This window comes from Anolis sagrei, chromosome 3 (assembly GCF_037176765.1).
Source record: "Anolis sagrei isolate rAnoSag1 chromosome 3, rAnoSag1.mat, whole genome shotgun sequence".
Classification (NCBI taxonomy): domain Eukaryota; kingdom Metazoa; phylum Chordata; class Lepidosauria; order Squamata; family Dactyloidae; genus Anolis; species Anolis sagrei.
In genome coordinates this window covers 215,147,515-215,208,462 of record NC_090023.1, presented here as the reverse complement: position 1 = coordinate 215,208,462, position 60,948 = coordinate 215,147,515, and the positions used below count along the sequence as shown (strand labels likewise).

The 60,948-nt window shown below is 39.4% G+C and overlaps 1 protein-coding gene across 2 annotated transcripts; it reads right to left on the bottom strand.

Annotated features, from left to right (window-relative positions):
- Positions 1-2,582: 2,582 nt before the first annotated feature.
- SLF2 (SMC5-SMC6 complex localization factor 2) lies at positions 2,583-42,783 on the bottom strand. Of its 2 annotated transcripts, XM_060768285.2 has the most exons (20): positions 42,531-42,783; positions 33,482-33,525; positions 31,024-31,589; positions 30,049-30,106; positions 27,203-27,987; positions 24,989-25,062; positions 22,344-22,448; positions 20,816-20,980; positions 18,964-19,066; positions 17,840-17,915; positions 15,456-15,597; positions 12,876-12,981; positions 8,540-8,716; positions 7,238-7,335; positions 7,053-7,137; positions 6,337-6,465; positions 5,753-5,830; positions 5,004-5,090; positions 4,052-4,120; positions 2,583-2,686 (listed from the first exon to the last, which is right to left on the bottom strand). In XM_060768285.2, the coding sequence occupies exons 1-20, from the start codon at positions 42,650-42,652 to the stop codon at positions 2,621-2,623; spliced, it is 3,135 nt and encodes a 1,044-aa protein (XP_060624268.2). In that variant the 5' UTR covers positions 42,653-42,783; the 3' UTR covers positions 2,583-2,620. The 2 variants fall into 2 exon arrangements, with proteins under 2 accessions (XP_060624268.2, XP_067321958.1); XM_067465857.1 differs by lacking the exon at positions 8,540-8,716.
- Between the last annotated feature and the right edge of the window lie 18,165 nt (positions 42,784-60,948).

Sequence of the window (60,948 nt, the reverse complement as noted above, 5' to 3'; positions counted from 1 at the left end):
ATTATGTGCAGGCAGGCGTAACAGTGCTTTTAGGATGCTTTGATATGCAGCTCATTACTAGAAAAGCTTCTCCTTCAATATAGAGGACCTTCTAGAGAAACTTTCTCTGTTGTGCAAACGTACTTCAGCTAGAAGAGGGGAAATTAATAACCCCTACAGAGGAAAAGTGCTTTTACATCATTGTTCTCTGGATACCAAGGAATGTCTCACAAGTAAAATCTACCCAAGTCTTTAAAAAAAAAGAAAGAAACTCATCCCCTTTGAGGTAGTATTTCCCACTAAATTTGTGGTATACATTGGGATTGGGGGGGGGGGGGAATGTTAACATTACTGAAAAAATGAAATGTTTTTAACACACTACACACTAGGGAGAAGAACCATCTCCAGCAGAAATAATGGAAACACTTCCAATTGATTTAACAGAGTATTATTGAATAATAGCAAATTATTTTATTCCTCTTGATTGATCTATTTCTCTTTGAAATTGATAATTTGGTTTAAATTCAGTGCCAAAAGTATTTGAGTAAAAATCAAATATTTTAGACTTATATTACATCTACATCATTATACCTAATTTCTGTTATGGCTTCCATATTTTTATGTTTATTCACAGGTATGGCAGTGCAAGTCGTTAAATATAAAAATAAACAAAAAAGTAACACTTCGAAAGTAAATTAGGAAACATAAATCTTTACTATTTGTACATTATATTAACTAGAACAAGGCTGGGAATTGACTATGAAATATTCACATAAATTTATAATAGGTTTAGGCCATAATGAGATGACCAAACACTGGAGAATAAACTTCGCTGAAATTAGATTTATATACATTTCCATATAAACAACCCTTTAGACTACAACCATTTGTGGTACTTCAACTTAGCATGTTATGCTTAGTTGAGCACAAAAGTATGAACTATTATGAATCTGGGTTGTTGTAGGTTTTTGCGGGCTATATGGCCATGTTCTAGAGGCATTCTCTCCTGACGTTTCCCCTGCATCCATGGCAAGTATCCTCAGAGGTAGTGAGGTCTGTTGGAACTAGGAAAATTGGGTTTATATATCTGTGGAATGACCAGAGTGGGACAAAGAACTCTTGTCTGTTGGAGCTAGGTGTGAATGTTTCAACTGACCACCTTGATTAGCATTTGATGGCCTGGCAGTTGTTTGGTGTGGCTTTTTAGTGCCTGGGGCAATCTTTTGTTGAGAGATGATTAGATGTCCCTGATTGTTTCCTCTCTGTTGTTTTGCTGTTGTAATTTTAGAGTTTTTAAATACTGGTAGCCAGATTTTGTTCATTTTAATGGTTTCCTCCTTTATGTTGAAATTGTCCACATGCTTGTGGATTTCAATGGCATCTCTGTGTAGTCTGACATAGTTGTTGTTAGAGTGGTCCAGAATTTCTGTGTTCTCAAATAATATTCTGTGTCCAGGTTAGTTCATCAGATGCTCTGCTATGGCTGAAGTAGTCTGCAGTGCCTTTCATGTTCCTTGATTCATGTTTGGGACACAGAGAAGCCATTGAAATGCATAAGCATGTGGACAATTTCAACAGAAAGGAGGAAACCATGAAAATGAACAAAATCTGGCTACCAGTAGTTAAACACTCTAAAATTACAACAGTAAAACAACAGGGACGAAACAATCAGGAACAGCTAATCACCTCTCAACAAAAGATTCCTCCAGGCACTAACAAGCCACACCAAAAAACTGCCAGGCCACCAAATGCTAATCAAGGTGGTCAGTTGAAACATTCACACCTAGCTCCAACAGACAAGAGTTTTTTGTCCCACTCTGGTCATTCCACAGATATATAAACCCAATTTTCCTAGTTCCAACAGACCTCACTACCTCTGAGGATGCTTGCCATAGATGCAGGCGAAACGTCAGGAGAGAATGCCTCTAGAACATGGCCATATAGCCCGCAAAAACCTACAACAACCCAGTGATTCTGGCCATGAAAGCCTTGGACAATACATATTACGAATCTTATTAAATTTCCTCGAATGTTTAAACTGGGCTCACAAAATTGTGTTTACAGCCCTTTTTATTTAAAATATTAAATATATTTATGGAGGGGAGTTTTTCAGCCTCACCTATCATGAAATTTAAGCCCACATGGAATCAAAAAACCTCCTCCTAAATGTGCGTGGGTATGTAGCTCAATTGTACAATCAACCATTTGAACACAACTCAGTTTCAGTTTCCTTTTAGAATTATCAGTAGTTATGCTAGACGGGAGTAATTTGAGAGCTTACATCCCCACAAAACTTTGTAGAAAATCCTATCTTTTATCAAAGTACAATAGAGATAGAAGAGTTATAAGAGATAGAAGAGTTATAAGAATGTTAAGACAACTGTGATCTTTTACATTTTCATTCTCCCAATTCAGATTAACTTGAAGGAAACAAGATATTCTTATAAAGTTAAATGAAGTTGTTTTCCTTGCATCCAAAACTATTTTAAAACACAAGACCTCATGGTCACAGTTAGTCAATTAAGGTACTGGAGAAAGAGGAAAGTGTGATGGTCACACTGATCTATATGAAAGTGAGGTCTGGTTAAAAGGTTTCTTCTTGGTTGATTGCAGTTTTCAACCTCATATTTCTGTGGCCATTTCATTCACTTTGACGTTTTGATGTATTTTGTTCAGCATTTGGGACCACTAAATCATGGATCATGCCCTAAAATTGGAGTAGGAAGAGGAAAACAAGTATCAGGAAATGCAACTGCTTTAAATGAAATTGGTAGGCAAGGGCCAGTTTGCTAAACCTTTGAGTATAAACTCTTAAACTAATAATAATAATAAAACTTTATTTGTACCCCGCTACCATCTCCCCAAGGGACTTGGTCCGGCTTACATGAGGCCAAGCCCACAATACATCAATAAACAAAACAACAATAAAACAATCAATACAATACAATCCATATAAATCACATAAACTAAAAACAGGCAATAAACAATCAACAGTGACATACAAGAATTTAAAACCAATGGCCGGGCCAAATGTAATAGATTAAAATTAAAAAATAATGCTGACATGAACAAGATAGGATATAACTGGGATAGGATTTTCAGAGAAAAATGAAAATGTCATTTATTTTCTTGAGATACAATTATTTTTGAGAAACCCAGTTTCCATTCTGCACTACTCTTGTCCCAGGAAATGTATATTGCCAGCCCACAAAGTGTTTTTTATTCTTGAACTGGTCGGGTGTTTTAGGTTGCGCATGAACCATTCCCTTTTCAGTTCCTTGTGTACTGGTGTACACACATATGCCACATCTACACAACATTCTTCTCAAAGCAAAAGTGCATTCTATCCATTGTTCCCCTTCACTCTGATAGTTTAACTTTATTTTATGACTGGTGTAAGACCCATCAAGTGAATGGTATATCAAATGAGCTACAGAGACTCCAATTGTTAATAATAATAACAACAACAAGACTTTATTTATATTTCGCCTTATTTCCCAGAGCGGATTACAGTATATATATATGAACACAAACAATCTATGCCTTGATACAATGGCTTCCCCTTTCATCCCCAGTTTCTGGAGATGATGCTCAACTCTGGCTCTAGCGGAAGCATTCATCTCCATTTTCAAGCCAAGGAGCCTGCTTTGTCTGTAGACACCTCCTGGTCGTGTGGCCGGCATGATTCCTTGGAGTGCCTGTTTACCGCTGAGGCAGTACCTATTGATCTACTCACTTTGCATGTTTTCAAACTGCTAGGTTGGCAGAAGCTGGGGCTAACAGCAGGAGCTCACCCCATCCCACAGATTCGAACTGCCAAACTTCAGGTCAACAAGTTCAGCGGCTCAATGGTTTAATCCGGTTGTGCCACTGTGGTCCACATTCTTTCTTTATTTCTATCTATCCCCAACTGGGTGATTTTTATTGCCTGATCCATAGAAACAACTTGAGTATTTATAACATGAATAAAGACAACCTTCAAAAAATGTGTGGCTTTGCCATTCATTGAAGAGCTGCAACATTATTACAAGTGCATACTGCAATATGAAAAGTGACTTGAGCTGCACAGTACCTGAATAAGCTGACAACTGTTTATCATTTGCTGCCATTTGCTGTATGTTCTTGCAACCAAATCTTTAACCTATAAAGAAAATATCACAAACTGACTACCGACCTACTGTTCCCGTCCCCTTGGTTCAATGTTGGGATCACAATTTTTTTGGCAACAGTAAAAGGTTTCTGACCATCATTATTTACACTAATCTGTTAGCAACAATGTGCAGTGTTTTCAGTGCACATTTCAGAAAATGCTTCAGCTGTACTCCAAGGAAAGGAAAATCAACCTGTTGGCAAGTCTTGCTGATACAAATTATCAATAAATGTTTAATCTTTATACCTATTTGAAATACCTATAAAAATTCTTGACCGGAAAAGGGTTGCATTTAGAACAAGTGTAAGAAGTCCTGTACTATAAGTATTAATGTATTTAATTAAGTATTGAATATATTTAATCCAAGTAAGGTAAAACGTTAATGGAGAAGCTGGCCAAAAAGTAACAACAAGCAGGACAACATATGTACAAATAAAGGAATGTGCAGCTAAGGATGTTGCAAGTCTTTGTAGACTTGGATTTAACCATCTTTCTGGCTTCATTAGTGTAAATACATTTCAGTGAAAGCACATCAGTATTGTCTGTGCCCCTATTTGGAAGATTTCACCTCATTTTCCACCCCTGTGAAAACTGGATTTTGAAAATTTTGGGTTGTAATGGAAATAAAGCTGGTGATAAAGCTTCGGTGAAGCCACCATTTCCCTATGGTAACTCTTCAGGAGTGAATTTCCTTTCCTAGGGGTAATTTTCTCTCCATTCCTGTTGCCTCACCCGTTAGTAACTAGGAGTCGGACGTAAATTGGATGTTTGTAACATTGGGACTGCCTGTATATGCACATTTTTAAAACACAAAGGAAGTCTTGGGGTAATGCGGATAGTTTAGGAATGGGGAGGGGGGTACAAGATAACTCACCTTAGTTTTATAAAATAGCCTGGCATTTTCCCTAATATCACATTTTATGTTTTTTTCCAAGATACTACTGAGTTTCAACAGCCATTTCTAAAGGGAAGCAAAACAAATAAACATACATTTATTTATTTATTTATTTGCTGTATTTATATACCGCCTTTCTCACCCCTGGGGAGGGGTGATTCAAAATAATTTCCAACATAAGCATGGCAAAATTCAATGCTGAACATACATGTGAAAAACCAGAAGAAAAAAAAATCAAACAAAAACTTGTAACTATAAATTTAAACTATTAAAACCATATACATTTACAACCATAAAACATAGGCAACATTTAGACATTAAAACAGAATTAAAACATATTAATATAGAATTAAAATCACATAATCTAGTATCATTATCCAATGCCATTCCAACTGTTAATTGCACATATTCTCTATTCATTTAACTCCTGTTTCTAGGTTATTTCCACCAAGACCAAAATTATAAATACTAAGCACGTTTTGATGAAAAATTCCACTGAAGAATGCTCTCTGGAATCACATTTTGATTCTATATAATTACCTGATAAATTCCTAAACTCAAAACCCATAACAACATTTCTGGTCACTTCTAGGGGTAATTTAAAAATCTGCTACCCTGTTCTTTAAATGAGATCTATATATACATCCAAAACTGAATGACCACCTCCATGTCACATTTCACAGTACAGATATATTAATGCTGTCAAGTAATTTGAGACGGTTACGTACTTTCTGGCTGAGATTTGTGCTCTCAAAATTGCTAGCTTCTCTGACTAAGTGAAGAAGAACATAAAGCAGATAATATGCCTAGAAAAGAAACATAAATTTTATTTATTTATTATTTAAATAAACACGCACAAGAAAGAACAAGGACTGAAAACAATTATAAGTATTTATTTATTTATAGTATTTATATCCCACATTTTTTTCTTTCTCAAGGAGACTCATAGCAGCTAAAAAAAATTAAAACTGCACAATGTATAAATTAAAACCTAAAGTATAGAAATATTAAAATGGAATTAAATATAGGACATATTAAAAATACATAGTTAAAACCAACAAAACATTTTAACTGCTCAACTAAATAAAACACACTATCCTCTGCTTTGATCTTTAAAACTTTCCTCTCCAAAAGTAACTCAATTCCTTCATCTTACCTTGCCCTTGCTGCCTTCCCTTATCTAATTCATAATTACATTGCCTCAGAATATCTGATATAAAATAATGTCTTGTGCAAGGAAAAAACTAAGAAGCCCCTCATCCCCACACAAGCCCTAGGACCTTGCTTTTTCAAATATAGCATGTGACATTACCTTGGATTCAAATTTAGAAATAAAAGATGCATTACTAAGTTCAGCATTATCATCAGTCGATGTTTCCAAGAGCTTCTTTACCAAAGTTGAAGGTTTCATCATGACCAGCTCCTTGCATAGAAGTGACATCTATTTAAATTCCAAAAAGGAAAAAATAGATTAGGGAGGACTTACTGATTTCTGGCAAAATTAAAAATTATTTTAACTGTTTTCAGAGATAAACACCCATCATAAATCATGCAGCATGTGAAACATCAGTCTGGCAATCATCAGGATCCTGAGAAGTTTCAGGTCCTAAATTAATTGAATTTTAAATTGCATGTTACACATGCATCTTCTACACATGGTTTTGTCAGGTCATTTATTGCAGGTATAATGGAATAAAACAGTTGTCAAAATCAACTGTAATAACATGCAGATTCAAATTATTTTGATTAATGAAACTCCAAAGAGGATGGGTGAATACTGTTCAGAGATTATTTTATAACTTAACGCCAGACAACCTTACAGTACTTCATGCATTTACTTGTTGCAGAGACAAAAAACAGGAGGAGCAAAATTGCCAAGCAAGGGTCATCCTTAGAACTGGTTAATTTCTGGTATTTTTTGCCAACTCTCTCTTTTGCATCAAACTTCCAAAATGGTGAAAAGGTAAATGAGTAAATCAGTGAAGAGAAACAAGTGCTATGTTTTAATAAAGGAGTTTCATACTGTACCTGCTGGTCATGACTACTGGGTATGTTCACATGGTTTTCAAGAAGCTTTGAGAGCACCACCAAGCTAAGACGTCTTCTTACTTCTCTGGAAAAATGAAGTTTAAAGTCAGGATGATATATATTCCCCCTTCTGCATTTCGTCTGAAGTAATTTGCATAATTATTTGCATCACAGTAATAGTTTACCTTCCTCGTTCCGTCCAGTTGGGGACAAACCAGATTAAATGCAAAAGATTGTGATGGTGGCTGGAGAGGCAACTTATTGCCAAGCATAACTCAGGCATCTTTACAGAAAGGAGACAATAGTTAGTGCAATTAGAGGCAGTTATTTAAACCAGTTTCAATATGTTTGCACATATTAAAAATAAGGCATCGCAGAGTCTTCCTTTGTGCTAAATGATATTCAAATTTATGGAAATTTCAAAGGAAAAGAACAACATTTTTATCACATACATGATTAATATTGAGACAAAAATTTAGTAATCATTTATCACAGGCTGGATCTACACTTTCATATAATGCAGTTTCAGAATGCAGATTAAGGAAAACAATACAACTTTGTTGGGTCAGGAATTTTGGATGTGACATTTGTTTACTGGTTGGTTGACTCATAAATTTATGGCAAAGGAAATTATACTTGTTCAGGCCTTGGTGGTGGGGTTATGTGTCTGTAAAATGTTCATTGTTTTGTGTGCTGTTTACACTGTAAGTGGTTAATATATATAAATAAATATTATTTTTTTAAAACAGAATGCAGATTAACTGCATTGAAAGGGATTATGAGTCTACAGGCCCTTCCACACAACCATATAACCTAGAATATCAAAGCAGATAATCCACAATACCTGCTTTGAACTGAGGCCCTTCCACACAGCCATTTATCCCAGGATATCAAGGCAGAAAATCCTACAATATCTGGTTTGAATTGGGTTATCGGAGTCTACACTCAGATGTGGGATTTTCTGCCTTGATATCCTGGGATAAAGGGCTGTGTTGAAGGGCCCTGGGTTATCTGAGTCCATACTGTCATATAATTCAGTTCAATGTGGATTTTATACAGCTGTATGGAAAGGGCCTACACAGCCATTATACAGTTCAACGTAGTTAATCTGCACCCTGAAATTGTATTATATGACAGTGTAGATCCAACCACAGTTGCCACTGAAGTTTAATGTAACTAATTCATCAGATTAAAATAACAACAGATTTTTAGTCAGAACATCTGATGTGTGCATGTATGCGCTTTCAAATTGTCTGTCCATTTACAATGACCCAATTACTTTCATAGGACTTTCTTTGGCAACTAATACAGATAAGTAACTATTGTCAAATTGTTTAAAGGTGCTTATTTTTAGGTAATTTGCTAAAACTTCAGTTTTATAAAATACAACTACCAGGAGCACTGCTGGAGAAAAGGTAACATTTTAACAGTTAATAATGCAAGTCCAATCGGCATATATTATTCTAAACAATTGCAAATGAAACTACCTTTGTATTCCACTTGTCTATGTTTTCCAGTAGTTTTATAATAAGGCACTGCAAATCTACTAGGGAAAATTGCTTCATCTCTTTTTCTAAACTCAGTTTAAACAGCAACAGTAGCAAGATAAATATTTCTTTCTGCGTGTAACCATCTCTGCATATGCTTATGCATAATCGTAGAAACTAGAAAGGAAAAGAAATAAAATAAGAACATCACAACACTTTAATTCTAGCATCAGGTATATTGTATTTTGCAATTGCAGACAGTAATCATGCCCTCAAATTTAAAGTAACACTGTTCATTTCTTCCATTCAAGAATGGGAATTTATTTATTTATTTATTTATTTATTATTTGCATTTATTGACCGCCCCTCTCAGCCCGAGGGCGACTCGGGGCGGTGAACAGCAACAAAAGAAACAGTGTACAATAAGTCCAGACAACACACACCAGACAATACAAATATAACATATACTTACACTAAAAATCCGCTTCGTCAAGTCCTGGGGTCATGGCCAAAAATTCATAGTCCTAGTCCATTCCAGAGTCGTTCAAGATACACTCAGTTGAAGGCCTGCTCGAAGAGCCATGTTTTCAGGCCCCTACGAAAGGCCATCAAAGAGGGCGCCTGTCTAACTTCAGCAGGGAGGGTGTTCCACAGCCGGGGGGCCACCACCGAGAAGGCCCGCTCTCTCGTCCCCGCCAGACGTGCCTGTGAGGCAGGCGGGACCGAGAGAAGGGCCTCCCCGGATGATCTCAAGGCCCTCGTGGGCTCATAGGCCGAGATGCGGTCTGCAAGGTATTTTGGGCCGGAACCGTTTAGGGCTTTGTAGGATAACACCAACACCTTAAATTGGGCCCGGTAGCGAATCGGCAGCCAGTGGAGCTGGGACAGCAGGGGCGTTGTATGCTCTCTGCGTCCTGCTCCCGTTAACAACATGGCTGCCGCGCGCTGGACTAGCTGAAGCTTCCGGGCCGTCTTCAAGGGTAGCCCCACGTAGAGAGCGTTGCAGTAGTCGAGGCGAGATGTGACCAAAGCGTGTACCACCGTGGCCAAGTCAGACTTCCCAAGATACGGGCGCAGCTGGCGCACGAGCCTAAGCTGTGCAAATGCTCCCCTGGCCACCGCTGAAACCTGAGGCTCCAGGCTCAGCGATGAGTCCAGGGTCACACCCAAGCTGCGAACCTGCGCCTTCAAGGGGAGTGCGACCCCGTCCAGCGCAGGCTGTAACCCTATACCCTGTTCGGCCTTGCGACTGACCAGGAGTACCTCTGTCTTGTCTGGATTTAATTTCAGTTTGTTCGCCCTCATCCAGACCGTTACAGCGGCCAGGCACCGGTTCAGGACTTCGACGGCCTCCTTAGTAGCAGGTGGGAAGGAGTGACAGAGTTGGACATCATCTGCGTACAGGTGACACCGCACCCCGAAACTCCGGATGATCTCACCCAGCGGCTTCATGTAGATGTTAAATAGCAAGGGGGACAAGATGGAACCCTGAGGAACGCCACAGATCAACGGCTGTGGCGCTGAACAGGAGTCCCCCAGCAACACCTTCTGAGTACGACCCTCCAGAAATGACCGGAGCCACTGCAAAGCAGTGCCCCCAAGACCCATTTCTGCAAGGCGCCCCAGAAGGATACCGTGGTCGACGGTATCGAAGGCCGCTGAGAGGTCCAGGAGCACCAACAGGGACACACTCCCCCTGTCTAGCTCCCGGCGCAGATCATCCACTAAGGCGACCAAGACCGTCTCGGTACCATGTCCCGGTCTGAAACCAGACTGTGCCGGATCCAGAATATCCGTGTCTCTCAAGAATACCTGGAGTTGTGAGGCCACCACGCTTTCCATGACTTTGCCCAAGAAGGGAAGATTGGAAACAGGCCGAAAGTTGTCCAATTTAGTGGGGTCGAGTGATGGTTTTTTCAACAGCGGCTTTACAACAGCCTGTTTTAGGCTCGCTGGAATCTTGCCTTCCCGAAGGGAGGCATTAACCACCACTGTTACCCACTCGGCCAATCCCCCTCTGGCCTCCTTCAGAAGCCAGGATGGGCAGGGGTCTAGGATGGACGTGGTGGGTCTCATTCCTCCAAGTATCTTGTCCACATCCTCGGGTTTCACAAACTGAAAAGAATCCAACAAAATCGGACAAGCAGGTGCTTGTGTCACATCCACAGAGACTGCATCTAATGTGGCGTCTAGCTCAGAGCGGATCAAAGCGACTTTGTCTGCAAAGAACCGAGCAAATGCTTCACAGCGCGCTGCCGAGTTGTCAGGGCTCCCACCTGAAGTAGGGGGAGTTAAAAGACCTCTGACAACCCGAAACAACTCCGCCGGACGGTTTTTTGCAGACGCAATAGTGGCCGCAAAGAAGGTTTTCTTTGCGGCTTTTATTGCCGCGGCATATGCCCTTAAAAAGGACACAAACCGTGTTCGGTTTGACTCGCTTGGGTCTGAGCGCCACACGCTCTCTAGAACCCTCTTCTTTCGCTTCATCGCTGCCAGCTCCTCAGTAAACCAAGGGGCTGGTTTAGCTCGGTTACTCGAGAGGGGACGTTCCGGAGCGATCTTGTCAATAGCCCTGGTCATCTCCCCATTCCAGAGAGCGACCAAGGCCTCGACATGATCACCTACCACGGCGGCGGGAAACTCCCCAAGAGCCGTCAGGAATCCACTCGGATCCATTAGCCTCCTGGGGCGGACCATCCTAATGGGTCCTCCATCCTTGCAGAGGTTAGGGGGCGCAGTGAGCCTAAATCTAATCAGGAAGTGGTCGGTCCATGGCAACGGAGAGGTAGACAACTCCTCCACACCGCCACCTTGCTCCCATCCCTGACAGAAAACCAAGTCCAATGTGTGTCCAGCACAGTGGGTGGGGCCAGTTATTCGTTGGGACAGCCCCATGGTTGCCATGGCGGACATGAAGTCCTGAGCCGCACCTGTGAGGGTTGCCTCGGCGTGGATGTTGAAGTCCCCCAGCACAAGAAGCCGTTGGGACTCCACCGCCAGGCTCGAGACCACCCCCGCTAGCTCAGGTAGGGAGACTGTAGTGCAGCGAGGTGGACGGTACACTAGCAGAATCCCTATTCTGTCCCGGTCTCCCACCCTCAGGTGGACGCATTCAAAATTTGTGGTCTGCGGGATGGGGCTCCTGGTTAGATGGATGGAATCTCTATAGACCACTGCGACACCGCCTCCCCGTCCTCCGGCTCTTGGTTGGTGTTGCACGGAGAAACCTGGAGGACAGAGCTGGGAGAGGTTTACGCCCCCCGCTTCGTCCAACCAGGTCTCCGTGATGCACGCCAGATCTGCCCGCTCCTCCAGGATTAAGTCCTGGATCCAAGATGTCTTTCCGTTGACAGACCTGGCGTTCAACAACACCACCTTCAAGCCAGAGGGCCCGCTCACCTGGTTACACCAATTTACCTTCGGAGACCGATTGGGAATAGTTAATTTAGATAAGCGGTCCGAATTAAGCCGAATTCGAGGTCTCCTTCTCCCGCATCTCCTCCTTCCCACCACGACCTCTATGGGGGCCCCTCGGCTATTGGAACACCTCCCCCCCTCCATGCCGCAGTTCCGAGCCATACGATCTCTTTCTCCTATACTTGTTGTTAGGCTTATAGGTTCTTGCCAACATTCCCTCTCCCCCTCCTCCCCCCTCCCCACCACATCTTCGATCATAGGCTCCAGAACCCCACCCCTTCTGTCCCCTCCGCCACAAAAAAGCAACAGGAACAGTACACAAATGGGGGCAGGGGACCACATGGGTAGCAGTAATACAGATGGTAATTGATGTTCCGACTACTACAATGGGACAGTTCATAAAGTGCTAGAAATTGCTAGAAATTGGGAGCAGTCCGTCAGTAATCGTAATCGTATTGCTCTTTAATACGGCATACCTGACTATTCATTGAATGCAATTAAAAATACAAACAGAATTTGGTCTCAGGCACCACCTACCTATTCAACTATTTGTACATGGACCGCCAGAAAAAGCAGCCAGTGAAAACCAGAGCATTTCTGATTCACAGTACCATTAATATGCATAAAGACACAGAGTAAACATACATTTAGCATCATATCAGAAGACAATAAATGCCTTGGACAGGATAAGGCAAAATTTAAGCAATGCCAAAATCACAGAATAAGCCTTTCTACACTGAGAATTGTGAAGTATAAAAAGTATTGGGTCCGATTGTTCATCTTCTTTTAAATAACTGATATGTTGTTAATAATTATAATTTTTATTATACAAAGCTTGGTTCTGCATCTTAAGTTACTGCACTAGAAAACTGTAATGTTCGGAAAGGATTTCTCAAATTAAGAGGGATGGCATTCTCACCCTAGCCATATTGCAAAGTTTGACATCTACTAGAAAAAAGAAAGGAACCGGATCTCCAAAAACATCTTCTTTTGATTGTTGAGTCACTGTTGCAGGCATTTCAGACCTACAGAAAAGGGGATATTTTCTCATTTACTTCATTATATTATAGCAAAAACTAGCGGTGTTCAAGATGGCTCCACAAAGATCACAACTGCAGGACATTTTGACACAAAAGCTATATCATAATGTTCTACATTCTGCATAAATAGGAGTATAGTGTCAAGATCCAGGGAAGAATCACCTTCAGTGATTCTGTTTAACATATCCCAATACCGATTTTTCCAATTGTGAATTTGTTTGTTAACTTTTTTTCCATAATTGACTGTAGTTTAATTGTATTATGTTGTTTAAATTTTGGGGGATGTATACTCCCAAATATTTTAACTTCTCACCTGGTTTTATCTCCAAGATGGATTGTATTCCTTTTAACTCTTTCCAAGTAGGATTTTTTTTGCAAGATTTCTGAATTTTGAATGTTTAGCAATAACCCTGATAGCTTTTCAAATTTCTTTATGTTAATTACTTCCTTTACAGAATCCTCTGGTGACCCAAGTAAAACCACAGAATTGTCAGCATATAAATTTACTTTAATTTCTTCCTTGCCAATTCTAAATTCTTTAATTTTATTACAATCTTCTATGTATATAATAAAAGTCAGTGTTTGTATGTGGAGGGAGGACGGGAGGGAGGTGTATGTGGCAGCGTTCTGATTGGCTGCCACTGTGGTACAATTTGCATATGGTCTCTGATTGGCCAGCCTCAAAATTCCAAGATTCTGATGTGACAAAGAGAGGAAAGGAAAAGGCCTGAGGCTGTGCCAGAAAATTACCAATGCAGACCAAACTTGGTACACAGAGCCCGCAAGACCCACTCTACATCCTGGTGCTGTTTGGAGGAGTATGAACCATGGATGATGGGACTTGCAGTACCTTCACTCACTTCCTGAGACCACAGCAACATTAATCCAATTACCAATGAAGACCAAACTTGGCACACAAAGCCCCCATGACCCACTCCCCATCCTAGTACAGTTTGGAGGAGGATGGACCACAGATGATGGGACTCGCAGTACCTTCACTAACTTCCTGAGACCACTGCGAGCCATATAAATAACTGATAAAGACCAACCTTGATACACAATTCCTTTCTCAAATAACCTGGGCAGTGCCGGGTCCCCAAGCTAGTTTCTAATAAAATTAACTAGTGGTTATATTGCCAGTGCAGAGAATGGGGGAAAGGGGCAATCTTGTTTTGTCCCACTGCTGATCTTAATTATTAATAATAATTATTTTTATACTTCGCCTCAATTTCTCCGAGGGAACTCATGGCGGCTTATATGGGGACAAGCCTGGGCCAACATAGATTAAGAACACAACGCAATAAAATAAAAATTAAAAAATAAATAATTGTTATTTATTATTATTTACCCCACTTATATCCTGCCCTTCTCAACCGTGAAGGGGGCTGAGGGCAGCCTTACAAAGGAAACAATTTAATGCCACTTGTGCATTTATCATCAATAAATAAACTTTTTAAAACATTAAAAACCAACCAATTAAAAACATCACATTAAACAACAATTTAAAATCACATAATCCAATTGTTCTTGATACAGACCCATTTGAAAGTATTTCTACCTGGTTGTCTTTGTATAATTTCTTAATTATTTCACAAATTTTCCCACCCAAGTTACAGACTTCACAAACTTGGGACAAATACTTGTGGTTTGCCATGTTGTAAGCTTTATAAACATCCAATTTTATTATAAATCGTTTTTTCCCCCCTCATAGCATGATTTATTACATTAAGTATATTTCTTATTGGGTGTGCTAATCTTCTATTTTTTAATAAAATCATGTTGGTTCTCCCGTACTGACTTTGGGATTATATCTTTAAGTCTATTAGCTAAAAAAAATGTGAAAATTTTATAATCTACATTGCATAATGTGATTGGTCTTTATGAATTGGGATTGGTCTCTTCTTTATTAAGTTTTAAAATTGTAATTATTTATTTCCCTGTCTCTGGCATGGTTCCATTCGTCATTATCTCATTGAATAAAATTGCTAGATTAGGAATGATTTCAGGTTGGAAAATTTGATAGAAATTAGAGGTAAAGCCATCTGGAACAGGGGAATAATTTGGTTTGAGATTCTTGATAACTTCTTCAGTTTCATTAATGACACACTATTCTGTATGCGGGTCAAAATGTCATCATTTTCTTGGTGTCTTGTTTTTCAGGTCTGTTTCTGGGGTCATTTGACACACTGATTAAGAAAATTGCATTGTATAAATCATATCAGCTTTAGTTTCTTAGATCTGGTTGTCATGATTTTCTATGGGTCAGCAGATGGTGACTAGTAGACGGCATATGTACTGTATCTCAAAAACTAGAACTGATAGAGGAAAACTGATGCCATTTTTGGAATCAGCAGGTTTAATGTGCCCAGAAACAGGGCTAACATTTGAAGCCTCCAAATGTGTGTTGCCCCGTGCAAATCTAGCAACACAAGAAAGTAACTGTTGTGTTAGATACTGACCTAATATGATCTTCTGTAAAGCTAGGCTGAAAATCATGGAGAGGAAATAGTGCGTTGAATGGTACACCCAAGTTGACCAGCACAACTGCTATATCGAATAGTGATGGAATCCATATCACTGGTTCCTCGTTGCCAAGATGAGCTGCAGACAAAGGACAACTTTAAGCATGAATTTTTAAGCAGACAAAGGACAATGTTTAAACATTAATTTAAAATTCATCCTTTATTTAATCTGTTTTTTTGTATTTAAATATATATTTTATAGAAATAATTTTAATTTGTATATTTTATAGAAATACACACACACACACACACACATATATATATGGATGGTATTTTTATAATGTTTATGTGTTTTAATTACCGTTTATACTCAAGTATAAGCTGACTCGAATATAAGCCAAGGCACCTAATTTTACCACAAAAAACTGGGGAAATGAATTGACTCATTATTAGCCAAGGGTGGGAAATGCAGCAGCTACTGGTAAATTTCAAAATAAAAATAGATACCAATAAAATTATATTAATTTAGGCATCAGTAGGTTCAATGTTTTTGAATATTTACATAAAACTGTAATTCAGGATAAGACTGTCCAACTCTGATTAAACCATTATTCTAACCTTCTTTAATGTAAATATGCTTACATGTCCTCCAATAATAATAAATAGAGTAAAATAATAATAATAGAGTAAAATAATAAACGTAATAAAAACAATACAGTAAAATAATAAATGTAGCAATAACAATAATAGAGTAAAATAATAAATGTAATAATAGCAACAACAATAAAATAATAAATGTAATAATAACAACAACAACAACAACAACAACAAAGTAAAATAATAAATAATATTGACTCAAGAATAAGCCGGGGAGACTTTTTCAGCCTAAAAAAAGGACTGAAAAACTAGGCTTATACTTGAGTATATACAGTATTCTGTAACCCACTTCAAGTAATGAGGAGAGGTGGGTAAGAAATAAAATAATAATAATAATAATAATAATAATAATTTGACAGCTTTCTCAAAATCCTCAGAACAGAGGGAGTTCTGTTTGTAAGTTATTTTCTGAATATGGTAGCATTAATGCATAGCTGGATGTTAATCACATTGCAACATTTTAAGACCACCATATACTGCCAGTATAACACACTACTTTTGTACAGCGATTCCATACACAATAAATAACTTTCCAGAAGCAAACAAACAGCCAATATAAGTAATCTTAGGTTAAGAAAGGTTTTATGTACATACCCATTAAAATATAGAAATATTATTGTTTTTTGGAGTACACTATTAATAGCCTCTTCATTATTTGTTTCATGTCTTCCAAGTTACCATTTTCCTTGCGCATCTTCAATGGCACATATATTTCCATTTTATCCCATAAATTAATGATTAAGCTTTTAAATCAATAATTATGCAGGAATTGGGCACAGTGTGCTACATTATCTTAATTTAATTAGCTTCAGGGAGTCAAACTTATTTTCATCAAAGGGATACAGAGGGCCAACTATGATTTTCTACGTCAGTTGTCAGTGCTCTTTAATTTTTACACAGTTTGGGTCCCTAGGTAAATGTTGTCCCCTGACATTAAGTCCAATCATGTCTGACTCTGGGGTGTGTGGTGCTCATCTCAATTTCTAAGCCAAACAGCCGGCATTGTCCATAGACACCTCCAAGGTCATGTGGCCAGCATGACTGCATGAAGCGCCGTCCCTAGATGTCACTAAATAACAATCACTTTTGATTATTTGCCATGTGGACTGGGGATGATGGGAACTGCAACCCAACAGCATTTGTGGCTCTGAGGTTGGGGTAGATTTAAAGATAATTTAAAATCAGATATGTCCACAAGCCTTGCATCAAGTTCAAACCCCACTATTTTCACTAAACAGAACAAACAACAGGCTTCCAGATGTTAACTGTATGACAATTCCATTCAGCCCTAGTCATGATATCTAATAATGAGGAATACTGGAGTTGTAGTCCAGCATCTGAAGGGCCATCTAAAATGACATGGTGTACTGGATTCAGCCGACGAGCCTTAAGTCTAACAAGTGTGGTTTAGACTGTAGCATTTCATAACATTCATGCCAATTGTGGTATGGAACAAGTTTTAACTTTAATATTCAAACACAGGGATGTGAATAATGCAAATCTGTGCTTCTCCTAAGGCACTGTAAATTTTGGTGTGAATTTATGTAGGACTCCTAAGTCATGCAAAATAATTACGAATGGCAGCTTTGCTTCCCACACCTCTCCTACAAGACTAAAAGATCTGCCAAAAGCAAACGTGGTGTCACTTTGTTTTGGAAGTTCACCAGAGTGTAAGGGCTGAAAACTGCCCTCTAGCTACTACCCCTGACTTCTAGAATACTTACCATTTGAAATTGTTAAATCCATCAATTTTTGTAAGATCTTCCTTGAAACTGAGCAGTCTGAATGAACCAACATCATCTATTAAAAACAAAAGCATCAAACAAACTCAAGCATGTCTGCTAAATATCCAGGGGTCAGCTACAACAAATTACTGAAATGTAGCACCTGGCAAACCAGAGATCTGAATTAGTCCAGATATATTAAAAATAAAATAAAATTTTGGCAAATTCAAATAACGGGCCACTGCCACTCCAATTTGGATTCTTAAACTGCTCTAAGGATCATTCTGCAAATTCTGGGACAAACTTAAGCCATCTATGCAGCTTCAAAAGCAAGGCTGAATGCTAATCAATGCCAAATATGGCATGGTTGGCATGTAATGTGTTGAAAATTTCTATATGCTAATTCTGTCCTCACTACTAATTTTGCTAATTCTGGCAATATCGCCTAAAATATCTGGCCCAGCTTATCTGTCTGAACGTATCTCCCTCTATGAACCATCTCAGAGGTTAAGATCTTCTGAGGAGGCCCTGCTCTCGGTCCCACCTCCTTTGCAGGCTGGTGAGGAGGAGGGACAGGGCCTTCTCAGTGGTAGCCCCTCGGCTATGACACTCCCTCCCCAGAGAAATTAGATCACCTCCCTCCCTCCTAATCTTCAGAAAGAAACTGAAGACATGGCTATAGGACCAAGCCTTTAGATAGCAATGCAGTGCAATAAGAGAAGACAGAATATCTGAAACTATGACAGGAACAGCTCCTTGACTAAGATATCAGATTACATGGTTCTTGCTAATAATTGTTTTTAATGTTTTTATGCTTTTTAATCTTATGTTTTAATGTATCTGTTATTTTTACTATATGCATGCTTAATTTTTTATGGCATCACATTGTTGCCTATTGTAGGGCCACTCTGAGTCCCCTTTGGGGGTGAGAAGGGTGGGATATAAATACTGTAAATAAATAAATAAATAAACCACTGTGCACATTTCTTGTATATAGCAAGATATCAAGGTCTAGTACAAATTGGGGATGAGCATTAAACAGTCTAGAAAATTAATCTAAAAATATTCCTTGAGAGCTAGTAATGTTATTAGTTCAATGAAAAATAAAATATGATGCATCTTACCTGAAACATCCACTTTTGAATTGGAACAGGACAAGGGGAGATATGGTAAGCAGACACCAGTATGCCTTCAGTGATTACAAAAAGCTGCTGTGCTATCCCTGAACTACAGAAAGAACCATGATTAATCGATATTTTGGGTGTGTTTATATTTAACCTGTTCATTAACTTACTAGCACAAAGATATCAAGCCTGACTATTAACTTGCTAGCACAAAGGTAACAACTATCAAATCCAGACAGCTAAAGCAAAGTTATGAAATACAGCTACACCTTCATCTGCAGTATTCATGGGAAGCATTCCTACAAGAGCAGGGGAATTGCTGACTTGTATAAGACAAACTGTACTGTCAGATTGCCCAACAAAAGCGGTGAGTTACTGCCATGGGGCCAGGAGTCATTTTTCAGATTGACCAAGTGCTCAAAGGTTGTACTGTTTTGTGGGTGCAATTTTTTAAAAGTTAAAACACAAATTGTTACATACAAATAAAACAGATTTAAAATTTGCTGAAAAGATTGAATCACAATTCCTTATTAAATTCATTTTTTAAATCAACCCATTCATTATTAAATAATCAAATCACCTTCTCACAATAATAAATTATTCTTAAATTTGTATTTACACACCAATGCACCTTAGAGCTATTTATATTGACGAGATACTGGCAATGACATGGATTATTTGTATTAAATTAAAGTTCAAAAATTAACTAGGATATTGACTATAATCTATTTAGATCCTGTTGTACTGATTAGCAGAGGTAACTCTAACTCTAACTCCCAGAAGCCCTAGCCAGCTTGTCCAATGGTCAAGAATTCTGGAAGCTGAAGTCCAATACAGTTGGAGGATGACAAGTTTGACACCCCTTTGGGGTGAGAAGGGCAGAATATAAATACTGTAAATAAATAAAAAATAAAATTGGGTTATTGAATATTTGAAGGTCTGATACCAGGTTTTGGTGCCCAGCCGAAGTATTAATTTAATTAATATATAGAGAAAGCACTGGAAAGCTGCAAGGGCTGAAAAATCTACAAGCAGACCATCTACTCTACCTCTCTGTCCTAGGATACAAATAGAAACCTAGGACATTTCCAAGATGCAACTTGCTGGAGAAGTATGACAGGTATTTATTTATAAATGAATAGTGAACTTCTCACTTAATAACTAAAATGAAGTTTAATCAGACACCAATCTACACACACACATATAAAATGTCCAACAGAAGATTCCCAGAGCATAAGGCAAAAACATACTAATATGTATTTTAAAATAATGATAAATATTTAATAACGCACCAAACTATAAATAAGTACCATTTTGTGGTCAAAGGTTTTTATGGCTGGACTCAATGGGTTGCTGTAAGTTTTCTGGGCTGTATGGCCATGTTCCAGAAGGTGCACTATTTCTTGGATTTGCAGACTTAAGCTTGGCCGTGTCAATATTTTAAGGGATAATATTGTAATCTATTTTAATGTAGTTTATACTGTTGTTGACTTGTTTGATGTTAATTGTTATACTGTGATTATTTCTTTGTCGGCATCTAATGACTGCCAGTTGCAAGCCGCCCTGAGTCCCTCCTCGGGGGTTGAGGAGGACGGGATACAAATGCTCTAAATAAATAAATAAATAATTCTCTTCTGACTTTTGCCCTCATCTATGGCATACATCCTCAGAAGTTGAGGGGTCTGTTGGAAACTAGGCAACCTCTGAGGATGCTTGCCATAGATGTAGGCAAAACGTTAGGAGAGAATACTTCTGAAACATGGCCATACAGTCCGAAAAACTCACAGCAACCCAAAAACCATTTTGCTATCATATTTTAAAAACAGAGACGCCCATGTTAATCAACACTTACCTAAAAATGTATTTTTCAATAGGATTTTGGGGATGAAATCCAAAGTTCCTCAGATCAAGATTATGTTGATTGAAGATTTTCCCAGCTTGTTCTACTTGGAATATATTTTCTCCTGGATGTTGATCAGGAATACCGTCAATGATTGAATATTTATCTAAAATCTCCCTATAACACATAATTACATCTGTAAGTATTTAGTCCTTACAAGTGTTTGAGAAATACCAAACCCGGTGGCGCAGTGGGTTAAACCCCTGTGCCGGCAGGACTGAAGACCGATAGGTTACAGGTTTGAATCCGGGGAGAGCGTGGATGAACTCCCTCTATCAGCTCCAGCTTCTCATGCGGGGAGAAGCCTCCCATAAGGATGATAAAACATCAAAACATCGGGCATCCCCTGGGCAACGTCCTTGCAGACAGCCAATTCTCTCACACCAGAAGCAACTTGCAGTTTCTCAAGTCGCTCCTGACATGACAAAAAAAAAAACATAAACATGCCTTGATTTAGCCATTTTATGTAAGGGACACCATTTCATTTACACCACTGTATATAATTGGACTTGAGAATCCAAAAGGGGTTCTGGAACCAAATCCCAGCAGATATCATGGGCCCACTGTAACTACTAACAGATAAACCAAATGCCATTCAGAAAGTCTTTTGAGGAATTTAAGAGGGATATGATTTATCTTAACTAATTATTTCTGTAAAATTTACGGGGGGGAAAGGAGAATATGATTTTTGCAAGAAATTCCTTAGAAGCAACCATCCAGCATGGCTGAAGGAATTACATTAAGTTGTGTGCCAGAAAAAAAGGCATTTAGAAGTGATCAGGTTTTCAAGATAGTTTGCACATGATAAAATTGAGGCATAGGTAGTAGTGATAGACAATATCTTTAAAGCCTCTAAGCAAGAATTAATTTTGTCTTTAAAAAAAATCTTGGGTATAAAATAAGTTATCAGAGAAACCTGTTCTCCACTATTTATATCTGACAATTTTAGACTACTAGCTAATGTATTTGTCTTGTGGAAGAAAAAGTAAACAACTGATTCAGGTCTCACTTAAATAAGTTTTTGTCAATATCAAAGTATCCAGCATCAAGCAGTACATTGTACAGCTTGCTGCCTGGGAATGGTAGGAGTTGTGGTTTAATGCACATCGAGATTGACAAGTTGAGGATATCTGAATTGGATGATGACCTGTGCACATTTTGGCAACTCAAGTTTATACATTCTTTCAATGTGTCCCAGCACCTGACTAGCATCTCCTGTACTTTAAAGATTAAGTACCACTCCAAGACGAAACAAAATACTATGTGGAAGGCAAAGAATCACAACAGTGTGGGTTGACTGAAATGTATCAACCACAGGAATAATATTCCGGGCTCTATCATATATGGATAGTGCCTGACAATGTTCCTGTGCACCTGACCCCTTTCATGTAAACAGCTTGTTCAAAAGTACTATTAAAAAGTTAGCAAAATGGAAGAGTTGCCACATGAGAAAGCAGAGACAGTAAACATGAGAATGGACCTGTGTTTAGCAAGCAATTCATCATCATAAGTTTGTTCTTCAAGTGGGTAGTTTTTTTCAGTGTTCCCTTTGGCTTGCTGTAGCTGTCGTTCTAGCTCTTCTATCCTGCAATGGAAATAAAGGTGCTTAAAAAGAGTTAGCCTGTGTTATAATAAAATAGCTGAACATAGCTTTGCTTTTCTTACATTTTTCCCATTACAACGAGTCCAGTGCGATATTTCTGTTTCCAATCTGAGAAGGCATCTAGACAACATCACTACTGACAAGCAGTATTCTCTTTTACAAGATTATTTCAAAGAAGAATCAATAAGAGCATAAGCATTCTATAGATGAACACTCCAATACAATACTCTAGGTGTCTGGTGGTGGTAGTCATGCAATCTTCCAACTTTCTGGAATTGAATGCAATTAACCAAAAACAGTTTTGTTTTTAAGCAATCTGTACACCTTCAACCTTATTTGAAAGTGCAGCATAACCATATCTGATGCTATTCTTGATTTTTATAATACAGACAGGCAGCAAAAAAAACTTTAGAGCTCCCTCTTATGTAATATAGGTGAAATATGGAACCCTTGCAACTTAGAAAAGAGCAAATTGAATGCAGATATACCTCACTTAACAAAGCTTCTGACAATGAACCCATTTTTATGTAGGTTTATGCCTGGCCTCCACTTTCTCCAATCTTCTTAATAGGTGGAGACATATTTTTAAGTGACATCTGCACTGCAGGGATGGTAAAGGGGTACTGGAGAAACATACTGTCAATGTTAGGTTGCAGCAATATGTCTGCACAAAACAATGCAACAAAGCCTTCTGTCTTGGTAGTAGCATGCAGGGGAGTACATGCAACCATAATTCCTTCTCAGGTTGCTCACAGAGAGCTTTTTCTCCTTTTTATCTACAACCACTCTGCCTATTCTTGATGTAAGTTTGCAGATGACACGAAATTGGGAGGGACAGCTAATACTCCAAAAGACAGGAGCAGAATTCAAAAGAATTTTAACAGATTAGAGAGGTGGGCCAAAACCAATAAAATGAAGTTCAACAGAGACAAATGCAAGATACTCCACTTAGGCAGAAAAAATGAAATGCAAAGATACAGAATGGGGGACGATGCCTGGCTCGAGAGCAGTACGTGTGAAAAAGATCTTGGAGTCCTCGTGGACAACAAGTTAAACATGAGCCAACAATGTGATGTGGCGGCTAAAAAGTCAATGGGATTTTGGCCTGAATAAACAGGTATAGTGTCTAGATACAGGGAAGTCATGCTACCCATCTATTCTGCCTTGGTCAGACCACACCTGAAATACTGTGTCCAATTTTGGGTACCACAATTGAAAGGAGATATCAACAAGTTGGAAAGTTTCCGGAAGTGGACGACTAAAATTATCCAGGGTCTGGAGAACAAACCCTTTGAGGAGCGTCTTAAAGAGCCGGACTTGTTTAGCCTGTAGAAGAGAAGGCTGAGAGGAGACATGATGGTCATGTATAAATATGTGAGAGGAAGTCATAGGGAGGAGGGAGCAAGCTTGTTTTCTGCTGTCCTGGAGACTAGGGCGTGGAACAATGGCTTCAAACTACAGGAAAGGAGATTCCACCTGAACTTGAGGAAGAACTTCCTAACTGTGAGAGCTGTTCAGCAGTGGAACTCTCTGCCCCAGAGTGTGGTGGAGGCTCCTTCTTTGGAAGCTTTGAAACAGAGGCTGGATGGCCATCTGTTGGGGGTGCTTTGAATGTGATTTTCCTGCTTCTTGGCAGGGGGTTGGACTGGATGCCCACGAGATCTCTTCCAACTCTATGATTCTAAGTTTTCTTGTCTCCTTCCATTTTCTTAGAATCATAGAGTTGGAAGAGACCACTATGATTCTATGATTCTAAGTAAGTGAAAGGAGAAAAGAAAACTTATAATCATAGAATCATATAGTTTCTTCTGTCTCCCTGGAGTCCTATCTGCATGAAAAGGGTTGCCTAACTCTGTTCTAAATAAACAATGCTAAATTCAACTTAAAACTAAATGCTCTTATGAAACAAAAAGCCAGGCAAGCTTGGGTATAGCTAACCAATCATAACTCGTGGAATGCTATGCATGGGAGGAGGGCCATGGGGAACAATTATAAAAAGCAAAGGCTCTATATAAAAAGTATTAAGACAGATTCCAGTAGCAGGAGAGATATGGTCAGTTAGATCCAGAGCTAGAACCAATAAATAAAGAGAAAAACTGATTAGATCCTAATAGAGATTTGGAAGCTGAGAATATGGAAAGTATCAGGAAAAACTGTAATTTTGAAAATTAAGATATTACTATATACTTTGCCTGGAACAAGCATAAAAGGTACTGATTTTTTAGACAATAAATAATTACAGTTTTATTTTATCCACATTTCATCTTTAATAATACCAAAAATACCTATGGTTTATCACACAGAACCCAACATCTACTTGTCTATAGTGCTCACTCTGAGACCAAAGGGAAAGATATCAATAAAAGGAGCCCAAGAGTTGCACCTTGAAAAAGGATCCATCCAGGCCGTTAGATGAAGTGACAAAAATAGCCTGATTCTATGGGACAGGTCCATTGTTTATGAACAGTCAATACAGTCAGGCTGTAATAATAAGGACAGGAAAAAGAAACAGGCAGGCGTACCTACTGAATTCTTCCTTCTCCTCCAAGAGACGATTCAGATAGGAGACATTAATCTCCACAGAAGGCTTGGAACACTTAAGAAAAAAAATACTAGTTAAAAAATGAAGGATTTCATATGATGTATTATATACCATTTGATTCCAGATTATAATAAATATTTAGAGGTCTATTTCAGAAAACAGTTGAAAGTAATTAAGAAAGTGAGATATGAGAAGTTCCTAAGAACTAGCTCTCTTTGGCACAGCAAGAAGCAGAAACATCTGCAGGAAAGTGTGAATGTCTAAAACAGGTATCTTACGAACTGATGCATACATACGAATTTATTTTTGCAATAATTTATTTTGAATAATATCTGGAAACCAACAACATATATGGGCTAAACCTGGATTTACCTGGAAAAAGTAGACCATAGCTCTTTTTCTAAGACACCAAGAAAGTGTTCTTGCAAGCAGAAGGGAAAGCAGTAACTTCTCAAAAATCTCAAAATGTTTTGAAACATTTTATATTTTTAAAACTGTAACCTGAGAAGACTTTTTTGTTCAATACTGTATCAATATTTTCTTTTACCAATACATTATTCTTATTACTTGATTCTATTGTATTTTGATGGTTTTAATATACAGTAACTTCTATTTGGACTTAATGATAGTTGTAGAGCACAGTCTTAAATAAAATAACTAAATAACACAACTATTTGGCATGGTACCAAAATATTTGTTAAAGGAAAAAGTGTGCTAGCTCTGGCAGTCACCATGGAAACCAGCCCAGGATTTTCCTCTCCCCACTCCTCAGCTGTGCTATATAATGCTAGTCTTGATGAGGCATCTTCCCCTAACACCAAAACAGCAGTGCATTTCAAACATAACAAGTTTCAACCTCATTTATTATGGTGTATTAGCCTGAAACTACGTGTCTGCATTTTCAACTCATTTTCTCTCTTCTTCCCTGCTGGTTTCATATTTTAAAAGGTGAAGGAAATTAAACCAGTTCCTAAGTTTGGATTCCATGGCAACTAATAAGTAAACCAAGACATAAGCAGCAAGGTGCACACAGCAAAGAAATGCAAGACTTCTTCTCAGGTTGATAAAATGTGTTTTTAGTAATCTTGTGCATTTGTATAGAATCACTGTTTCTGTTTCTTTCATTCGTAAGGCGTTTTTCAGTGCCTCTTCTGAAATCGGGTGCCTTTCCAAATGAGCTGCCTTGTCCCAGGTCCGAAAAAACAAATATTTTTGTCCCATTGGTGGCAATGGGCGGGCTTCCCATGTTCCCCTTCCCCTCAATTTTAGGGCTAGTGCTCAGCTGCAGGGAAAGCCTCTTCCAAAGAGAGTGCATGTGTGGTGTGCAGGCCCAAAGCACCAGCGCCTGCCAGGGCCTGTAGCCAAGCGCCAAAAATCAGGTAATCAAATGGTTACCATTCCCACTTTCGTTTCACTGATATTGCCGTACTGGAGGGGAATGTACAGTTTCATGCTTTCCGAATGAACAAAGAGGTACGAAAACACAAATTAAACAGATAAAATGGTAACCAGGCCTATGACTACTTTTTAGAAAAAACAAATTACTGTATATACTCAAGTATAAGCTTAGTTTTTCAGCCCTATTTTTAGGCTGAAAAAGTCCCCTTTGGCTTATACTCGAGTCAAGGTTATTTATTATTTTACTCTGTTGTTGTTGTTATTATTATTATTATTATTATTGCATTTATTATTTTATTATATTTATTATTATTACATTTATCATTTTACTCTATTATATATTTATTATTTTACTGTATAATTGTTGTTATTGTTACATTAATTATTTTACTCTTTTTATTATTATTGTTATTATTACATTTGTTATATTGCTCTCTTTATTATTATTGGAAGGATATGTAAGCACATTTACACCGAAGGTAAATAATCATTTAATCAGATTTGGACAGTCTTATCTTAAATGACATTTTTTTTAAATATTCAAAATTATATAACCTATCGATTCCTCAATTAATGTAATTTACTTGGTATCTATTTTTATTTTGCAATTTACCAGTAGCTGCTGCATTTCCCACCTCGGCTTATACTCGAGTCAATCCGTTTTCTCAGTTTTTGTGGTAAAATTAGGTGCCTCGGCTTATACTCGGGTCGGCTTATACTCGGGTCGGCTTATACTCGAGTATATACGGTATCTTACATTAATATTGTAGGTAAAAAGGTTATTTCATCTACTTACAGTAACACTATGTGACAGAATCAGAGTGCCCGTTGTATTATCCTCATCATTTATTCGTTCTGGACTTTTTTCACATGTGGGACTCTGAGATAATATTTTCTCAAGTGGCAGGAGTATCTCTTCATCACTGCTATCCAGACTGCAGTCAGAGATTTCTTCTTCACTATTAGAAACACTTCGTTTTCTACTTGGTGCACCTGACTTTAAGCTAGAAGCTTCAATGTTCAACTTGTGTAAGTCGCATGAAGATCCACTGGTAGTGACAGGCGGACAACTTTCTGACAATGGCACACTGTTGCCACTTTCTAAAGATGACATAAGCTGGTCTGTAGTTTTTGAAGACAAGGCAGAAGTATTGTTCTCAGTCTGTTCTGCTTCTCCTTTGAAAGAATTGTGGTATGATGTCGAAAGAAGAGATGAATTATTGAAAGTATAAGAATCATCTTCTTCATAACATCCTATTAAAAAAGGCAAGTCACTGCCAAATGACTTCATACCCTCTAGTGCTGCATCATCAGAACATCTTCTGTGTTTTGAATAGCTAGATTTATGCTTTTCCAGTGAACTACTAACACTGTAGTTTTGTCTCACAGGCTTCTCCAAGTTTTTTGTTTTCAAAGAGAGCCTTTTTTGTTTCTCAGGAATATGTTTGGATATTCTTGATAAATTTGTAGAATTGATGTATACCGATGGACACGATTCGCTTTTTTCTCTATTGGCAATTTTATCAGAAGTCTGCTTTGAACATAACACAGCTTTTGACACATGTGTTGCCAATGACTCATCTGTAAAATAAAAGTGAAGAAATAATTGCACAAAGTGTAAGACTTTTTAAAAGTATCCTTGGAAAAGGCTGTGCTTAGGCCGAGTTGAGACACTCGTTGCCTTTATTTCTGCAAATATATTGATCAGAATGCAACTGTAATAAAATGCTATAAAAGAAGGCTGTAGTGGAAATATACTTTCAAACACCCTCCCAGAGACATTTCTCTGAGTCTCTTCTCTCTCAGGAAGCATAACAAAATAAGCTAATGACAGGCCAGGAGTGTTTGGGATGACTTAGGGACATTACTGCCTTTTGATTTACTGCAATTATTGCCAATGCACTCTCAGACTTAACCAACAACAGGAGTAATGTGGCTGGTAATAGGTCCTTCTAGAAAAATGGCTAATAACGTATCAGGATTGGTGAATCTCTAAGTGTTTGTCAGACCCAAGTCTTCTCAAACAACAAAAATGGACCTAAGACCAAATATGCCCGCAAAGGTTTGCTCTTTTCTACCAATGAATACTGTTTCTTGGCAGGGGGTTGGACTGGATGGCCCATGAGGTCTCTTCTAACTCTATGATTCTATTCTATGGTAGAAGCAAAGAGAAATGTCATCTGTGCAAAAAAATAAAGAAATAAGATTGTACAAGCTCTACTTAAGCACTGACCGTTCAGATGATGAAATAAACTGTGATTAGCAATATGCATTAGCAACTATGAAGCAGTATTTTACACATCTATATTTCATTACACTTATAACAGAATGACTTCAGAAATATGTTTTGAAAACATCTCCAAAACAGAGATTACTATAAAAATATGCCAAAATTTGGCACCTCATACATTAGAACATTGTAGTTATGTTATTTGCGCATACTAGAACTGCTATGCACTGGGACTTACTTACAAGCAAATATATGTGTGTGTGTGTGTGTGTGTGTGTGTGAGTGAGTGAGATAGTACTGTACTTTAGATACACATAAAGTTATCTAAAGGCTTATTCAATAAGTTAGGTCCAGAGTACTACCAAAAAGAAGAAATATTATAAATGAGGACTCTACAATGCCTAACCTCTCAAATAAGCTGGGAATGCATAGACTGAATAAAGGATGGCACTAATTTTTTTAAAAATCAGCATGAAGTTGTAAATAAAAAACACCTGCTGTATCCCTTATTTATTCACACTCCCTCCTCCTTCGCAGGCGCGACTGGTGGGGACGAGGGAGAGGGCCTTCTTGGTGGTGGCCCCCCGACTCTGGAACTCACTTCCCAGGGACATCAGACATGCCCCAACTCTGTCAGTCTTTAGGAGGAGCCTGAAAACGTTGTTGTTCCAGTGTGCCTTCCCAGAATAAGGAAAACTCTCAGCAATATGCCATCAAAATGCACTTTACCATTGAGTTAGGACTGACTGCGTTCCCTCACTTCTCTCTGAAAATGTTTATGTCCCGTCAGCATTATTTTAATTTTAATCTATTACATTTGGCCCAGCCATTGGTTTTTAAATGCTTGTATGTCACTGTTGATTGTTTATTGCTTATTTTTTGTCATTTATATGATTTGTATTGTATTGACTGCTGTATTTGATGTTTTGTTGATTGATGTATTGTGGGCTTGGCCTCATGTAAGCCGCACCGGGTCCCTTGGGGAGATGATAGCGGGGTACAAATAAAGTTTATTATTATTTATTATTATATTATAATTCAGTAGCAACCAAATGGCACAAGGCCAGAAACACAACTATATTCCCTCCAGCAAAGCAAGCCAAGCACATCAAAGTCCATCTGAAGACATTTCTTATGTGGACGACATGTAAAGAAAAGGCAGAGCCCACCAAGGAGACACCCCAACTCCACTCTTCTTACTCCTTTAACCATACATAAGCAGAACTCATTAATTCAACATGTGGTCGAAAGAGCAGACCATACATCAAGTTAGTGAATTCTGGTTACAGTTTCATCCACAAGAGTGGATGAATAGACGCATCAAAAAGAAGGGGATGCCTGTATTGGGAAGATGCTATAGTGAGGCAAGCAACCTGTGAACTGTTCTACACCACTAATTTTTCTGCTTGTACCTGAGGAAGATTTCTGTGACGAGAAGGATGATGTGTCTCTCAAGATATCTCTTGTGTCCTACAAATAAGTACAGAAAATATTTCACAAGTCTATAGAAAAGTTATGCTTGAGGAATATAGAAAGCAGTGCTGTTCTTTAAAAGCCACCACTACAGTTTATTTGGCAGTGAAAAGGGAAATTGTAGAGTAACCAATTACCAATTCCAACTAAAGTCGTCATAACATTCTACCAAAGTCAATCCATTCAATCCACTTGTAAATTGTAAGCCAGCAACTTATATAAATCCCATATTACTGTAAAGCAATATCCACACATTGCTTCATTAGAAGAATGGCACAAGCTCGCTTAACTTAAAAATAGAAAAGGTTCCTTATCCTTCTATCAAGAGAAGCAGATACAGCTAGATTCCCAATTATTTTCTCCACAAGCTCTATTCTTTTGGTAATGAAACATTAAATAAAAATGCAGTTCTTCCATGTGAAACATCGGTGAGGCATGTGTTGTCATGGAAACTTTAATAATGAAGGATGTCCATTATTAGTACTGCTTTGATACAGGACAATTTACTAGATGCTTTATGAAAAAACTACACTCTCCTTCTCATGCTTCATCTCTGCTCAAGCTGTTTCTTGGGAAAACAAAAAAAAATTTGATAAAGCCATCATTTGCAAGTAGTCATGTGCAAGCTTTAGCCCTCCAGGTATTTTGGACTTCAACTCCTACAATTCCTGACAGCTGGTAGCCTGTTAGGAATTGTAGGAGTTGAAATTCAAAACACCTGGAGGGCCCAAGTTTGCCCACGCCAGCTCTATAAGGTCCCTACACAGATCATTTTACATTCTGTCATTCTCTAATAATGATGATCTTATCTGAATAGGATATTTTTCATTCTTTTCAATGATTTCTGAGCAAATGTTATCTTTTAATACTGAAGAATAATCAGATGAGCAGTTCAATGTAAACAGTATACAAACCACAGTATTTCGTTGGACAGGCTTTGTTGAAATTGAAACACCATTATCTGGATTGTCCCTTTTTTCTGATTTAGCACCTCTGAAAAAGACTTCAATTCTAGGGCTTCTGTTCGATGGCGAGGACAGTAATTTTCTTCTTCTTTTTGGTTTTGGAGAACCAATCAATTCTAGATCTACGCAGTCCTTTTTACATTCCCTGCCATTTTCTGATAATGGTGATCTTGTTCGAATAGGGATTTTCTGGGTTTCAGGGTTTTCTGTATTATCTTTTAATATTAAAGAATGACCATATGAGTCATTCAGATCAAAAAGTTTCCGAACCACAGTATTTGAATGCATAGTCTTTGTTGAAACATAAACACCATTATCCGGATTGTCCTTTTTCTCAGACTTAGCACCTCTGAAAAAGGCTTCAATTATAGGGCTCCTGTTTGGCGGAGGAGGTTGGAACTTTTTTCTTCGATTTTGCTTTGGAGAACATATGTTTTGTCTAAGTTGTGCAGTATGTGCAGCTGCAAAGCCGCTTTCTCCATTTCTTTTTTCCGAAGAACACAACACAGTTCTGTCTTTATAAACAAATGTAAGGGAAACAAAACAAAAGATTATCATTGCGAAATTACCATGATGTTATGGCAACAAACACAAGATTCAAGCAAAATGTATCCACTGTATTTCAACAAGCCATTAATATATAGTAATTTAGAGACCAGTTGCAACATGTGCCTCTATACTAGGTTATTCTAAGATTCACTCCATGGTCACAGAATGTAACATTTAGTTCTATTTCAAACCACAAACCAGATTGCATATCATGTCAGAGGCTGCCAACATTATGGGTCTTCTTTACAACCCAGCCTATTTGCAGCAGGGAATTGTGCACCAAAGTCCCTATTTACGGGATTAGAAATCAGATGTTATTGCCACCCCCTTTCCCCCAGCTATGCCATCAAAAACCTAATTTAAAGTACACATTTTGCTTGTGGGTTGGCTTTTTGAAAGGAGGGATGATGTGATTCGGAAATTTGGTGGGAAACTACTACAAGTCACTAAAAGCAAGCATTTTCTTACTTCTAAATTAATTTATAAATGAAAATTTCCTTGGTTGACAATGAAATTTGTTGATATGATTTGCAACTGAATTTGCAAAAAGAGCCGTGAATTGTGTTCTATATGTTTCATGGCTGAACACAAGTACATTCAAAATTCAATTTGTAGCAAGGCCATACAAGATTAATATGAAAACATGACAGTGTAGGCAAGACTGATTTTGACAAATCGCAGCCACATTTGGTTCTGGCCCAGCTTACTTATCCAAAAGCATCTGCCTCTACGTTCCACCTCGTAACTTAAGATCATCCGGGGAGGCCCTGCTCTCACTCCCGCCAACGCAGCTGGCGGGGACGAGAGACAGGGCCTTCTCGTCTGTAGCCCCCCGCCTGTGGAATGCGCTTCCAAATGAAATACGATTGACCCCATCCCTCCTGGCGTTCAGAAAGAAATTAAAATCTTGGTTTTGGGACCAGGCTTTCGGACAATAAACATAAAGCAGCACTTTGACTGGAAATGGATTGGCAAGACGATATGTATGAGGATACGGCTTTATGGTTCTATCAGTGGGTTTGTGGACTGACTATTGTTTTAATGACTTATGATAATTTGGTTATAATTAACTGCTACTGTTTTAACTCTGTATGTATTTATGGTTTTATACTGTGTTATTGATTGTGGCATCAAATTGCTGCTTTGTTAGCTGCTCTGAGTCCCCCCTCAGGGGTTGAGAAGGGCAGGGTAAAAATGCTGTAAATAAAAATAAATAAATAAATAAATAAATATAAAGCAAACTTCTCCTACATTTCAATTCTTGCCTTGAAATAAGCAACACTGTTCTTTGTAGTTCAACAACAATTCTGTATTAAACAACTGGAATCTAAACCATGTGGTCTAAAAGAAGAATTTTGACTTAAACTTTACAAGATAGAACTGAACTTTTAGTTTCAACTTAAAATCCTGGGATTGGATACAAATTTTACAATGCCTTGATAGTTTATTAACATCCCAATCTCAACAAAGTTTTTTATGAAGGCATTCTTTCCTTGAAAGCTCAATTGTCCACATACAAAGCTAATAATTCTCTTGGGAATCACAAAAGATCCCAAACCCCCAAGGAATATATGGCACAATCCCACTTCTAATACACTGGGATTTTATCTTCAGCTCTGATTTTGGCAAATCTGGAAAGCAATAAAATAAACAGGAAACCAACACAATGCATCACGACATGCCTTTTCATTCCACATTGCATTTCAAGCATAATTAACTGCCTCCAAACCTGCAGCAAAGTGAATAACCTTTCCATTTACATGTATAAAAACACACTTTCAAGGAAAAGTGCAATGTATAAATATATCCTATTGTACAACAACCTTACAATTGTTCATTAGAAGTAAGGTCTGCCTACCTTGGTTTACCGTTAGTTTGAAGTAGTCAGTAATGCACTGGTTTCTGTAAGAGAAAAAAAACCAAAGCTATGAAAAATGACAAATATCTAAACCTGATGCTTAAAACAAGTGAGTTTGTGCTAGAGAGGAAGACAGACATGCAGAACTTAAATATGACTTTAAAAACCCCAAACATCACACTAGCACTACTGCTTCTGTTATGTGACTGAGTTCTACCATAAAAACAACATATGTTTTGGCATCAGGAACAATGACAAAAAAAGAATCTAGTTCAACTTCTCTTCTAAGAACCAAATGTAATTTAAAATATTCTGCTCTGTAGTCACACCTTTGGAGGCTGGTCTGCTGCAGCCATACTGGAAGCAAACTTATACATCGTAAATACTAGAAGCTATTATAAACCATGCATACGTAAGATCTAGATTTGTAGAAGAAAAAAATACCTCAAGATTCAGAACAGTTCCTTTGCAAGAGTTTGCAGAGTGTATCACTGATCTCAGTGTGCCTACTGACTGGGGGCAAGCCCTGAAGTAGTGACTCAGTGAAGACTTTGTTTTCATTCATCCTTATCTTTATCTTTCCATGATTCACCACTATGACCTTGGTTTCTATCTGGTAGCCTCCTCCTCTGAAGTAATATAATTCCAGAATGGCCTATGATTGTGGATAATGTGGTTTTTAGTTGTAATTGCAATGTTTTATATGTTTTCATGCTCTTAATCTCGTTTACATTTTTAATTGAAATGTATATTTAATTATATATTGGATATGTGTTGTTTTTAAGGCATTGAACTATTGCCTATGTTGTAAGCTGCCTTGAATCCCCCTCGGGGTCAAGAAAGGCGGGATATAAATAGAGTAAATAAATAAATAATTCGGCTGAGTCACTAATAACAAAATAATCCAAATACAGAACACATAATAAAGGTATTTAGTAGACTTATATACCCTAGAGAAAAAGAATAGACAGATTTGTGGAGTAATGGTAAAAGAATGCAAGAGTCCTTTTAATACGTATCAATAAAATGGTGTTATACTTTTCTTAATGTATCTGTCAATATGCTACATGTATACGTTATTGTTATAGCAGAAGTGATTGATAATCCGATGCAGGAACCAACATTTATCTCACTTTACTTTTTTATTTATTTCCCAGACAAAACAAATTGTAATAATAGACACTCAAGCATGATCTAATTCTAAAAATGAATGGAACTGCCACCAGCATGGTGTAGGCAGTGGTTTGAAGATTGGACTACAACTCTAAAAACAAGGGTTTGAATCCCTGCCCAGCCATGGTAGCCCACTGAGTGACCTTTAGCAAGTTACATTTTTTTCAGAGGAAGGCAAAAGAGAATTGCTCAAAGTTTTACCATAGCCAATGAAATATCTATAAGAAGCCCACCAGGACAAAGTGAGCAACAGCCTGCTCCCACTACTGTTTCCTGGCAACTGGTTCTCTCTAATCCTGTGGGTGGCATATCACTGTCACGACCTTGTTGTCTCGGACACACCTGTCCTATATTAATTTATCTAATTCTCTTCTAAAGCCATCTGTGTGGTTAGCCATATTCTAATAGTATATCCTACATTTTAACTATGTCTGCACCAATACTTAGTTTTGTTGGTCCCGAATTTAACACTATGCAACTTCAGTAGAAGTTCTAGTATGAAATGGACAAATTCACAAATTTTTGATTTTCCAATTTATCAAAGCTACCTAACAGGAGGCTTGAAAAGAAATTGTCCAGTTCTCTCAAAGTGGCCCTGCTAAAAAGTGTAAGAGGACACTTGGAAGAAGAAAAAATCCGCTTAATGCTAGAACTCAGGATCCTACAGTATATGTAATTAGTCTCCCTTGAACACACACTTTTAATTAGTGCTACCCGAAGCCTTTTATTGAGTAAATCATGCAAACTATTGACTGCCCTTAAAGAAATAGGTGTGTTTTTTAACATATTTTATTATGTTATAAACACAAATCAATAAGCTAAATTTCAAGTGTTACACATATAAATCTTGAGTAATTCAACAAATATTAAAGACATTATGCTAATTTACACTGATGTAGATTACATTATCCCCACCTTCCCTCCCTCCCTCTCCCTCCTCAACCACAGTATATTTCTACTAATCTTGCAGATCCAGCCACTTGTAGAGTCTTTGTATTTTTTCTTTGATGTGATCGTTGGCTCCTCCATTTTTCACCCAGTTGAAGTAGACTTTCCATCTATTTATAATGATCTTTCTTTATGTTGCAGAATGGTATAAAACAGGTCTGGACACTTTGCTATTAGAAAGGGACCGAAATTAGGTAGGCGAAGTCTTTTAGGGCCACAAATAGATTTTTAGCACCTTGGTTCCCAAGTAAGGTATAATTAATGATCAAATTAGGTTTGTTGTTGCCGCTGTGTGCCTTCAAGTCGTTTCAGACTTAGGGTGAACATATCAAAGTTTTCTCGTCAAAATTTATTCAGAGGAGATTTACCTTTGATCTTCCTCTTAGACTGAGAGAGTGTCACTTGCCTAAAGTCAACCTGTGGGTTTAAAGCCATAGGTCGATGTTCAAACTACTACACCATGCTTTCTGAATTCTAAATTACTTCCCTTCTGTTTCCTACCTGCTTTTCTTCCTTCCTTTTGTCCCTCACTTTCCCCCTTCTTTTGTTCTCCCCTCCTTCCTTTCTTCTTTTTTCTTTCTCCCTTTCCTTTTCTCCTTCCTTCCTTTCCTTCTTTCCCGGGGGAAGGCAGAAGAAAGAAGAAGACAGGGAGCAAGCAAGTGGAGGCAGCGGCAAGAAAGGAAGTAGCTAGTGGGTCTGTGGAGAAGGGTTGGCCATGGAGGAAGCAGAGTGGCCATGGAAAAGAGGTGAATTGGCCTACAGAGGAAAAGGCATCTTAGAGATAATTTCTATAAAAGGATGCTTAGATGGCATTTACCCCCCCCCCCCCCATCAAAAATATATTAAGGGGTACATAATAAATGTTGGAAATATGAAGTTCATGAAGGGACATACGGCCATATGTGGTGGGCCTCTAAAAAGATCAACATTTTGGAGACAAATTCATGGGGTAATCTAAGAAATTTGTAAGACATGCATGAACTTCAAGCCAGAACCTATATTACAAAAACTGTTGGATGATAAAATTTTAAAAAGGATCTTGAGAGAATATTGCAGTACATGTTAACAGCAGCAAGAATCAAAGATGTTCAACAGTGGAAAAAGAGAGAAACACCAGCTATAGAAGACTGGACAGTGAAAATATGGGAATTAATAGAAATGTAGAAGTTAACAATGTTGTTGAAGAATACATCACTGGACAAATTTTCACAAGAACGGAAAATATTTTATCAATAATATTGCCCAAGAAGCATTTACTACTGATCGCTAATGATAATCATGAGAAGAATGGCTTGTACAATAGCAGAACAGTACAAGCCAGGAACCCAAAGAAAACAACAGCCATTCCCTTTGGTCAGTAGCAATTGCACAGCCCTGTTTAAAAAAAAATGATGTACCAGATGGATAGCACTTTGATCTATTAATGGATCCATGTATTTCTATCCGTAATTGTCTCTACACTGCATGACAGAAACCAGAAGTCAGAAAACAGTCAACACAGGGTCAAAACAACAGGATTTCTGCCGAGGTTACACAGTATTTTGGCAATACCCACTAGGGACAATCTCTGACCAGTACAAGGAGCAGAGGCACCAAGGAAACAGGGATCACTTTATGCATCTTTTCCTTCTGCCGAAGTAAACAAGCAAATATTGTGGAATGCCCTCCCCAGGGACATTAGATCAGCCCCCACCCTCTTAACGTTTTGCAAAAAAGTTAAAACCTGGCTATATGAGCAGGCCTTCCCAAACGCAGTGTAGCTATGAAACTCTGATCTCGGAACAGTTGGACAATGTGACTGGACAATGACTGATTAATGAAATGCCGAGGACTTATGGTTTTTTATTATGTTTATTGATGTCAATTGTAATGAATTTTTTTACCTATGTTAAATGTTTTTAATGTTTAAACTATTTTTGTACTGTTGTGGGCATCAAATTGTGCCGTTTTGTAAACCGCCATGAGTTGCCCTCGGGCTGAGAATGGCGGTATAGAAGCGTAGTAAATAAATAAATAAATAAATAATATCAAAAGGGATAGCTTCCTTATTTGCTCATTCTTTCCTCAGTTAGTTTTGGAGGGTGGGGTGGCAGGCAAAAGTGTGAATACTCCCTCAGCAAACCAGGTTAGTACTCAACAGTGGCAAGAAACAATTACCATCTCTCCTCACTTTCACCAGGCAAGAGCAAAGAATCTTAATCCTACCATTCAGAGAAACAACACAGGTTGTGGCTATTGCTCCACGTATGTTATCTCCACAGTTTTCTCCACCTAGCAACAAAGAGGCAACCTTCAAATAATAATAATAATCATCATCATCATCATCATCTTTATTTATACCCCGCCACCATCTCCCCCAACGGGGACTCAAAATGAAGGGATTGCTTGTCCTTTTGCCTTTCATACTTTGGGCAGCACGACTTGAATAAAGAAGACTCCCATAAAAGTATAAGTAGCTGTTTCTTGGATGCAGTGTCCAAAAAGGAAAGTCAAACTAATGGTGGGATTTCCTTCTCGAAGAGGTGGCTAGTAGATTGATGTTGGTCCACAAGCCTTTGACTGCCAGTCCTTGACAAATTTCCAAGAATGGAAGAGTCAATTGCAGCCGATGGGCACATGGTGCTCATTGGTGCAGTGAAGAAAAAACCTGAGGGTTCATCACATCTGGCAGCTTAAGAAGAACTGCTCTATATAAGAAAACAGCATTAGGAAGCATGCCTCAATGGCCTAAGCTTCATAAACATACAACCAAAAAAGAGACATGTGAGGGCTACAATAAGAAATCAATCCACTTCAGTTATTTACCTCACAGCAGAGAGGACTAAAGGCATCAAGGAAATAGAAGCTACTGGGCATGTGATGTAAAAGATACACACAAAAACACACACTTGTGGAAAGAGCCTGATGTGCATCTCTCAGTATTAGCTGGTGCATCTAAAGAGTGCAATAATTAGCATGAAAACTCATGCGAAGGCCAGTCTCAAAGGTGCTTAACTTTCCTATGGAAGCAGGCCTTCCCTGATAGTGAAGAGTACTATTGAAAACGCCAGTTTTATGTGTGCAATATATGCATTATAGTGGACCTCCGACAATGGACCTGACAACGGTCTAAAGGAATGGATTTTAGTTTTAGTTTGGGGTTTTAATCAACTGAATATTTAAATTGTTGTTTTTTGCTAGTGATGTATAACGTGTGTTGTGGGTTTATAATTTTATCAGATATGTTTTGATCTGTTGATTATGTTTATCTTTATGTATGATATGCTTGTTTACGTGAGTCCCAATTTGGGAGAAAATAACTACCCTGTTTCCCCTAAAATAAGACAAACCCATAAAATAAGCCATAGCAGGAGTTCTAAGCATTTGCGCAGTACAAGCCATATCCCAAAAATAAAACATAATGATAGGCGTGGCTATGCGGCATACAAGGTCGGCTCCCCCTGTCAAGTCCCAGTTGTTTTGTGCATGCTACAACCCGAGGCATAGAGTCATAGAAAGTGAAAGTAAAAGTGTGCTCACTGAAATGAGGAGTAGGATGCTCTGCTTTAAGTATTGTGTGTCCTCAGGGGGAAGAAGTAAAGCTGTGGCTGCTCTTTTACTCAGCACTATGGGTCTCTCTCCCACAAAACCAACCAGCAACAGTCTGTGGGTCTCCCTCAATCCCCACAAACACCAGTCAAGCTGCTGCTTCCCAGCACTGACCAGCAACAGTATGTGGGTCTCTATGAGCCATCGCAAACTAGCCTCCTGCGGGAGCAAACTGTGCCAGCACGTCCGTGACGTCACGAGACTCCGCCTCTCTCCCCGCCCCTTTCTCCGCCTCTTTTTCCGTGCCAGAGTGGTTTTTCCTTTGCTAGGGCAGCATTGCCAGAGTACTCTCGTTGAATTCTGTCAACAACGAGAGTATGCTGGCAATGCTGACCTTGCAAAGGAAAAACCACTCTGGCACGGAGAAAGAGGCGGAGAAAGGGGCGGGGAGAGAGGCGGAGTCTCGTGACGTCATGGACGTGCTGGCACAGTTTGCTCCCGCAGGAGGCTAGTTTGCGACGGCTCTATCACCTCATGCAAACACCAGGGGGTAGGGGAAAAGCTTCAGGAAGCAGTCTGCTACTCAGCCCAGAGAGATCATCCCATAAATGCAGATTGTTGTACCATCTATCTATATATATATAAAAATGCTCTGTGCATAATGACTACCATAAAAACAAAAGAACCAATGAATGAAATCACACCAAATTTGACAACAAAATGTGTCACAACACAAAGAGTGACCATCACTCAAAAAATTATGATTTTGTCATTTGGGAGTTGTAGTTGCTGGGATTTATAGTTCACCTACAATCAAAGAGCATTCTGAACTCCATCAACGATGGAATTGAACCAAACTTGGCACACAGAACTCCCATGACCAACAGAAAATACTGGAAGGTTTTGGTGGGCATTGACCTTGAGTTTGGGACTTGTAGTTCACCTACATCCAGAGAGCACCGTGGACTCAAACAATAATGGATCTGGACCAAACTTGGCACAAGCACTCGATACGTCCAAATATGAACACAGATGGAGTTTGGGGGAAATAGACCTTGACATTTGGGAGTTGTAGTCACTGGGATTCACAGTTCACCTACAATCAAAGAGCATGCTGAACCCCACAAACGACAGAATCGGGGCAAACTTCTCACACAGAACCCTCATGACCAACAGAAAATACTTAAGGCCATCCAATCCAACTCCCTTCATCAGGGCAAGAAAACGTAATCAAAGTCCTCCTGACGAAGAGCCATCCAGCCATAGATAGGTAGATAGATATGATTCACACACACACAGATATAGTATCAGAGATTTGAAAGAGACTCCTGAAGAAGGACAATGATATGTTGCATGTTCCAGGGTGGGCAAACCAGACACTCTCCACATCAACACTGACAAAGAAACAGCAAGAAATACTGTTTACCCACAAGCATAAAGAAATTACATATATTAGAAACCAACACTTTCTCATTACTTTATTTTCCAGATCAACAGACAGGGCCACAGCAATGCGTGGCAGGGGATGGCTAGTATTTAATAAAAAATAAGACATACCCTGAAAATGAGCCATAGTGTGTCTTGAGGAAAAATAAATACAAGACAGTGTCTTATTTTCAGGGAAACCATGATATAAAAAGTTAATAACAATTGGTGAAAATGTAAAGTTTTCCCCTGGCATTAAGTCCAGTCGTGTCTGATTCTGGAGGGTGGTGCTCATCTCAGTTTTTAAGCCAAAGAGCCAGCATTGTCAATAGACGCGTCAAGGTCATGTGGCCGGCATGACTGCATGGAGCACTTACATGTTTTCGAACTGGTAGGTTGGCAGAAGCTGGGGCTAGCAACAGGAGCTCACTCCACTCCCTGGATTCGAACCGCCAAACTTTCGGTCAGCAAGTTCAGCAGCTCAGTGGTGGCACAGTGAGTTAAACCCTTGTGTCAGCAGGACTGAAGACCGACAGGCCACAGGTTCAAATCCTGGGAGAACGCGGATGAGCTCCCTCTGTCAACTCCAGCTCCCCATGTTGGGACATGAGAGAAGCCTCCCACAAGGATGGTAAAACATCTTGGAGTCTCCTATGCAACATCCTTGCAGACGGCCAATTCTCTCACACCAGAAGCTACGTGCGGTTTCTCGGATCGCTCCTGGCACACACACAAAAAGCAGTTTAATCTGCTGCGCCACCGGGGGCTCTCAACAATAGGTAGATGCTGGATAAAGATAGTTTCCTGTTATTGTCGAAAGCTTTCATGGCTGGAATCACTGGGTTGTTGTAGGTTTTTTCGGGCTATATGGCCATGTTCTAGAGGCATTCTCTCCTGACGTTTCGCCTGCATCTATGGCAAGCATCCTCAGAGGTATGGCCATGTTCTAGAGGCATTCTCTTCTGACGTTTTGCCTGCATTTATGGCAAGCATCCTCAGAGGTACCTCACTACCTCTGAGGATGCAGGTGAAACGTCAGAAGAGAATGCCTCTAGAACATGGCCGTATAGCCCGAAAAAACCTACAACAAGCCATATTTATTTATTTATTTATTTAAAGTACTTCTACCCCACCCTTCTCAACCCCCGAGGGGGGACTCAGGGCGGCTTACAAAAAGGCACAATTCGATGCCTACACAAAATACACATAATGTACAAAACCATAGTTAAAACAATTATCACAGTTAAAACAGTCGGTATATAACACATCAATAAAACTAATCTCATGCTCAGCGTTCGTCTTTCAGAGTTCCATAATTCCATTCCATTAGTCAATTCCTGTCCATCGTCAAAGTCCTTTCTTTATCTGCCAGATTGTCCTAATGCCTGGTCCCAAATCCATGTTTTCAATTTTTTCCTAAAGGACAGGAGGCATGTCGCTGATCTAATTTCCCCGGGGAGTGAATTCCACAGGCGGGGGGCCACCACCGAGAAGCCCCTGCTCCTTGTCCCTGCCAACCTCACTTGTGATAGAGGCGGGGTCGAGAGCAGCGCCTCCCCAGAAGATCTTAGACTCCAAGGTGGGACGTAGAGGTTTCCTGTTGCTTGAGAGTTCCAGTTAACTGAGAGTCTACTGTGATTTGGCACGACTTTGAACCATGGAATTACAGCAGAGCTTCCTGGCAGAGAAGACTAACCTTTGCTTTGCGTGGCTGCATCAACAGCTGAGGTTTGTAATTTAGAATACACTTTGACACCACTTTTACTGCCATGGCTTAATGCTATGGAATAATGGGAGTTGTAGTTTCGGATGCTCTTCAGCCTTCTCTGCCAGAGAAAGCTGATCCCCAAACTACAGGCCCTAGGATCGCCTAGCAAGCTTCCCTGGCAGTTCAAAGTGGTACAAAAGTGAGGAAAGGCTGCCTAGATTGTGCAAACAAGGGCGTTGCATGGGAAACCACACCTCTTGTGTTTACCTGCCAGCCTTGCCTTCTCGGCCCGCCGTTCGGCAATGGCGCCCGGCGGTGCTCAGGGGAGAGCGGTCAGGGTCGCTGCCCTTTCCCCCCTCGCCGGCGCCGTTGCTAAGATTCTGCGTCATAGCCCCCGACGTCGCCGCCTTTTGAGGAAACCTCAGGGTTCCGGCTGAGAGGAAACGAAACCCCCGCGCCTTCCGCACTCCATCGCGCAAAGGAGCGGAGCAAAGGGCTTCGGAAGGAAGAAGGGCCGCTATTGGTTGCGCTCAGGGGAGGGCTTCTTTTCTATAGGCTGATGTCACCACTTGAGGCGGGAGTAGAAACAGAAGCGCTGTTCCTATTGGTTGTTGGCGCAGAGGCGGTTCAGAGCCTCCTGTCTTGTGACCTCAAGCCGTCCTGTTTTTCCCTCAGAAGAGGGAGGAAAGGGAATTGGCTTCAAAAGGCCGCTCCTTGGCGCCTTCGGCTCGCGTCGCTTCTGATTGGCTGGCTGGAAAGCGCGCGGAGGATGAGCCTTTTAAAAGCTGTTGGAATAACGGCTGAAGCAGGCACATCTGACTTGGAGTGTTAATGCAGTTTGACGCCACTTTAACTGCCAAGGCTCAATGAAAGGACCAAGGCAGAGACATCTCCAGCTCATCCCCTGTTTGGGTATCAGCCAGCACGTCAACCACTTAAATCTAGATTTTCTAAGATCTACAGAGACACTCGCTGGAACACCTCAGCAAGTGAGGTGTTCCAACTCAGTATGCATGCTGCTGAGTATGCATGCCCAGACACATCTCACCACACTAAAACAGTGGATGTGGCTCTTAATGAGACATGCCACATTATCACGGGGTGTCTGCGCCCTACACCACTGGAGAAATTACACAGTCTAGCTGGTATCGCACCACCTGACATGCGCCGGGAAGTGGCAGCCAATAGTGAAAGGACCAAGGCAGAGACATCTCCAGCTCATTCCCTGTTTGGGTATCAGCCAGCACCTCAATGACTTAAATCTAGAAATAGTTTTCTAAGATCTACAGAGACACTCGCTGGAACACCTCAGCAAGCAAGAGTCCAAAAATGGCAGGCTCAAACCCAGGACCTCAACCAATGGCTGATACCAAATGAGAGACTCCCCCCTGGGCACACAGAAGACTGGGCGACTTGGAAGGCACCAAACAGGCTGCACTCTGGCACCAGGAGATGCAGAGCCAACCTTCAGAAATGGGGCTACAAAGTGGAATCCTTGACATGCGAGTGTGGAGAGGAGCAAACCACTGACCACCTGCTGCAATGCAACCTGAGCCCTGCCACATGCACAATGGAGGACCTTCTTGCAGCAACACCAGAAGCACTCCAAGTGGCCAGCTACTGGTCAAAGGACATTTAATCAACTACCAAACTCACACATTTTGTATTTTGTCTGTTTGTTTGCTTTGTTCTGTTAGAAATGTAATATAATTTGACTGGTTGTCCTGACACGACAAATAAAAATGAGGTGGAATCCTGAGAATTGAACTGTGGTGTTGGAGAAAAGTTCTGAGAGTGCCTTGGACAGCAAGAAGATCCAACCAGTCCTTACTTCAGGAAATAAAGCCTGACTGCTCATTGGAGGGAAGAATAGTAGAGGCCAAGATGAAGTACTTTGGCCACATCATGAGAAGAAAGGAAAGCTTAGAGAAGACTGATGCTGGGGAAAATGGAAGGAAAAAGGAAGAGGGGCCGACCAAGGGCAAGATGGATGGATGGTGTCCTTGAAGTGACTAGCTTGACCTTGAAGGAGCTGGGGGTGGTGACGACCGACAGGAAGCTCTGGCGTGGACTGGCCCATGAAGTCACGAGGAGTCAGAAACCACTGAACGAATGAACAACAACAAGACACAACATTCTCTGGCAGGGAAGGCTACAGACATTGTAAAAAAACCTCAACTCCTGTTGTTTATTTATCGTGTCTCAGGAGCGAACCAAACAGTTGTATTTTTTCAAAAAACCACAAAGTTTGCAAACTTGGCATTCTATTAAATGTCCTTTGACCAGTAGCTGGCCACTTGGAGTGCCTCTGGTGTTGCTGCAAGAAGGTCCTCCATTGTGCATGTGGCAGGGCTCAGGTTACATTGTAGTAGGTGGTCTGTGGTTTGCTCTTCTCCACACTCGCATGTCGTGGACTCCACTTTATGGCCCCATTTCTTAAGGTTGGCTCTGCATCTCGTGGTGCCAGAGCGCCTTCCAAGTTGCCCAGTTTTTTGTGTGCCCAGGGGGGAGTCTCTCATTTGGTATCAGCCATTGATTGAGGTTCTGGGTTTGTGCCTGCCACTTTTGGACTCTTGCTTGCTGAGGTGTTCCAGCGAGTGTCTCTGTAGATCTTAGAAAACTATTTCTTGATTTAAGTCGTTGGCGTGCTGGCTGATATCCAAATGGGATGGGCCGGAGATATCAATGCTTTGGTCCTTTCACTACTGGTTGCTACTTCCCAGCAGATGTCAGGTGGTGCAATACCAGCTAAACACTGTAATTTCTCCAGTGGTGTAGGGCACAGACACCCTGTGATAATGCAGCATGTCTCATTAAGAGCCACATTTACTGTTTTATTATGGTGAGATGTGTTCCACACTGGGCATGCATACTCAGCAGCAGAGTAGCAAAGTGCAAGGGAGATGTCTTCACTGTATCTGATTGTGATCCCTAGGTTGTGCCAGTCAGCTGGAGACCATGAATCCATACAAGGAGCGGCTTAAAGAGTTGGACATGTTTAGCATCCAGAAGAGAAGTTCGAGAGGAGGCATGATAGCCATGTTTAAATATCTGAATGGATGTCACAAGAAAGAGGGAGCAGGCTTGTTTGCTGCTGCCCTGGAGACTGACTCAATGGAGCAATGGGTGCAAATTACAGGAAAGGATATTCAGCTGAAACATTAGGAAGAACTTCCTGACTATAAGAGCTGTTCAACAGTGAAATCCCTGCCTTGGAGTGTGGTGGAGGCTCCTTCTTTGGAGGCTTTTAAAAGAGGCTGGATGGCCATCTGTCAGGTGTGCTTTGATTGTTCTTTTCCTGCTTGGCAGGGGATTGGACTGGATGGCCCATGTGGTCTCTCCCAACTCTGTTTCTACATTTATATGGCCTCTTCCAATCCCAGTTATATATCCATGCTTTGTGAGGTTAGCTACCTAGTCTGTAACTGTTTCATTAGTCTCACTGATGTGGAGATATTGGAAATATAGATATTTATACATATATTTTATGTACATTAGAAACACTGAAATGTAGAAAAATCAAGTTCTCTGTATTAGGAAGTCAAGCTGACAGCACAGAAAGAATGCTGACGTAGATCTGTGTTGAAAGGGGAGGAAAAGGGGGGTCATTATCTATACATTCCAGAAACTGGTACAGCTTAGCACTGGCTGTACCTTCTTACTTCTAAAAAGTAAGAAGTGGTGCTGTTTCTCTCCCTCCTGTAAGGTCAAAAGAAGGCACCTTGATGGATCTGTAGCTGAACCCTAGTATCTCTAATTTGCTGTAAGCTGCTCCTTAGATAGAAAAAACTGAGATGCCCCATGCATGTAAAAAGATATAAATTGATATTTCTATGATGCTTAAGGTGATGTAGTGATGATGTTACATATGTAGAAGCACGTTTCTTTGTTTGCCTGCATTTGAAGATGTATGAAAGGGAAGTCAATGCCTTTATCCTCACTCAGGTTTGCTCTTGGAGGAGATTCCATACCAGGGTCTCAGCTGAAAATAAAAACGTACTTTTCTGCCTCTCAAAAGGATCGCTCTTGGTATTATCTCTCCTATCAGCCGCAACATTATCAGGATTCATAATCTAAATTTCCATCCACAACCTCCTTGTGACTTTGTTCTAAGAGTAGAATCATATTTTCAGGATTTTTCAAATAAGGTCCTTGATCCCTATGCACTTTGATATTAGAAAAAGGTAATATAACAATGTTTGCCTTCAAATATTAGTTAGGATAGGACACAGGAACCTATAAGAATTGGCAAGGAATAGGTGTTGGAGCCCCGGTGGTGCAGTGGGTTAAACCACTGAGCTGCTGAGCTTGTTGACTGAAAGGTCGTAGGTTTGAATCCGGGGAGCGGCGTGAGCTTCCGCTTTCAGCCCCAACTTCTGCCAATCTAGCAGTTTGAAAACATGCAAATGTGAGTAGATCAATAGGTACTGCTCCAGCGGGAAGGTAACGGCGCTCCACGCAGTCATGCTGGCCACATGATATTTGAGATGTCTATGGACAACGCTGGCTCTTCGACTTAGAAATGGAGGTGAGCACCACATCCCAGAGTCAGGCATGTCTGGACTTAATGTCAGGGGAAAACCATTACCTTTACCTTACCTTTACTTTACCAACTGGATTTTCAAAAGGACCTCTTGAATAAGCATTATTCTTATTAATTGCTGTGTGTTGAACTTCAAGTTATCACAACCTTATGAATGAGAGACATCCAAGTCATCCTGTTATCAACAGCTCTATTCTGGTATTCAGCACGCAAGAGCCAGAGTTTACTTGTTTTGTTGCATACTGAAAGTTGACAACTGGGCAACAGGGAAAGTGCTGAACAGGCTGCGCTCTGGCACCACAAGATGCAGAGCCATTCTTAAGAAATGGGCATACAAAGTGGAGTCCACCACATGCGAGTGCGAAGAAGAGCAAACCACAGACCAGTTACTACAGTGCGATTTGATCCCTGCCACATGCACAATGGAAGATCTTCTCACAGCGACACCAGAGGCACTCCAAGTGGCCAGCTTCTGGTCAAAGGAAATTTAGTATAATGCCAAGTTTTTAACTTTGTGGTTTTTTTATACATTATAACTGTATTCTTAATTTGCTTCTGACATGATAAATAAAAAAATATTTTTTTGTCCATATGTAATGCAAAGGGATCTTGTAGCACCTTTGAGACGAACTGAAAGAAGGTGGTAGCATCATCTTTAGTCTGTGAAACCTTGGAGTTTCTTCCCCAAGAAAGTCTGTATATCTGTGTCTCTGTTGATTTTAAAAGCATTCTTAAGTATAGTTATAGTATTTACATTTATCCCATTTTTATCACTTGACTGAGATCCAAAGTGGCTGACCACATTACAAAAATGCAATTTAAAACCCACAACATACAAATATTAAAAAAGGATTAAACAAGTGCAACCTTTCAAGGGCTCCATGATTCCCATACCTGCTGCACACCTTTTTTCTGTACATCTTCTTCAAAATATATTCTTCTTGTGATGGTTTTACACAAATAAAAAATTGATATATATGCTTCTGTATCCAGTTTAGCCACTAGGGAGTGGTATAAAACAGTGTACAGATAATAAAGCAATATATTGTCGAAGGCTTTCATGGCCGGAATCACTGGGTTGTCGTAGGTTTTTCAGGCTATATGGCCATGTTCTAGAGGCATTCTCTCTTGACGTTTTGGCTGCATCTATGGCAAGAATCCTCAGAGGTAGTGAGGTCTGTTGGAACTAGAAAAATGGGTTTATATCTCTGTGGAATGACCAGGGTGGGACAAAGAACTCTTTTCTGTTGGAGCTAGGTGTGAATGTTTCAACCTAATCAAGGTGGTCAAAAAGCCAGAATAGTGAGAGATACTAAATACATATGTTAAGAAAGAAAAAAAGTTACAACACAATAAGACGCTGACCCCCATTCCCAATAATCAAAATTTTAAAAATAAGAAAAATATTATTATACTATTACATATCCAATTATGGTAAATATTCATGCTTGAATTACTAGTAATCATAATAAATAAATAAATAAATAAAGCTTTATCTATATCTTTCTTTTCTCCTTAAACGGGACCCAAAGCACCTCACATTTTAAAAAAGCAATACAAATCAACCATATAACATATAACAATAAAACCAACTATAAAATAAAACATAAGCATTTTTAAATAATTTAAAAATAACCATAGATTGAGACCAAAGGTTCATTTTTAGTGGAGATCAAAGTGCTCTGTCTTGATGCAGGGTAAACTACAAGTTCCATCATGTTGAGTCAATCTCCTAAACCCCTTCAGTATGTTCTGTTGCTGATAAAGTCTGTTCCGTTTGCTGTGTGCTGTAGAAAAGAGTAGGAAAGGGTTATGGAAGAGGTAGTGGGTGGGATCACGCAAATTCCACACCAATGGAAAGAGTCAGAAAGACTGAGATGTCTGTGGTGGAGCAAAAACAAAATTGTCCCTGTATGGAAGCATTAACTTGCATGGTGGGCGGTATTGTGTTTGTGGAGGACATTGGCAGGGGTTGATGTCTCTTGTACATGTTCATGGCACTCTCTATAACCTGCAATGAGCCTTTGGTGCCTCCTGAAAAGTTGTTTATGGAAGTGGAAGCAAGTCTGTGGATGTAGGAGCTCCAGCTGCCTACATACACACTTTCACTTTTATTATGTAGATAGATAGATAGATAGATAGATAGATAGATAGATAGATATTTAGTTAGTTAGTTACATGGTCATCTTTACACAACTTTGAGTACAATTCATTTTTCCAGCCTCTATTGCTGCATTTCAATAAGTTGCATATAAGCAAACCAGTAAAGACCTTTGCCTTTCTTAAGAAGCATTTCTCTTTATTTAAACTCCCAGCTGTCTTGTTCAAAATGCAAAACGTCATCATTAAGTAAATTATTTTTCCATTTTATTCCATTCCTGAAAATGATTTCCTGCAGTAAAGTGACTAATATTATTTTAGAAAAAAAATATTTATACAACACTTGGAGAAGAGCCTTTCTAATGCAGTGTACACAATTAATTTTTAATTCAGCACGTGCCTTAACTTTATCATACTAAGATAACCATGCCACAAGAATCTTAAATTCCTTCAAGTTCCCGGAACCTCTCATCTCTGATATCCATTCCTTCATTCACACAAAACAGCATAAAGCAATGTAATATTTGAAATTTCCAAACAACCCTTTTCTTTCACATCATAGAAGAAAACACACAAAAAAACCCACACATTTTCTTCTGTGTTTGTTTGCCTGCCAAGCAAATCCGGTCATTTCTTTCTGGCCTTGCAGAAATAATATTCCTTTTCTTAGAAGAAGGATTGTTTGAAAGTAGAATAAAAGTCTTGGCAAGGCATTTGCTTTTATTACTGCAGTTCTTCCCATGGCAAAGATATTTTTGAACAGGGGTTTTCCATAATGACGCAATGAAATTAAACCTTTAGTTCAGATCTGCACAAATACAGTTTTCAGTGTTCTTGCTCATATCCCATCAGTCATAGAAGATTTACAAAAAAAAGTTATACCATAAAAATCAAAACATCTTTCTTAGACAGTAACTTTAATAGAAACCATCAAACTGTCGATTAGTCATTTATTCATTAAGCCACTTCATCAGACAGGATGGGCAATGTCATGGAAGGTTGATACTAAAGCCACATAGGCCCCTTCCACATAACAGAAAATCCACATTGAACTGGGTTATATGTCAGTGTGGACTCAGTAATCCAGTTTGAAGCAGATATTGTGGATTATCTGCCTTGATATTCTGGGTTCTGTGACTATATGGAAAGGCCCATAGTCTGCATTGGTCACAGCCTCAACACGTAACTATGGCCCATTCAATACTGCTATATAGAATCCAGATTATCTGCTTTGAAATGGATTATATGGCAGTGTCGACTCATATAATCTAGTTCAAAACAGATAATGTGGATTATCTGCTTTGATAATCTATATTATATGGCAGTGTATAAGGGACCTTAGGAAGACCAATAAGCGATATATACAACAACAACAACAACAACAACAATGTCAACAATACACACACAATTATAAAATTACAAAATAAGAGGCACAAATAATAATATATTAATAATATGCTTTATTTATATTCTGCTTTATCTCCCAGAAGGGACTCAGGGGGGATTACAGAATACATATACGGCAAACATTCTATTTTCCATCTCTGTCATCTTGAGGCTGTGCTCGACTCCAGCAACAGGGTGGTGCTGTTGCTCCATCTTCCATGCCAAGGGGCTTTGTTGTCCGTAGACATCCTCCTGATCGAATCACCGGCATGTCCTTATAGGCACCTTTTATTACCTCCTCGCTGAAAGCAGTGCCAATTTATCTACTCACGTGGCTGTTTTCGATCTGCTTGGTGAGCAGAAGCTGGGTTGAAAGCAGGAGCTCACCCCAACCAGGACTTGAACTGGCAATCTTTCAATCGGCAAGATTTTCAGCAGCTGGTGGTTTTACTCACTGTGCTAAAGCCCAGCTTTATACAAAAAGTATACAAAAATACTTAAACCCAAAACATAGTCATCAATGTGTAAATATTCCAAGCTTTTAAATGTCTATTTTTTAAAAGAAATGTTTAGATATTCTTTAAAAGGTGATGTTTATCTTATCTCATTTTGGAGGATACGTCAAAAAACTTCATTAGATAAAGTTCTTCTGGGATTGTAAATTAAAGTGGTGAAGTAGTCAACTGTAGACATTGAGTAGCATTACTGAGCGGTTGGAGGGAATGTTTCCTCAAAGAGCAAAATTCCATTTACAAGGGCAAAAAAATCCTCTTTCTCTGGTTTCAAGATTAGAGGTTAGCACAGGCATGGGCAAACATCCCTCCAGGCATTTTGGACTTCAACTCCCACAATTCCTAACAGCTTACCGGCTGTTAGGAATTGTGGGAGTTGAAGTCCAAAATACCTGGAGGGGCAACGTTTGCCCATGCCTGGGTTAGCATGTTTGCGGGTACTTCACACATTATGTTAAATGTGTTATAGAACTATCTTAAATAAATAAAATGTCAGTGTTACAGAAAAATATCCTGTTACAGCCGCTTTTCTCAACCTGGGGGTTGGTAATTTGGGGGGGGTCATGAAGTAATGTCAGAGGGGTTGCCAAAGGCCATCAGAAAACACAGTATTTTCTGCTGGTCATGGGAGTTCTGTGTGGGAAGTTTGGCCTAATTCTATCATTGGTGGGGATCAGAATGCTCTTTGATTGTAGGTGAACTATAAATCTTAGCAACTACAACTTCCAAATGTCAAGGCCTATTTTCCCCAAACTCCACCAGTGTTCACATTTGGGCATATTGACTATTTGTGCCAACTTTGGTCCAGATCCATCATTGTTTGAGTCCACAGTGCTCTCTGGATGTAGGCAACTACAACTCCAAAACTCAAGGTGAATGCCTACCAAACCCTTCCAGTATTTTCCATTGGTCATGGGAGTTCTTTGTGCCAAGTTTGGTTCAATTCCATCATTGGTGGAGTTCAGACGCTCTTTGATTAAATTCCAACAACTACAACTTCCAAATGACAATATCAACTCCCCTCTCAAACCTATCAGTATTCAAATTTGGGCGTATTGGGTATTTGTGCTAAATTTGGTCCAATGAATGTAAACACATCCTGCATATCAGATATTTACATTAGGATTCATAACAGTGACAAAATTACAGTTATGAAGTAGCAATGAAAATAATTTTCTGGTTGGGGAGTCACCACAACATGAGGAACTATATCAAGGGGTCACGGCATTAAGAAGGTTGAGAAACACTGTGTTAAACAGTCAACTGCCATAACTGCCTTGAGAAATCTTGTCATCCATGGAAGCAAGTTCTATTCAGAAAAGAATAGCAGAGCAAAGGTACACAGCATGACGAGAAGTGATTGTTTTAACAAAGCGTAGCCTCCTTCCAGCTCTCATGTTGGATCTTGCTGCCACTTGAAAAGGTTCCAGCTTCATAATGCTGCTTTTGGTAAATGGGATCAACCATAGTCCTCCCTTCCTGTGCTGTCAATGCATTTTCATGTTGCAATTGCCATTTCTAGTTCTTCTTTAAAGGATGGATTACACTGAAAAGAAGGCACCTTTACAAAAAACCTTTTGGATTTTTTAAAAAATACTACAGATCCAATGACAAATTGAACCTCAATAAGCATATTTGGCTGCGGGGGAGAGGATGATAAGCTAAAAAGGCTAGAGTGCTACGCAGCATTTAAGAATCCTGGTTCAAATCCTTATTTGCATCACATTTCCCATAACCTGATATCTTGCAAAAAGAAGTTGTAATACCCCTTAAAACAATTACTTGGAACGTATTATTCAGCATTGTGGTTTCCTCTCTACCAGACTAGATTTCTTACGGGTTTTTTAAATCAATTCTTTGTAAGATTTACAAGCTTGCTCTTTTAATTAGGGGCTGCTCATGATTGACCTCTTAATTCCTGCTTTAGGAATTAGTAAGGGTTCGTGGTTTTGGAGCCAAACTACATGGAATTCTGTTGACTTTTAGTAATATAAAGCAGCTGCTGGAGGACACAATGTGGATAGGAGGAAAGGTTTGCTTGATGCTTTTGTTATTGAGAAAAATGCTTCAGTTATTTTCCCGGAGTGAGAGAAGTAGCTGGGTAAAAAATGTAAATGGATTTATCTCTACCATCCCTGCTCTGTGAGGGAACAGCATTTGGAAGTGGAGAATGAAATCGACCAGATGATGAATGTCTTTTGTAATGTCCAAGTAGTTGCACAAAGGTTGGTGGTCCGAACATAGGCTCCCTGTGGTCCTCTGCACAGCTGGGTCTATGGGGCCAATAGAGATGGATTGGCCCCGGAGGTGATGGGTGATTGAGTCCTTTAATAGTTTGAAATGGTGCTCAGGAAAACTGCTGGAGGAAGTTTCCTGGGTCGTGAGGTGCTGACAAAAGGTCACCAAGGTTGTGATCAGTGGCATACTTCTCCAAAAGATGTTTTTCATACAAAGATGTAAAATATATACATTAAAAGGTTACACAATAGGAATCCATGGATACTGGGGGTTCCCAGCCAAGGGAACTGGGGCACCCACGGGGGTGAGGGTTGGTATGGGGATCAGCAGATGAAAGGGTGGTGAATACAGGGGGAAGAGAGGGGAAGAACCATGCTCAGAGGGCCGTGTGGGCCACAGGCTGCAGAAGGTGAAAGCAGAGAAACTCAGGAGGCAAAGAAGATACAAAGAGACAAGATTTGAGCACAATGCATCGCAGTGCACGTTTATTGAGGAGATCCTTTGTAAAAGACTAATCAAATGGGGAAAGAACATTGCAGAATGTATCCCGGGTGCTGATGCCGGGCTCCTATAGACCTCTGGATCTTCACAAAGTGGGTTTCCAAAAATAAAAGGCTGTTATCTGCCGTGGCTTGTTCCTGCCGTGGTCATAGTGAGACAATTTAATATAATTTGACCTGGGGGGTTCCAGGCTCGACAACAAGACCATACAGAAAACAGCCTATAAGATAAAGAGAACTGAATCCTTTCCAGCTATGGTTTCTCTGGTCCAACTTGCAGGAACTGCCTATTATTATTAGTAGTAGTAGCAGTATGCTTATTTATGCCCCACTTTAAATAAATAAATAACTTTATTTATATTCTGCCTTATCTTCCCCAGAGCAGATTCCAGCAACGAAAGGCAAACATTCAATGCCTATACAATAAAAACTGCAAGTACAAATACATTGTCAGGCCACCAAGAACCCAAAATAAACCAACATATGTCACTTAAACACATATAAATCGAATTAAATCCCACATGTTATCTCTCCCGAGGGAAACTCAACGTGGCTTACATTAAAAGTATAACCACACAATTGAAAATAAACAAATATGCAAACATCAAAACGGAATTAAACATAGCTATATATTTTAAAAATCAGTTAAAATCAATTAAAATTCAAAGCTAAAAAAACAGCACCCCTTGACAGATCTTTAAAATCTTGTTCTTTAAATGCCTTCTTGTGTTGTTGTTGTTGTTGTTGTTGTTGTTGTTGTTATGTGCCTTCAAAAGTTATTTCTGACTTATGGCAACTCTAAGATGAACCTGACATTGATTTCTTAGTAGAATTTGTTCAGAAGCATTGGTCTTGCCTTCACCTGATGCTGGCAGAATGGGAATTGTCCAAGGTGACCCAGTGAGTTTCCAAGGCTATCTAGCCTTTGTGGAGCAGGAGCACTAAATTTACAGGAACCTTTCAATACCTGTGCACCTTGCCTCAGTTTTTAAATGCCAATTAAAAACGTCTAGTAGATTAGTAAGGAGTAAACATGATTAGTTATATGTGAAATAGAATTCATGGGATTCTGAACTTAAAAGGCAGATAGATTAACATAGGTAGCCAAGAAACATCAGATACTCGTAACAGAAAAATCAAATAATCAAATTGCCTCCACTTACTGATGTAGTATGACATTTGGCCAAAATATTTTCCTATAAGAGCCCACTAAAAGTAATGGAAATTAAGAATCTTGCTCTGCTCTAGGTCAGATTGGTGTTTATTCTAAACTCATAGATGTTATTCACGCTAAGGTTATTTCCAACCTATGGTGACCTTATCACAGGGTTTTCTTAGCAATATTTGTTCAAAGGGGTGTTATCTTTGCCTTCCTGTGAGGATGAGCGTCCCTGAGTAAACCATTGGATTTAATGGCTGAGTGGAGATTTAGACCTTGCAGATCATATTCCAACATTGAAACCACTACACCACACTAGCTATCTCCGATCCTCCTACTGGTGGCCAAATCTGCTATGGAAAGTGACCACTTCTCTGAACCTCATAATAGAGCCATTACCTGAAGTCAAATTACAGTGAACAGCACTCTGAATCTGCACACTAACAAATTTAGGAACCCAACGAAAAACCACTTACTGCACATCATATGAAGACAATAACTGTGTCATTGATAACATTTTTCACAAAATAATTTTAGATATCATTTGTGTGTCGTTTTTTTGTAATAATTATTATTGAGTATTTCTTAAAAATTGAAATAAAAAAGCCACAAAAATATGGGGAAAGATACTTCTGCTTTTAAAATTTAAAAAATACATTCTGTGAAGGGAACTGTAACAAAGGAAAGTGAGGTGGAAAACCCCTGTTCTTCCCCTTCGCTCCAGAATAGAGCAAAATAGCTCTGCTGAAGCAACCTGTCACTTTCTGTCTGTTGCGGTAAGAACCGATTTTGTGAGCAGTTTCCTCTCTTTTAACAGGTCAAGAAAGTCTCCTTTTATAAAAAGTAATTATATTAATTTCAGCATTAGTTGAATTATGTTGGTAATCACAACTAGAGTTGACCCATAAAATTAATGAGATTTAATAATTGAGTCAGTGGGTTGAGACAATTAATGGGAATCATACCATAGACCTTGTTGCTATGAGTTTTCTGGGCTGTTATGGACATGTTCCAGTAGCATTCTCTCCTGACATTTCACCTGCATCTATGGCAATGCAGTGCACAGACACGAATCAAGGAACATAAAAGGCACTGCAGACTAATTCAACCAGAGAAGTTTGCTATAGAAGAGCACTTGATGAACCAACCTGGACAGAGAATATTATTTGAGAACACAGAAATGCTGGACAATTCTGACAGCAAGGCTAACAGGAAAAGAATTGGTTTTAAATAGTGGTTTTATATGTTTTTTAAAGGTATTATTGTATGTATGTTTTCATTCTGTTCTAAATGTGGTTTTAAGTGTATAATGATAAGGCATCAAATGGCTGCCTGATTGAGTCTCCTTTGGGTTCGAGAAAGACAGGATAGAAATATTGTAAATAAATACATGAATAAATAAATAAAATCATAATATTAGACTACTCAGAGAAGTCATTGAAATCCACAAAATATGTAAACAATTTCAGCTGAAAGGAAGAAACCACGAAAATGAACAAAATCTGGTTACCAGTATTAAAAATCACCAAACTCAAGACAGTAAATAAAAAACACCACTCAGGAACAGGGGAACTCTAGACAGTAAACAATCAAGTGCCAGTTAACACTTCCCAAACAGAGGGTGCCTTCAGAAAACAAAGGCCAGACTACCTCTATGTAGATACCATCACTGATTGACTTTACAGCTTCATGGCTACTCAATGTAATTCAAGCTTGCTAACACCTGCTTCAAACAGACAAGAGTTCTTTCTTCCACCCTGGACATTCCACGGGTATATATACACTCCACTTGCCTCACTTCCAAGAGACCTCTGACGATGCCGACCACAGAGGCAGGTAAAACATCAGGAGAGAATGCTACTGGAACATGGCCATACAGCCCAGAAAACTCACAATAACCCAGCGATTGTGACCATGAAAGCCTTTGACAACACCATAGATCAGAGCTGCATATTTTTCCATAGACAATCCCATCTCTTGATGTCACTTCCATGCCAGCATGCTAGCACAGAAGCATCTGCAGTTAATTGCACAGGTAATTCCAGGGACTATTTATTTATTTGGTAGTTTTGTATACCAGTCTTCTCACCTCCATTCGAGGGACCATGGCACAATCAGGGTCTATTTATGGGTTGTGCCCATCAGTAGCAGGAAATGGATGTGTCACAGGGACGTGGTGGATTAACAATGGATATTGCACAATATTGTACAACAGGGATGGTCCTGCTTCCATGCCTTCATGTGATAAAGTCCTGCGTAAGCAACTGACTGACCTAACCAAGGACCCTTCCACACAACCATATAACCCAGGGTGGTTCCAGACAGCACTTTATCATGGTCTTTAGTGAGGGGCAAAAAATCCCGAGACTTCAGGAGAGGTCCACATACACACCTGTTGGTCCTAGGATTTCTGCCTCAGTTGTCCAGACATCATGCTTTGTTCCGAAATTTAGAGGCTCCCAAGATGGCCGTTGGAGGCAGGATTTCCTCTGAAAACCAGCAGTTAAAAAAAAAAAAACATCATGGGATGCGGATATGTAGATATGCAAACGTTTGGCTACACAGTGAACCGGAAAAGTTCTGTTTGTCCTGGCCAGAAAAACTGTTCCCTCCAGACTTTCCATGAAGTATCTCCCACACTTACAAACCTCATATGATAGAACCACTACTGTCCAAGTCAGCAGTATACAAACAGGAACACACATTTTAAAGCCAGGAACATAACTTTGTAATTATCTACTATTTTTAGAGCCTGGCTGCTTAACTATCTGTCCAGACAGATTTGGTTGTGTTCTTGTGGCATCGAACAACCTGAAGCTGTTCCTGGGTTACACATGGCTTTTCCTATTAGCCACCTGTATGACCTTGGCTCTCAATATTTACATTCCTCTCCAGCACATCCATGTGCCAATAACCAGTAGTAAGTTTTTGTCAGAAACTGTACACATGTTATCAGCCTGCACCCAATCAGGAACCAACATGTATTACCCCGGTATCATCATCCTGGCACAAGTACACCATGAGACCTATCTACACAGATGGCCACACAAGGTCTGAGTAATTATAGTAAAGATGACATTCTGTTCCTGGTTTGAACATGTCTGTTCCTGTTTCATTGTGTACTAATTACTGTGAAAGTACTTGTTGCAGCCCAGGAACTTTATTTTTCTGCCACAAACTTTATTAAACAGGTGAAGGATGAAGTTTCGCTTCACAGGACAAAGTTTTTGCCTTCTACTCAAGTGTCACCTTCCTTTTAGGAACTGACCAATCAGGAATAAGCATAAAAAACCCAGGAAGAAACCAAAATCAAAAAATCCCGTGATTTCCGATTGTAGGGACATACTGACATGCGAAGATCCGGATATTCTGCTAAAAACCGTGATATTCCCACACCTGGAAATCTCGTGTTTTTTGCCTTTTGTTGCAATTACTTCTGGGCAGGGGTGGCTCAACCCATTACACAAAGTAAGCATTTGCAGTATAGTTGATTTTGCCCAGGGGCGCTCTTGAGGCGCTCTTGGGGGAAAATAGACCTTGACATATGCGAGTTGTAGTTACTGGGATGTATAGTTCACCTACAATCAAAGAGCATTCTGAACTCCACCAATGATGGAATTGAACCAAATATGGCACACAGAACTCCCACGACGAACAGAAAGTATATATCAGTGATTGGTTGGGGGGGGGGGGGGGCGCCAAAATAATGTTTGCTTACTGTTGAAAATTACCTAGGGCCGCCTCTAGTTCCGGGTTTACAGGGAACGCCGTCTAGCCACCCTCCTCAGTGCTGCAGGAGCTCCTGGGATAAAAGTACTGTCTGGATGGGCCCCCAGAATATCAAGGCAGAAAATCCCACAGTATCTGCTTTGTACTGGGATATTTGAGTCCAGACTACCATATATTCCAGTTCAAAGCAGAAAATGTGGGATTTTATTCAGCTATGTGGAAGGGGCCCAAGAAACCAGATGAAACAATTACTGGACTATTAAGATCCCTAGTTGTTAACTACCTTATTTTTAAAACTACCAATTGGGTGGGAATTGGAGTGGTGCAACTTGTTCTTTTTGTCTCAGGAACCAACATTGCATAAAAAAAACCCTTTGCTCTAAAATCCTGGTGTGATGTTTCCCAAGTAACTGGCCTGTGTTACTGCTTCTATATCTTAAATAGCTTATGTAAATCATATGGTGGTAAGAGTGTGGGAAAGAAATGTGAGCGTTTGCTGAGATTTCTGTTTCTCATCCACCCCTCCTAAAACTAGTTTATGTATGTGTATGTTCTTGTTCATGCTTCTTAGCCTGATGAAAAGCTCAGGAGAAATTTAATTTCTGCACAGTTTTCTGCCATTCTTGCTTATTATCATGAAACCATGACTTGACTGTGAATTTTGTTCTATTAGTGTTCTAGATTTCATCAGAGTGATTACACAATTTGGTTTTTTCCCCAATAGCATCATTCTACATTCTAAAAAATGACTCATTTGAATGCTTCTCTGAAGATCTGTCATAAATTCTCAACTATATGAATAGTAGTACATAAAACTGTGAACGACATAGTGAGCAATAAATAAGTAAATAAATGTTGCTATATATCTTCTATCCAAAATTCAGAATACAAGTTCCTAGGAACCATGCCCTTCTCAACCCCAGTGTCACTGTAAAACAATGGTTCCCAACCTATAGTCCATGGACCACCAATTGTCCCCAAAAGCTAAAATATGGTCCGCAGCCTCACCATTACTACACCGTTGCAATGAGAGTGACTGGTCTTGCGAAATCCTCTTATAGCACTCAGCCAATGGGGATGTCAGGAGGGGAGAGGCTGGCAACCCATGAAAGGCACATCAACAAGCCTCCCGACTGCTTCTCCTTCCCCTCCTTCCCACTGAGCAGCGCCTTGGTGTCTTCGTTTTTAGGCCTGTTCCTGGGGTTATTTGGGGTGCTGATTCAGAGCATTGCACTGGACAGACCACATCAGCTCTAGATTATTAAATATGGTTTTCTGTGAGCGAACAGATGGTGACTATTGGATGGCATATGTTCTGTATCAGAAACTAGAGCTGATGTGGTCTATCCAATGCAATTTTCTGAATCAGCACCCCCAAATAACCAAACTAAATCTAAAGTTGACCAAAAACTAATTCATAACCCTTTTATACTGATGTTGGAGAGTGGTCCCTGGTCAAAGTGGTCCCTGATCAAAAAAAAGTTTGGGAACCACTGCTATAAAGCATAAGAATTCTTTGTCTACTCCTGGTACTCTTTCCATCCTGTCTTGAATATTTTTATTGCCTCCATTCAAACTGTTTCTGTGCTTCCTCTGAACTTGATTCCAGGAAGTTTCGAGTTTTCTTTCTTCGATAAACAATAGACTTGCAACCTTCCTGAGGAAGGCAACTAACCTAAGGTTATTCTTGTAGGATTATTCTTGTCTTCATCAGATATACAAGGTAAGAAAAATATTAGAAGGACTGTCATGCAAGCTAGCTGTCCTTAATCTGGATCCTCCTTTTAGATAGACATTCTCAATATATTTTAGACTACATTCCCTTTAAGGCTCGGTCATCCTGGTCCTATATCAAGGTTTATGGGAATTACAGCCCAAAATATCTGCAAGGCACTGGAGTGTTTACTCTGCTGCTGATTGAAATGTTAGAGATAAACACATAGACATGGATTTTATGTAAATCCCAGTTAGAACAGACACGTTAACTACATGTTGACTCACTATTCAAAAACTGATTTGATACTTTAGTTTGGAAAAACAAAGAGAATTCCAGTTGTAGTTTTACATATTATTGTGTAGGATATCACATTGGGGAGATAGGGCGGGATACAAATACATTATTATTATTATTATTATTATTATTATTATTATTAGGCGATTCACTGAGTTGTTTCAGACATGTTATAGAAAAGCTGAACTAGATGGTGATTGTACTCCTTTTGCATCATCTTAATATTTTTGATTTAGAAAATTATAAACAAATCATATTGTACTAGTAACTGGTTTTATAATCTAAACAGAAAACAGAAATGAAACAGTGTACACATTTCCTGTTTCTACCAAATGCCTTGTATCCCTTATGTGCTTTATTCAACATGAACAACATGGACCAGCGATCTGAGATACACATTCCACAAATGAAGATTTTTACACATATCGTCTCCAGACTAGAGATGAGAAGCATCAGGTAAGAAATAAATTATTATTGTTGTTATTATTAATAATAATAATTTGTGTG

Excerpts from the sequence above, each read along its gene's own strand:
- SLF2 (XM_060768285.2), bottom strand. The coding sequence starts at position 42,652 with ATGACGCAGAATCTTAGCAACGGCGCCGGCGAGGGGGGAAAGGGCAGC. Across the intron at positions 31,590-33,481 it reads CAAACTAACGGTAAACCAAG|ACAGAACTGTGTTGTGTTCT; the intron begins GTAGGCAGACCT and ends TTGTTTATAAAG. Across the intron at positions 2,687-4,051 it reads ACAGTTGTCAGCTTATTCAG|GGCATGATCCATGATTTAGT; the intron begins GTACTGTGCAGC and ends CTCCAATTTTAG.